We start from the raw sequence: 56,672 nt of genomic DNA on the forward strand, positions 1-56,672 counted from the left end.
TAAAAAGGCTTAAGTTTATGAAGGGCGGAATTTCTCATTAATTTCCTTCCCACATTCTCTATTTCCATCGAGGTGAGTCACTATGTTTTCAGTTTCATAATGAGTCATGTTTTTCCAGTGTCACAAGAATCCTGTTTCTTTCTACAGACTTTGGTACCTTAGGGTGTGGGTTTAAATAGGGGTTTCAGAGTTTGAAACAGCAGCGTTTTTGTGCATTAAAAATACATATTAAAGTGTAGAAAAAACATTTCCCCTATTTGCAAGTTCTCCAAGTTGACCCCCCAACTTTCTTCTGAGCTAGAGAAATTACTATCATCAATCCAGGCCAGCATCTAAAGTCAATGGCAAACAGGTTGCTTTGTCAACCATACACAAGTGTAGACAGACAATGCCCCCTAGTGGATTAATGGAACATTGCCAATAGTCTAGTGAACTTAGCAATAATACTTCAGCTATTTACATTTTAATTATAGGTAAAACATCTTGATTAGAGCCCCTAAAATCATATTTATCTATTTTATTTGAAAAAAATACATCAAAATATTTCTGCCTATGTACAATTGCATATTATATATATTATCCTTGAACCTTGGCTCCTCATATACATAACTCATCATAAAATATCATGGCATAAAAATAAGACAGAAAACACACACAATCCCTTGAATAGAAGTAGAACAAGACAAAATATACAACCCACTTAACCCCAATTATTATGACCAGCATTCAAATATGTACAACCGTATACAGTTGTTCTAATGCAGCCCTAGTTTCTGTGTCCGCAGCAGGAGGGAGGGGTCACTGTCTGCCCCCCTCCCCCAGTTGCACTCATGTCAGGAAAATGTTCTTCATAGACTCAAGAGTTGTAGATAAGCCTTCATTGCTGTTCCGAGGAGACCCAGCACCATCTCAGACAAGCAGCCACGGTGTCAGAAGGGATTAGTGTTTCGTCCTCAGACTCTCCACCTCCTCCTATGCAGGAAGGAACATTTTTATTGATAGTTAAACTACAAGACCAAACCCACAGCTTCTTGCATGCTTTGTTGTGGCAGATGAGGCAGGGCCCCAAAGCAGAAGTTGGAAAACACAAACAAAATGCCAAACACGCTTCACTGACCCTTAATGTCATCCGTTTGCTTCTCTCCTCTCTCAGTTCTTCTTTCATTTCCTGCATGTCTCGCCTGATTGGAAAGAACGAAAACAACAACAACATAAACAGTCAGCTTATAGTTATATGAGGCAGTTTTAGTCCAAATTTGTGAAAAAAAAGTGTATTTCACAATAAAATATCATTTCACGAAATAGGAAGTCATTGTGGAATGCTTCTGAAGTAGCTAATTATCTTAACTTTCATTTAAACAACCGCAGATTTATGGTGCATACTGTAGTGATAATGGTCATGAATGAAGTTATGTGGTGATGTTTATACGGAGAATAAAGCAGTGTTTCTCAACCCTTTTTGGGCCAGTGCCCCCTATCCAATATCCAGGCCCCTCAGGCCCTTTCACAGCCCTGTGAGATAATACTGACCATAATATAATACTGACTATGATACTGACCATGATACGAACATGATACTGACATGATACTGACCATGATACTGACCATGATACTGACCATGATACTACTGACATGATACTGACATGATACTGACACGATACTGACCATGATACTGATGTGATACTGGCATGATACTGGCATGATACTGACCATGACATGACACTGGCATGATACTACCATGATACTGACATGATACTGACCATGATACTGACATGATACTGACATGATACTGGCATGATACTACTGACCATGACACTGACACGATACTGACATACCTACATGATATTGACCATGATACTGAAATGATACTGACATGATACTGACATGATACTGACCATGATACTACTAACCATGATGCTGACACAATACTGACATGATACTGACATGATACTGACCATGATACTGACATGCAACACCATAGTACAACGGAGTATAAATTAGGCTTTAGTAGCCTTTCCAGCCCTGCTTCCACCTGTACCAACCCCATTCTAGCCAATCTTATGTCATCCTCCCAATAAAAAACATGCAACTACACACAATTCAGAAACCATGCATCAAGTCTAGGATGAAATTAAGAAAATGTGTACTTGAATATATTAAACTGCTGCCCCCTCCCCACGAGCACCTCAGTGCCCCCCTTTAAAAAATATTACTTCCAGGGCCCCCAAACTTCTCTGTACAGTGTACACGTCCTGGGGGGCTGTACAACCGTTGAGAAACACTAGCCTAAAGGTAAATTGAGGAGGAAAAAAAAAATGGGGAGAAAAAAAAAAATGACATGAAATGGTATTTGGAGAGTATTTAATTTCCATATGGTGACGTATTTCCTAGTTAAACAGGGTCTGGGCACGTCTCAGCCAATCACAGCAGTGGGGGCAGGTTTAAACCCCATCAGAGCTTCTCCTGTTTCTTTATATTGTGCCTTGACGATAAATAAGATAATTAATAATACATTTTAAACTCATCTGGCTCAAGATTCCAGTGGCCTCTCTTTGGAGAACAATGCTACTCACTCGTGTCGTGTCTGAAGGAGCTCCAGAGCCATTCTCAGCTCCCTGATCTCAGCCTGCAGGCTATCCAAGGAAGCCTCTTCTTTCTGGGTGGTAGCTCTTCCGTGTAGCGCTGGTCTCGTAGGCGGAGAGGTCTTGGATGGATGCTCAGGTTTAGTGAGTGAAGGCGTAACATTTTCTGCAACCTAAAATGTAAATTTAAAGGGTAAAGAATGGTAATCATTTCTCAGGCATAAAAAAATTAAACTAAACTTTTGCAATAACCTAGTTCAGAAGCACAAAATATAAACACATTAAATATATTGAACACTTATTTAATTAATATGGTGATTATTATAATGGGCTATTCTGTTGACTTAAACATTATGGGCATAATAATGTAAAATAAATATTATAAAACCATGTTAAAAGGTTTAGCTATTAAAATAAATCCAACTTGCATTTCAGCTTGCTGATTGGATATTAAAACTTTATTGGCCATTAATTGATCCATTTGAACTTCAAAGGGATTGGGAGCTGCGTTGATTGATTGTGCCATTAAGGTGTTAAACTCGTTCTAAAATAAAATAACGTAAATAAAATACAAAAAACTGCATTAGTGGACTTGTCGACTCTTTGGAGCCTTGACCATCCGGCTAACCTTCACAGAAAAGTACTATAGACATTCCCCATTTATCATTTTACTAAGTTGTGGTGTTGTTCTACTAACCTACAAACAAACATGTAACATGTAAAGCAGATTTCAGAGTTTTTTTTATTTATTCTCACAAACACTACATGTTACATTCTCCAAAACTGCATTGAAACCTCATAATTCTACACTTGTGATTAAATATCATATACTGAACAATATAATTGTTCATATTTCCAATTTAGGCTCACTGATTTCTTGAAGTTGGTTTATGCAAGACTTTTTTGACAGCATAGTTCATACAAATATGACAAATACAAATGTCCTACACCCAAGGGATGCAATTTGAATGAGATATTACAATTGCCAGTAGGATTTTTTTCCTAATAAATTGACGCAACAAAACAATGACACAAACCTTTGCCAAGACAGAAGGTTTGTCTTCCTCTGACTTTTTTGGTGATGAATCTGGCTCAGTCTGCTCGGTGCCACTTGGACTCTGTGGACAAAAAAACACCAGCCGTGAACTTAATGATGATCCCTGATACTTAAAGGATGACTTCACACAGTTTAACTCACATTCCAGGAAAATCCTGGGGCATGTAATCTAAGAAGGACCATGATGAGGACCCTGATGACACTGTGTGCTGCCACAATATCAATCGGCACCATGGACAGGATCCGCGGCTGCGGTTATTCCCCTAGTTTCCCAAAGCACTGCAGGTTTGCCTGTCACTCCCAAAGTAAAGGCTTTTCAGCACCTCATTCGTGTCCAACTCATCAATCAACTGCTTGTGGATGTGCAGGAAAAGCAGGTGGCTGAGTTGTTAAACCATTATGATAATGGTTGTTTATGACTGGATGAAAAGATTAGTCCCAAACAATAGTCATAGGCTTTACTGTAGATGTTATCGCCAACATTCTATAACTGTAATACTTGGCATAGACATTTTCCATAATTGTGATCCCCCTTTTCCAGCACTCATGGATAGGAGACAAACATAGCATTTTCATTGCTCAGACAGTCACTGCTAGATTCATCTCACCAGATAAACACGTTTGTGATGGTTATCAATACTTTTACGTTTGGATCAAATGCTGACTTGCTCTGCCTGTGAGGCTTAACTGGTTGATTGACTTGGGCCTCAAGATCACAAACAATATTGCATAAATATGACATTGCAGGAATGGACAGACCTAGATATCTGTTTGGGTAGGGTTTGCACCCCTAGGTGCATTGTTTTTAATATTCTTGATGTGAGTTCTTCATGGCTGGCGTGGGTTCACACACAGAGAACAATCTGTACTCTCGGAGTCACTGCACAAAAAGAGGCATGTTCTAGTGCTGGTGCTGTAACTCATTGGTTCCCAAACCTTTTAGCTCGAGCTCCCAAAAGAGAAATTTGATGTCTCCCCGGGTCCTAAACTAGTGAAAATAGCCGATACAAGCTTACATCGCGACGCGTTGTAAGCTTGTAGATCTGCTATTTTAAAAGTTTTTCCCCCTAAGCTAAGGATTGTATTTTATATTTTTTTCATGAAATTCTTTTGAAAAATGCTTGAAATTGGTTTAAATTCATGACAAATTGTGTTTTTGTTTGCGGCCATTTTTGAAAAAAAGAATTAAAATCAAAAAGTAGGAAATTAAAATAAAGGGATATTATACTATACTTACTGCTGGTGTAACCAGGCCAGACGGTGGTCTCCTCTGTGGAGGCTTGGCTCTGTTTGCTGTGGGATGGTTCAGCTTCTCCGTGTTCACATCCACTCCATCAAACTGGCCAGATTCATTCTCCTTTTTTGGCGAGACAGGCGCAGCATCACCATTGGTTCTGAACAAAAATACAGTCTCAGTACAGTGACAAGTCACACAGTGCAGAAAACTTGCGCTACACTGGCCTCTACAGGTAGACAACATAAACTTTTTGTGGAGCTTCCAACCTCTAGACACCGGCTGGATACACGTTTCTACCTGGCTGGTAACACTTGCTATGTATCCCATGTCTATAATGCATTACACACATACTTATAATGCATCATAATCTGCTTATAACACTGTATAATTAGTTATAAGCACTTATAAATACTCATAATTGCAGGGCACTAGCAGACTATTTGGTAACCCTGCCTATACATACCATGTTAATTCTCATAGTTGTTATAATGCACTATAAATATAATTACTGTTAAAATGCATTACACTGTGATTTATGAGTCACTTTAAGTCACTATACTATAAGTGGTCATTTGTTGCTTTAAGAAAAGTATCAAATCTATGCAAGAAGAAAACACATTACATTATTTCATTGTTCAATGGGTCATAAAAACAGACTTAACGGACTTAGTAGTGGCAAGGTTCAGAACAGTGACATTTACAGCCAAACTAACAGGAATCAGAGTCTGAACCTTGACCCCATAAATGTTGCTAAAGTAAAACACTTTGACAACTCAAACTTAAATGTAATTTGGGGAATAATATGCCTTTATATAGACAGTACAGTGGAGAGAAACAGGGGAGAGAGTCGGGGAGTGACACGCAGCAATTCCACCGCCTATAGCTCGGGAATCAAACCTGGGACACACTCTCAGGCATCAAAGCCTCGTGCAGACGTGCACGCTTTAAACACTTGGCCATCGGCGGCGCCCCACTCTCAGTATGTTTATTTAATCTTTCACAAATAATCACCCCTGAGGCGAACGCCTTGAAGTCAGCAGCCTTAGTAAATACTGCCAATGACTCCTTAAGAAGTTGGAAAATTAGCCCCTCTAAGCATTTGGAAAGAACTGTTAGAAAAGCATTTTCTCCATGAGTAGTCCTTTAAAGACGGGGCGTTTTTTTGTTTTCTCATTTGTGTGTGTGTGTGTGTGTGTGTGTGTGTGTGTGTGTGTGTGTGTGTGTGTGTGTGTGTGTGTGTGTGTGTGTGTGTGTGTGTGTGTTTGTTCAGGAAACAGGAAATGGGCTGCTCTCGTCTGTTTCAGCCTGATCTGACTCATCCTGGAGTTTCCACTGCTTCACTAAAGGTTGCCCATCCTGGCATTCACATTTAAGAGTGCCATGGAAACCTAGTGCACTGGGCCTCCCTCCCAGTGCCAGCAGACACACAAGAGGAAAGTGCTCTTGACATTTTCTACAGAGCTTCTGCCTTTATCATTCGAGGGGTTAAATGAGTAACTAGTAAAGTTTTACTTTGAGTGCCCTATTTGTCGGTCTTGATTATGGAGACTTACGCAAATATCCCAACAACAACAATCAAATAAAAGGGAATAAATTATTATTATTATTAGAAGTTTACAAATACAAAAATATGCCTTAGATTATGGCAGATTTGTAGTGCTGATGCATGGTGACTAATAACAATGACAGAGAAAATCTCAGTGATTACGGTGTCACTCACTTAGGCAGAACCTTATTTGGTTTGTCCTTTATTGGTGGAGGTGGGCCGGGCTTGTTGAGGGACGGTAGTTTGACCTTGGTTGGAGGATTGCTTCGCAGGTCCTTTCCCTCTGGTTTTTCGTCTGAAAAGCATTATTGACTATTACTATATGAGGGATATAGAGTAATAATGTCATAAATCAAATGAAAAACTCTATTATAATACCTTTTGCCTTTGGTGGGCCACCCTTTTCCATTGCAGATGCGTCTGGCTTGACTGAAAAAGAGTAGACTGTATGAGAAACTATCATAATATTGACTTTTGTTTGGGCAAATTGGGCAGGCTCTGTGAATGAGCATCACTCCTCCCTCAGTAAATCCGTTGCCATTGAGCAAGGCACTTCACTCTCAATTACTACCCTGCAGCTTCTTAGTGACAAACAGCAAAACATTTCACTAGTTTTTTTGAGTCATTTGTGTGACTGCATGATTGTACGCTGCTAAAAGAGAGCATGGGGCGTCCCCCAGGGGTCTATGCCCCATCCTTTTTTCCAAATAGCTCCAGAAACAGCCGATCTCGTGAGCTTGTAGATTGCCTATTTTTGTTGAATGTTTGCCCCAGAATAGGGACACTGGGGTTCAAATGGTTAATAAATAAAATAGAGCCCAAACAAATAGTGCATTACTCAGACTTAATTGGCTTAATTGTTTATGAATGTTGATACACTTTATCCCATTGACACCTAATAACAAATTTTTATCAAGAATGCCATGAAGTTGATATTGAAGTTGATACTTGCACATGAATCATGTACTGTATATTGTTAACTTCGATCTGACTTGTGCAAACAAAGCATGTTGTGTGCAGGAACAATACAGTTCCTTAAAGCCACATACCAAAACATCCTATTTTACAATTAGAAGAATTGTACATTTCCCCTTGTTTCACCCTTGTAAGCATTACGGTTTAATGTGGTTCACTGAGAAGTGCTTACAATCCTTGAACTGAATGCTTGAACTGCGGCATGGGAATTGGGAAGGCAATGATCTGCTCTTCAGTGGAGCAGACCAGGTCACAGCTGTATCCAATAGAACTGCAGCTAGCATTCCCATGGGTCCCAGCAAGCTTGTCTAGGACTAGGTCCCTGGCTAAAATGATAGGCTATACATTGAGAGACACCGCCCGTCAGAGGGCCTTTGACTTTAGAACACGGGAATAGATACTTGAATTATGAAGCTTCACTGAACTGAGGTAATGGAGGGAGCGATGTGCCATTATAACCTTACTCAAGTCAAGTGCTTATTTCAAATGGGCAAATCAGCTGGAGGACATTTGAGCAACCTGCCCACAAGCCTACTAGTTCAATACAAACACCAGTCTCAATACTGAAACAATATAACACAAGGTTTAGAGCAGTAAAACCTCACCATGTTCTGGTGTAATCAACAAATGAAAAGCAAAATGAGAAGCAGCCTACCTTCTCTAATCAGAGCATTATGCAATAATCCTTTTCAAGGAAAACAATCCACACTGAGCGCACTGTAGTAATTACAGTGCTGCTTCTTGGGTTGGCTGGGAAAATCTCTGTGACAGAACTCGCCTCAGTCGGCTCCCCCCCCCCGCCCCCTCTGCCCCTGGCTTCCTCCAAGACGTCTGAACGATGTCACGTGACCAACTCCACCACCATCCCCCCATTCCACCATAGTCTGAGACTTCCTGTAACATTTTGTAACTCCTACGAGTCCTGAGTGATACGGTGCGAAAAATCACTACTGGAGGAGTGGCACAGCAGAGATTTCCTTCAGTCAGCCAATGAAAAGCATGCTTTTGCACTATGCTATTTGCCACTGTATATACTGTATATATGTTGGATCGAATGTAAATATGTCTGAACTATAGCTATTTGAGTGAAAATGTCTCCTAAAGTTGTGTTTAAGTCAACACATCCGATGACCTCAATTTTGGTGGAAACACTGATGTTGACACCTCATCGAGAGGAAGATATCTAAGAAGTGAGAAAGAATGACGAACTGAAAGAAAACAGCCTGAGACAGCAGATGGGGATGAGCTGATAATGTTGAACCACATCCTGTTGTGCTCTGTTCTGCGGCTCTGACAGAGTGAAGCTCAAACCTTCACATCCTTTCCGTCTAATAGATAAGTGGTTCTCAAACTTGTTAATTCCAAGGACCCCCAGTTCGGTATGCATTACGCCACAAACCCCCATAACTCAATGAAACCCCCTCAAGAACATTTGGTTCCATCTGTGCACTCACAGACCTGTAAGGGCCCATTTGGTTCCCAACTATCAACAATTTAGCTGGGGACCCCATAGAACCCTCACAAGAACCCCTGGGGGTCCCCCAGCCCCACTTTGAGAACCTTTGGTCTAAGACAGTCGAAAAGATTCCATGTGCCTTCCAATCCATGTCGGTATTTTTCAAAGTCATCAAATCTAAGAATGCAAATGCCTTGAGCGTGTATATCACATTTGCATAAAGTACAACACATTAAAATTAAAATATGTTGTAGACTTGCAAAGCATCTGCACTTTTACCACCTAACTCAAAACAAAGTACTGTAGACGTAACAGAGACTGATGTTCAGTCAGTGTAGTGTTCAAATGACAGTTTATGAGGGAAGGAAATGACCTAATAACATCTTGTAACCAATACTGTGATTCAATCTTCTCATACTGTGATTTAAAGGGCAAGACCACTTTGGTAGAGGTTTGGGTTGTGCAGTTACCTTGCCATGATGTAACTCCAAAGGTGGACAAGAAATCTAAAATAATTGCTCCAGTGATTAGGAATTGATAATTCAAAATATCCTCCTCGTTGACTTACGTTGTACGCTGAAACAGCCCTCAAAGCTGTCTTTTAGCACGTAAACGAACGCAAACAAAGTTGATTAAGACAATATAGAACATCACCAAACCCAGTACTGTTTGTTTCTTTCATGAAAATGTTAACTTCCTGTTGATTTTGCCATTTTTATTAGGAAGAAAACCCGGACTGGATCCGTGGATCCGGATCCAGATCTTCAAATAGTAAAATCAACAGGAAGTTTAATTTTTTATAAAAACAACAAACAGTACTGGGTTTGGTGATGCTCTATATTGTCTGAATCAACTTTGTTTGTGTTCGTTTACGTGCTAACAGAGTGACTTTGAGAGCTGTTTCAGCATACAATGTAAGTCAATGAGGAGCATATTTTGATTTATCAATATCTAGGGCATTCACAGAATAGTCGAATATTCGAATATTCGAATATCAAACCGACTATTCGACTATCAAACCACTATTCGGGAAAAAAAAAAGCATTTTTTTTTTTTTTTTTTAAGATTTTTTTTTTTAGTGGCTTTTCTAGAGCAGACATGCAGCTGTGAGCTCTGGTGTGACGTCAACTCGCATTCCTTGAGTCGAGTCATCAATGCAATTGAAAAAATAAAAAATAAATTTTTATTTTTTTTAAATGTTTAATTTTTTATTTTTTTATAATCAAATCGAATAATCGAATATTCGAATACTTTTGGGTCGAATAATTCGAATACCATAAATCACTATTCGTTAATGCCCTTGACAATGGAGCAAATATTTTTGATTTCTTGTCCACCTTTGGAGTTACATCATGGCAAGGTAACTACACAACCCAAACCTCTGCCAAAGTGGTCTTTCCCTTTAACCACATTAACACTTGTGTCTATTTTGGACACATTTTCGAAAATTGATTTAGTCAAAAACTTATGCGAATCGGTACACATTATGTATGGAATCATGTGATCAAAATGTATCGGGCAAATGTTTTCCATTCTGATCCCATTCTGATTGTATTTGCTATGATTGGCTTCCACATTTTTAGAGTTTTGCAAACAATGCCACAAATCATCTTCCCCCAAATTTGAATCACATGCCCGACATTCAGGGTCACTAAACAAACAAAATATCACGGTTTGTTGCTGAAATGTGACAACCCCCCCCACCACCACCGCAACCACCAATTTAGGCATACATGGTATTGTGAGTCATTGTTTTTAAATCTTTCAAAAATAGTGAAAATAATTGTTGTACGCCAAAATATAACTATATAACTGTAGGACTTAATCAAGGGGTGTTGGCATATACATCTTAGTCAGAAACCAATAATTTAGGCTTATTCTACTGTTGCATCCTGAGGTAGCCTACTTTGGATAACAGCATGAGATAAACGTCTGAAATGTGATGCAAATTTGCACCAGCAAGGCTAATGAAAACTTTTGTCATAGCAGAGACCACAACCATACTTTCACAAATGCTATAATTCACAATTTGCCGTGATGAAAAAGTCCACATTGTGTGTTTTTCTTTAAATTAGGGCTTTGGTGAGAAATCAAGTGTTCAAGTCATTCTTTAAATCTTTTCCAAGACCACAGTACAATGTTAATGTTTCATGAACACAAAAGACTGGACTTTCCCATTCAATAAATCTTGCAACGGCGACCCACACAGATTCGTGCCATATTACAAATACACAATATTTGACACTGATCAGGATTGCCACCTCCCCTAAACCACACATGCCGCGTGGAACAGTAACACCACTAAAACACGATACTACTAATTATCAGTCTATGACAGTCCAAAATCATCCACACTGTGCCACTACAGTATTAAGTTATCTTCCCATAGAGCCATATCCAACTCAGTTAAGCACATGAAACCTAACATCCCAATCCTGGGCATGTCATGACTGATAGGCGAAAATAGGCAAACATTCGACGAAAATAGCAGATCGGCTGTTTTTGCTATTTGACGTACATCGTTTACAGGGTTAAAACCTTTAAATCAGGTACCAATCCACTATCAAACAGCACCACAGATCTTGGTGCACTGTTCTGTTCTGCTGAAGATACTGTTCTCTTACCTGAGCGTCTCTCTGAGCCCCGGCGAGCAGGCGGTTGGCTCGTCGTCCCAGACTGCAGGAGGACAAGGAGCAACAGTCAGTTAGAGCACATGTTGGCAAATATGTGTCCCTGGCTGGTACTCCAGACATTGCTATGCTATACACCCTTTCCACTCAGGAAGTTTTCAGTGAGTAACTCCAAAACAGAGGACATTGAAGACAACCCTGAGTCATGGCCCGTTATAGAAGCAATAACATTACATTTGAGGAACTGAAAAAAATGGGGAAAAAGCTAAACTTGCCAAAGGAGACAGGGAAGTCTTATGTCAGCCAACTACAGATAAAGGGGCTTTGTGTTTTGACCTATTAAGTAAAAAAAAGTATAGCCAATATCAATTACTTTAAGACGTGTCCACAGTCTCATGGCAGCTCAGTGCATTTACCAAACCCCAGTGGAATGTGGGGAAGTTCCAGCTTACAGGGATACGGCCAGGCTGTTCTTGAGAACGTCAACTCACTTGCAGATCCGTTGGTGGGATCACCATGACGAAGTTGTCGGGGAAGAAACCACGTCGCCCGTTGACCTCTCCCTCCCACCAGCCTTCATCTTCTGTTTCCTTCAGAAGAAGATTAAAACTAAATTAGAACCTCAAAGACTGCACTGCAATGTCCATTGGGAACTTAAATGGCTGTATACAGTAAGGGGTTATGAAAGGGTCAGACAAAGCATTGCTGCCTGGCCCAGAGGGATGAATATCATTTAATCTTAAAAAGGGAAAGTATTTGTTTTCCCATGGTGCCATACTATAATCATATCATGCAAAAAAAGGATGAGATCAAGGCACTCTTGTGGAAAAGTTAAAAAGCCTAATGCATAACAAGAATAAAAAATACACCTACGCGTTGCAGCAACAATGCCTTCATCAGGGTGACACCAGTCACCCTGATGAAGGCATTGATGAAGGCATTGTTGCCGCTTCAGTTTGTCAGCCAGTTGTACCAAAGAGCACCTTGTTGGGGATTTTTACTCCAGCCAAACAGATGCGCTCCTTTCTCTCTTTTTTCTATAATCATATGAACTGGAAAGGGAATATGTCTATATATCTGTAAGGCCGTGGCAAATCATGTTGTGGATTGTGGCACATATTTTTCAAAGGTTACTCACAAAGTGACTCAACAAGTTTAGTTGGTTGAAATATATACTCTATTTTCAGGACAGACTTGTCATTAGTACTTTGAGAAAGGTAACCTGTGGGTTTGTTTGGCCTTAGGGTGGTGAAGATGAGATGGACTTCTCAAGCATTCAACAGCATGACATCATAGTAGCTAATAACAGGAAACATGGGACAGGAAACATATACGGCACAATAAATGAACATGATCAAGACCCAAACCTGGCTGATTATTGAAACAATGTCTCCTTTCCTCAGATTCAGCTCATCTTCTGTGCAGGCTGTGTAGTCAAACATGGCTTGGCAACATTCTGACACTACAGTGGGAGGAAATTAACGGGAAGAAAGACACATTTAGTAATTACACAATCGTCCCTGGAATAAACAGTTTAAGCAATAATGGTATGAATAATGGTATGACTAACTAATTATCATTATCATCATAACATTACAATGGAAGTATGACCTACATGCAACCGTTGTGCACTGATATGGAAGCCAGGAAGTATTCACAGCAGTGACTGAAAGCCCTTATCACAAAAAGGGTGTGCTGAGAAAGATTGTAAAAAGAAATATTCTGCTCCACTATGTTGTCAATCTTACCTAACTTGACTATTTGGCTGGACCGCACCCACTGAGTTTTTTAGGTTAGGGGACAGGAATATCTACTTGTCTCTTGCCAATAATGAGTCTATTGTGTACTGTAAACTAATTGCTAGTGCTGTCCTAAAAATAGACTCCGGCTCCTATTAAAACAGCACATAGAGTTCATGAAAAAGGGATTTAATGGCAGTACTGAATTTGCTTCCTCGATTGCTTCTTTGATTCAAGGATACTGGTACAAGGAAGTCTTTGTGGTATGTGTATAACTAGAAAGGTGGGCTCAGTAGAGCGCAAATGGCAGAGGCCAGGAGGCATGCCATAATAATAGCCTAACCTACATCATTTGATTGCCAGTTGCACATAATCTCTACCATCCTTCTCCCTCTCTCTCATACACATTAATTGTCTACCTCGCTCCATTGTTCTCTTTGATTTGACGATCGTGAGTTAAAACAGCTTGGACTGAGTTTGATCATGTGTGCAGACATTTTAAGATTAGCTACGGACAGACAGATAGACAGACGGACAGACAAACGCGCGTTTGCACGTACGTACGCACGCGCACACACACACACAGGCCAAAGCACAATGTCCTGGCACAGATAATCAGAATGCAGGAACAGAATATTTTGAGCATACCATTGCACTTGTCTTTGTTCCTCACAATGGTTCCTTGCGGTTGCTTTGTCTGGACGAAAACAAAATATAATCGCAGAAATATTCAATCAAATGACCGCAGACTATTTTTCCAGACAAACTACAACATTTGTCTGAATGCCTTACCTCCTTTCTGAATACTGCATCTGCCAGTTTGGGTCTTGTCTTACCACTCTTACCCTCGTTGGTTTCTGTTAAATATAACAAACAGTTAAATAGTTGAGTGCTGTTCTATCAATGTATGTCCAGGTTCTTTACAACCAAGGAAAATGGTTAACTCTGTGTCTCAGTATTTACTCACCTTTGGGAATGACAAATATTTCTTTGACGAAATTTGAAGGAAATGCTCCCACTTTGCCCCCTTTTATCCCCATCCACCATCCATCTTCAATCTATCCAAAAGAAGAAAATAAATAGTGATGTTGGGATTACATGAGATGGAAAAGGGTGCAATGGTGTTGAGCCTAATTTATATTTTGTCATACAACTGTGTCACTCGCTAAAAAGAAAAGATTTTCAACTGAATAGTCACGTTTTTCAGCTGAGTTAGCCCTTAAGTGTGGTACTTCAGCTCATCAGTGTTTACCATTTAAACCCTAAAGACTCTGCAAATACATCTTTGCACAACTGTACTAAATGCCAGTACGATAAGAATAACATTCACAAAGTAGTGACCCCATGGTATAAAAGGAGTAGTTCACCCCCAAAAAAAAGAAAAAATCTATCAATTACACACCACATGAAGCATTGAATTAATGGATTGTTTCCGGTAGGAGACACAAACAGTTTACTTTGTGTCTCCTACCGGATACATTATTAGCATCTTTCCGCCGGTAATCTAATTTTTTTCCCCCATGAATTCAAGGCGTCATGTGGTGTGCTTCATGTGGTGTGCAATTGATAGAAAATAAGTCACTTTTTGGGTGAACTACTCCTATAAAACCCATTTTGGGGCGGGAACCCCTATTTGTAACTATACCTTTCAGGACGGGAACCCCTTTTGGGGTTCTTGAAGCTATGTACAGTATATAGCAACATACATTTGTTGTAATTTTTTGAATAAATATCTGAAGTTTTTGAGAAAACTTAGGTCAGGATTTAGAAGCCATTTTTAGAATCGGCCTCAGGTCTAAATGGGTTAAGGTTATTTCGGTTGCTTGATGTCACAGACATTCAGGGAAATCTTATGAACAAGTTGGACCACTTCTCGTGAATCACAGTGTAGCCGGAATGTGTGTGAGGAACACGCTTTGTCAGCCTGGCAGGCACATAAAAGAAATGTCAAGCACCCTAACCAAACAACACGATGGTGTACATTATGGAGCTCATGGAACTCCTTTGCTGTCTGGCTGTTTGACTATAAGAACTGGTAGAAAGCATTGACCTGGATATTGTAAATACTAATATTGAGGTTAACAGTGTCAACGACGTGAGCAGCACTCTACCTCTCTCAGGATCTCAACGGTCTCTCCGGCAATCAGCTCCAGTTCGTCGGGACTCAAGGGGGTGTAGGCAAACGCAACCTCACATTTCCTCTTCAGCTTCATCATCTTCGCTGTACAGACAAAGCATCACCAGTCACATACATTCACAGATCGCTATTCAAAGCCAAAAACATTTCAAATCTTAACGTGGAAGAAAGATAACATTAATGCAATGCATTTAACCAGCTGGAAGGCAGCAGTAAGCTATAGTCTCAACAGGAAAGCTCTCTAAGACGGCAAAGCGCTGGAAGTTCCTTTATGTTTGAAGCACATCTAATCCCTCAAAGGGACCAGCTAGGGTTGTTTTTATCTGGTCCATTTTCATACGTTGTAATTAAGCTTAGTGCGGAAAGGATGTGGTCAAGATATATATTTACATTGAGCCTGTGATTGCTTGTTACACTGTCTGGCTGACAAAATGTATCATGATGATGACCACAATCTTAGATATTTCTCCTTTTTGTGTGCCATAAACAAGATTCATATTTGACAGACATCAGCAGAAAATTTGCAGACATGGGCAAGTAGCATTTGTGAAATACTTGTTTCAGTTTACTTGGGAGCTACTAGATGGTGGGTTGCAACATACAGTACAGTAAGAATGACAATGAGAAATTTAGTAAGAGATCTTTCTCTGTAAGGCACATTTGACACTTTGACACTTAAATCAGAACTACACAGCAAAATCCTGTGTTTAACTCTGAATTGAACTGGTATAAATGTAGTACCATGCACGTTCAAACAGATGTTAAGAAGTATTTGCAAATATGGCTTGTATGGCTATTTGGCTTCTGCTTTGCAACTGAAGGATTTTTTTCTCCCAGTTCAAAATACATCATTGTGATGAACTATAAATTAGTCTTAAGAAGGTTGTGGAACACCATAAACATTGCTGAGGTCAGAAAACAACATACATTTTCTTATGCTTCTTGGTTCCGGTTTGTTGTCCCTTATCAAGTACACTGGTATTTCCTGTGAAGAAAGCCAGGGCAAAGCATTTTAGAGGCACAAACACACAGTAAGAAAAGTCAACAATGAGAACATGTACAATCACCTCCTTTGATAAAAGCCAAAGCAAACCATTTTACTACTAAACACACATGATGTGCATGGTTGTTGTACGAATAGACACATGCACACCAAGCTGTGATACTGGCAAGTGGAACAATGGGACCAACAGACCTTGACAAAGTTGACAGGGAAGATGCCTCTCTTGCCCCTCAGCTCGCCCTCCAGCCATCCTTCCTCGCTAGCCGAGGTAACATTTGTCACAATGTCTCCTGTCCTCACTGTCATCTCGTCTCTCATGGTGCCATCAAAGTCAATCAGCACCAGCACCTCTGAGGGATTCATTGATACATGCAGGCATTACCATATCATTTAAGTGTATTTGCTTTTAAGTGCTGTTATCTCGATTAATTAAAGTGATTATAGCCTTGATAAGTTCAACAGGTTGTGTGATGGTGTTGCCAGTGGAGAGATTTAAGTAGTTTAGAGCAGTAAGGGAGTTGAGAGTCAAAGCCGGTGTTGCCGGTGAAGGACAGTGCTTTGACTCCCTGCTTGTCTGAACATACTCTTTTACACTCAAGACTCAACTTGATAGACTTAATGACACTGAGGTAACAATACCACCACAGTTAAGGTGAAATAAATTGTGAGTATGTACTACTACTCATTAATACATTAAGAAAATAATAAGCACTCAGAAAAAATATTGACTGGTACACTGGGTAGTTACAGTGGGTATGTGGGGACAAACAACTGTTAAACTTATAGCACAAATAAAATTAAAATAAACAGTCTTTGCAAAGGCAAGGTCTATCTACAGTATAACCTATATGCCTTGAACCTGGAAATTAGCATTAAAAGCTGCAGCTCCTTGCATAAATTTGACACGAAAAAAAGAAACATTCCTTAAGAAGTCAGTTTCTGAAAGAATCACTGACTTACCCATGGCTCCTTGTAATCCTTGTAAAACTATTCTCTGCAGATATGTGTAATCCTCTTCTTCACAGTGCAGACAAAGAGCTCTTAATTAAGGAGAACTGAAAGTAAAGTAGCGTTGTCTAAGACTTTACAGATATGGCAGCCAAGGCCCTTCTTCCTACTTGTCAAACATTAACATTGAGCAACTTTTCCTGCAGCGAGTCATGGCAAGTCACAAGCACGGAGTAGGATGGGTTAATGAGAAGTAGGCAGACACATTGAGTAAGACGAGACGTGAGAGAAAACAGGTGAGACAGGTTTCTAATGGAAGGAGAGAGAGAGCTCATGATATGGTTGAAGTGAACCAAAACATGTGTGTGTGTGTGTGTGTGTGTGTGTGTGTGTGTGTGTGTGTGTGTGTGTGTGTGTGTGTGTGTGTGTGTGTGTGTGTGTGTGTGTGTGTGTGTGTGTGTGTGTGCGCGTGCGTGCGTGCGTGCGTGTGCGTGTGGGGGTGTGTGAATGGAGGGCCAGCGCTCCACAAAGGGTTAATCCTGACCTGCTACGCAAATAATTTTACTGATAAAAGGGTTTAAAAGTGTTTTGATTGTCAGCTAAATGGGTTGTCGGCATATACAGTAAGTGATATTACACTTGTATATCTGTTCTTGAGATAATTGTTTATTCCCCCAAATCCCGAAGGCTAATTTGACCTTTGGGATACACAAGTAAGTCAGTGTGTCCAAAAACATAGTTACTGCACTTTGGCTTTGTAGGGCAGCGTTCTCTCTTGGTGCACACGCACACACCCACTTGTGAAGAATATGGTGAAAGAAGACTCAACTCACCATATTACTTTTTCCACATCTCGGTCTACATCTACTGACCAGGATACTGACGAGGACATCACCAGTATCAAGTTATTATCATGTTAGTGTAGTATCATGTCTGTCAATTAAATTAAATTAATCTTTTACTTATCCTCTTCGTTCCGGTTGGGGCATAAGGCCGCAATCATACACTGCCACTGAACCCTGTCTCGTGCTTTGGCCTGTGCTTCGTCCCAGGAAAGACTCATCTCCTTCAGCTCCATCATCACTGTCCTTCGCCAGGTGTTCTTTGGTCTGCCTCTCTTTCTTTTCCCAATCGGTGTCATCCTCAACACATGACCGAGCCATCTTAACGTATCTTGCATATCTTAATCTCAAGGGACATATGCAAGCTGCCTGTCTTCTTATAAAGTTCCTCATTTGAGAGCTTATTTGGACAAAAGATGTTGCAGATTTTACGTGAGCACTAAGCAGCTATTGTGGAAGATGCCAACATTTCTCATATCCTGTTTTGTTACTCTCCAGCACTCAGAGCCATACAGCAGGACAGCCTTAACATTGCTGTTGTAAAGCCTGATCTGGGTTTTGAGGCTATATTGTTTGGACCTCCAGATGTTTTGAAGTTGGCTGAAAGCACCCCTTGCTTTGTTGAGATGCGTCTTGATGTCTTTTTGCGTCCCACTTTCACTGCTTATAAGGCTTCCGAGGTATGTAAAGTCTTCAACACATTCCAACGCCTCTCCATCTATGGTGATTGTAGGTGCTGTTGGGCCATTGATGCACTGATCACCTGGGTCTTTTTCTGGTTGATGTACAGACCAGTTCGCTTTGTATAATTGCTTGGCCAGTCAAACTTTTCCTGGAGGTGGCTAATATGAGAGTTATGACACTAACGTTGACTCCCATTGTAAGAATGGAATGCGGAAATGATCTCAATGAGGAAGTTCCATTGTTTGGAACTATAGCCCAAAGCGTCCCGCTTTGCGGTGAGATCAAAGCGTGTCGTAACTCTCTCTCTCTCTACGGGTTTGACGAGTGGATGACATGACTGCCAGGTCGTCTGCAGAGTCAATTCAAAGGAGCTTTATTGGCATGAGTAAACATATGTTATAATTGCCAAAGGAAAAGTGGAACAAAACAATCAAAACAATGTATGTACAAATAAATATTTAATATAAATAGGAATAAAATAAAAGTGTAAACAGAGCTGTGTTACAACTTTGAGCGAAGACTATCTTAAACTATAAAAATTGTGAATTTTCTGTCAGATATAGTTATACATTCATACATCTCTCTCTTTCTCTCTCTCTCTTCCTCATCCATAATAACACTTATATTAAATAAACAAATCAGCCAGGCGATTTTACTCATATGGATATGAAGCATCAACCGACGGTAAAAAAGTAGGCTACTAATTTAGCCAAAGGGTAAGATTATTTTATTTTCTCCAAACACAGACGTTATCAAATGTAACTCAATATCATAAACGACACAGAATCACATACCTGACAAAATCTACTCTATAAAGGTCTCGTTAACTAGGTGTTCTTCCTGTGCTGAAGCCTGACAAAAGGGGAACAGGTTCCCCTGAGAGCTTTAAGCTGTGATGGAGAGATGAGTGTAAGAGATTTCCCAAAGCAGTTAAATCATGCAGATACAGATAACGACAACCACGTGATCACACACACATTCTGTTATCCCCAATTGATATAATCTTATTCTCAATTGATATTATCCATCAATGCCTAATAAATATAGTGAAACAAGCACAGTTCAACACCTTGTCACAAAATTGTCTAGCCCTTGCATTGTGTTAGAAAACTGCATCCACTTGTGGTGTTAGCGGGTCAAATTTGACCCGTGATTTAAATCAGCCCAAAAGACTAAAAAAATAAGTATTTTCATTCTTTTTTTCCTCCCACCTCATAGCTGACTTGTAATGCATTCATATCCATGTAAACACTATTTAAAATATTATGTTGGGTTAGGGCTAGGGTTTCATCTTTCAATATATCTCGTTTTCTATTATAAAAATGTTAAAATTCACTCATTAAATTTCCTATAATGAAGGCAATGGATAATGATGTTATCTAGCTATAATAGAATAATTAAGAATAATAATTAGAACACACTTGCATTTTATTTTATTTTTTAATACTTGTTTTCGTTTTGTAACTTTAAAAAATGTTATAACTATTAAAAATAGTGACACAAGTGGTGTTAGGGTCCGAAATGACCCGTATACCATAGAAGGTAAAAAGTCATTTATTTTTCATAAACTCAAACTTTATTTTACTCCTGATAGCAAATGCTAATTGAGGACAAGTCTCTCTCACTCTCAAACATGTAAACATTGAATATTGACAATTTGGGGGGGAATTGAGCCACACTTCTTTGCCGGGTCATTTCGGACCCTAACACCACAAGTGTCACTTATTTTTTTGAGACCATCAGAATTAATTAAAATGATGATAAATAATTTTGTTGCGTTAAAATGGCTATTTCTGAGGATATCATGAAGCCTCATTCCAATAAAGAAATGTAAAGGGTACTTTTTACCTATTCAAACTTGAAAACGGGTCAAAAAAGACCCTAACACAATAGAGACACACAGCCGGAAGCGGAAGGCCTACAAATCCACGCCCACTTTTGACACTCGGGGTCCGTTTGAACGATGAACTGCAGCTCTCAATTCAATCTCTATGAGAGGCATTGTAAAATACCGTCATTTCACTGGTTAACTACTGAGGCTGTAGCGATTTTTTGTGTGTTCTAAAATACTGTCCCATTTGTTTAATTTGTCCTTTTTAATGTCCCATATCTGTCATCTCGATATACTACCCACAATATACTATAATATACTCCATCAGTGTGTCAAAACCGCTAGCATCGGAGATCTTGATTTTTTTCTGTCGCAATATATATACGTCACGCATTCATCCCAATATTCCAAAAGATGCGACATTCGCAGCGACGGCTTGAGCGACCACGCCTAGCGCCCAGCATCCTTTGTAATAACAGTGTCTCTTGGAGTGAACTGAGTAACAGACTGGCATTATGCCTAAATCGTGCTGTGTGCCACTATGTGCGAACAACAAGGAAAAAAACCCAGATTTGATGTTTTATCAGTTTCCGGCCAATAATGACAGGCGATTGAAATGGCTGCAGGCAATCCGCAGGGAGGATGAGAAAGGGGGACCGTGGTGTCCGAGCTCACAATACTTTTACGTCTGTCAGAAGCACTTCATCACTGGTAAGAACGTTAGGCTATCTAAATAAGTAAATACAATTTACTGCAATAAATCTGATAATCATGTTCCTTAGTAGCCTTAGATCAAGACTATCGTATGTATTTATCGATGTTGACATTTTTATATCTACGAGAGTCTTAGTGCCCCCCCCCCCCCCCCAGATTACCCTGGACTTTCACCAGTAAAGCCCTTACTTCTCCGTACATGTACAATATAAATATATATGGTGCTGACCCGGCTGCCCCAAATATTAGCTAGCGGTCCGGAGTCTTTGTGCAATATATTAAACCATATGTTTCAATAAAGAAGTGTTTTAATCCCGTCTTTGGCCGATTCTGTCCGAAGTTCCCAATGGGCGGTGGTAACGGGGCGCATCCGGTGAAAGCCGTAATTACACAATTATACATCTATAATTGATGTAGTCTTGATCTAAGGCTAGTTCATTGGCAGCATTGCAGAGGTGCTTAACCAGTTTGTTACTCAGCTGAATTAACTTGGGTAACTTTTTGAATACATTATCTACTTTTTACTTTTACTCAAGTATATTTCTGAAGACAAAAACATGTTTATTCCTTCACACTGGGGCCAAATGTAAAGGGGTAATATTTTTCAAATGATTAGCCTACATCCCGTTTTTTTGTTTTGTTTTTACCTTTCTCCTCTTTTTTACCCATTGTTATTAAATGCAAGTTAGATCTGTTTCCATTTACTTTTGTAGAACAGATCAATCTAAACCCTGCCCACCCCGACTATATTCCCTCCATATTCCCTTCCCGTCCTCCTACAACCTCACGAGCTATTAAGATGGGGCGTTTCAGCAATTCACTGAAAAGACAGCACACCACCACCACCACCACCACCAAGGAGACAAGAGGAAGAGGGGGGACAGGAGGAGGAGATGAGATGAGATGAGAAGAGGAGAGGACACAGGACAAGGACAGGAGAGCAAAGGGAGTTGCAGGCCAGTGAGGAGGAGGGTCTACTGTCTGGAGCGGAAAGTGGCAGTGGTAGTGAAGAAGATGAGGCCTGGTCAGTGTGACCAGGCCTGTGGTATAACTGATGAGGGCCTACATTCTGGAGAGGAAATCATGGACCAGGCCAGTGAGATTGAGGCATTGAGGAGGCAGGTCAATGCACTGAAACTAGAGAGAAAGGCAGGGTGGCTAAGTAATTTAAAGGCAAAGAGTGTGGAGGGAGACGATGTACGCTGCAGAGAACTAACAGGACTGAGCTGGAGCGGTTTTCAGTCACACTGAGTTCCTTTCTGATGCCATTTGTTGAGGCCAGCAAGTCTAAACTTCCCCAAGAGGACCAGCTCTTCATTGTCCTTCTTAAACTGAGACAAAATCCTTCCACATCGCTGCTCAGCCATGTACTGAACATGGGGAGGACAACCATTCGGGACATGTTTTCTAGATGGATCAACCTGCTGTATTGCAAAATCAGGTTTCTAATACACTGGCCAGACAGGGAGTGTATTCACACCACAACACCCCCAGCTATGAAAGCTCTGTTTCCAAAGCTCACCTGTATTGTGGACTGCTTTGAAATCCGCATTGAATCATCCAAAAATCTTAAAGCTAGGTAGGTAGTTGTCAGTGTTGCCAGATTGGGCGGTTTTCCGCCCAATTGGGCTATTTTAAAACTCATTGGGCTGGGATAAATAGCCTTGGGCGGGCACATCAAATTTGGGCTTGTTTTAAAGTTAAAAACAAGCCCAAATTTAAAATTTAATAAAAATAAAAAATAAAATTGGCGGGTTATTATTAGCCTCACGTCACCAGACTTTTCGCGCAGTAAATCAAATTATACAAGGATCTCCAGACCGCATAAAGCTTAGTTTCTATCTGCTGAACCCCGGTCCCCGCCTACTGTCAGTACTGTATCCGGCCAGTTAAACACACATACATGGATGCACTGTTTCTGTATCCGCTCAGTCAAGACCGGGCATTTATTTTATCCAATAACAGCTCTGGCATGGGGGGGGGGTGGAGTAGCGGTGGGCGGCTGCGGGCCTGCGGCCCCCCGTCCAATTACGGGCACTGTTGTTATGGGAGGGAGTGCCACCTCCCACTGTTTATCGCGCGGGAGGAAGACGTCAGCAGCTGTTGTGTTTACTTATTGTTTCAAGGTATTGTGTAAGGAGATTGTACATAAAAGTTGTGATGCCGAAGTGGGGAAAGTATAAAAAGTCGTACAGGAAGGAATGGGAGTCAGATCCAGTGCTAAAGGCGTGGATCGCCCCTGTCCCCGATGATGATGCCAAAGCTCGGTGTAAATATTGCAATACTCTTATAAGAGCACAGTATAATGACTTGAAAGAGCATGGCCAGACAAAGAAGCACCAGTCCCGTTGTGTGCCCAGTGTCAAATCCTTCACTGTACCAGTCAACGCTGGTCCATCAGGCACCATTAAAGATGACCAGAAACGCCGAGAGCTAAGGATCGCAACCTATGTTGCATGTCACACATCTATTAATGCCGTGGATGAGCTGTCAGATATCTGGCAGGATGAAACGGGAGCATTCAAAATGCACAGGACGAAATGTACAGCAGTAATAAAGTCTGTCCTGGCACCACACTTCAGAGAAGAGTTAAGGGAGGACATCGGTGAGTCGCCATACTCTCTCTATCTGGATGAAACCACAGACGTATCCGTGACTAAACTCCTGTGTATATGTGTCAAGTACCGATCGCTGAAACACGGCAAGTTTATCAGCACATACCTGGGGCTTGTTGAGATTGTAGACGCTAATGCTATTGGCATATCAGATGCAATTTTTAAGTTTCTGATAGAGTGTGGCCTGGACATCCGAAACATGGTGGGGATTGCTACTGACGGAGCAAGTGTCATGGTAGGAAAAAATCACTCCGTGTTCACTTTACTTAAACAAAAGCAGCCCAATCTACAGCTTATTCGTTGTGTATGCCACTCATTGGATATTGTTGCCAACAAAGCTATGCAACAACTGCCAAGCAACCTTGAATATATGATAAGAGAAACATATAACTGGTTTGCTCATTCAGCAAAGCGCCAGAGTGACTACAAGAATGTATATCAGACTCTAAATGATGGAGATGGTCCACTGAAACTGATTTCACCCAGCTCGACACGCTGGTTAGTGATTTCAGACTGTATTGACCGCATTGTAGATCAAGAAGACGCACTGAAGCTGCACTTCAGTTTGGTATCCAACGCAGAACACTGCTATGCAGCCAGGCTACTAAATGAAATGTACAATGACAAGACTAATATTCTTTACATGCACTTTCTCCGGCCTGTGTTGATAGAAATAAAAAACGTGAACAAATACTTCCAGTTGGAAACGGGAGACTCACCCAGTGAGTCTCCCGTGTTTCGGGATCTTGAGAGACTGTACATGTCTACGTTGAGGAGAGTAATAAAGCCCAGTGTGTTGCGCATGAACAATCACAAGCGTCTCCTGGAACTGGATCTGAAATCGTCCAGCGTCTACCTCTCACCCGGGGATGCAGACCTGGGTACAACATTCCAACAGATGATGGAAAAAAGCAAACTGGCCCCTGATATGAAGGACAGAATCTTATCGCGCTGTTTTGATTTCCAAAAGAGACACTGGTGCAGTATCAAATGCACCTACCTGCATCAATGGAAATGCTGCGAAAACTTGAGTTGTTTTGCCCCAAAACTGTGATGTCCACCATAGACAGGCCAAAAGTTAATGACTTGCCCACAGAGTTCTTTTCATGTCCTATCGACACATTAGAGTGCCAGTGGAGAAACGTGGCATCAGCAGGCTTCTCAAGTGATCAAGCAGTTGACACGTTTTGGCTGGAAATTGAAGCATTCAAAGACGCAGGAGAAAACCAGTGTTTCAAAGACTTAGCACTGGGTGTCATCAAATTGCTGACTCTGCCCATATCTAATGCTCATGTTGAGAGAGCATTTTCCCAGGTGGCACTGCTAAAGGATGACACAAGAAATCGCATGGGACTACAGCTCCTAACCAGCCTCATGCATGTACGCTCTGGCCTGAGTAGGAATGGACTGACGTCCGCTACTTTCAAACCTCCCCGGCGGCTGTTGGGGAGATTTGATTCATCCATGTATTAGCCAGCTGACCTGGCTTGCAGTGACTGTATATAGTTCTAAGTTAGTTTAAAAAAACTACAAAAAAACAAAACAAAAAAACAACAAAAAAACAACAAAGAGCGCAACAGTGAAGTATTTCATTGCGTGCAGTCCAGCTGGGAACATCACCTTCCTGAGCATAGGATGGGGAGGGAGAGCTTCAGATGTGAACATTGTGAGAGAGTGTGGCTTTCTTTCCCCCAACTACCATCACCATGGGGATCAGGTAGAGTCATGTCATCTGTGATCTGTATGCTATATTGTCTCTGTGCATAACTGTAATATATGTGTCAATATATATTACTGTAATCCCGGCAATTTGAACTGGAAACACATGAAGGTTCCATATGTGTTTCAAGTTCAAATCTGCTATTGAGCCAATCGAATAGCTATGTGGAAAATGACCCAGAACAGAAAACTGGTATGCCACCTTCAAGAGCCGTGGGGCTACAGTTATGCACAAAGCCTATGAACCATTGCTTGTCTCCCCCCCAGATCTTGGCTGACAGAGGCTTCCTGCTACTTGATGACTTCGCTGTGCTGGGAGCACATCTGCTAACCCCTTCCTTCACCCAGGGCCGAAAGCAACTACCTAGTGGCAAAGAAGTGGAAGAGTCAAGTCAAATGTCAGGATCCACATTGGTAGGTAAAAGGCAATCATTTATTGCCTATATGCTCCAAATGTTATTCAAAGGAAAATGTGTTTGTCGGCAGAACTTTTAAAGAAAATTTACAACTGAAAAAGTCTTACCTATCCACTTCGTGCCGTGACTTTGCTCTGCTTCTGGTTTCTGTAATAATGTGTTTTTTCCGGGAGCGGGTTATCAGCCCACAGCCCAACCCCCAACCTGGAGGGCCAGTGGGATCACTCTTTGTCTGGTCTCTACCCTTCGACCTGTTCGGCGTGGGTGACCCTGCCAGGAGTACAATACTCCTGCCGACATAGCTCGAGGGGTCATGGAGACGCGCAAACCACCCCACCACAATAAGGTGGTGATCCTGTCGGGGGGAAAAAACAGTCTTTTGCTGTACTTAAATCATAAGTCATGTGGGCATCTCCTCCGATCCCGTCGGGGGGGAAAAACAGTCTTTTGCTGTACTTAAATCATAAGTCATGTGGGCATCTCCTCCGATCCCGTCGGGGGGGAAAAACAGTCTTTTGCTGTACTTAAATCATAATCATGTGGGCATCTTCTCTCTCATCTCAACAGAGCGGGTGATTGGTGTCCTGAAAGGCCGGTTCAGGATCCTTGATGGCCCCCTTTCACTTCGCCTTGTGAAGACCCTGAAAGAGGAGAAGGAGGGACAAGTCACCATGCTCGACAAAATTGTCCATGTCTGTGCGGCTCTAGTGAACATGAGTGAGAGTGTGGTGTATACTGTACATATTAAGGAAAGACATCTAAATACCTGTGTCAGCTTCACTGCCTGAGTGCTTTCTCCTATGAAGAAAATATGTGGTAGATTATTTATTTATTATCTCACACACACACACACACACACACACACACACACACACACACACACACCCCCCCCCCCCACACACCCCCCCCCAACTGAAATTAAGGAAACATTCTGTTAAATAATAAAGGTTTCCTTTGAAGTACATGCGTATTAGTTTTTACATTTATCACTTTGGTGGAAAAGTCATATTTAGCAGTGTTTTTCAAAATTAGATTATATGTTAAATGAATTCTAGTTGGTGATACCTTTTCCCTTCACTTGTGTCTCCCGGGATCTTGTCCTAAGTTCAGGGTAGATGTGTGTTTCCCAAAATGATTGCAATCTGCTCAACTCCGTTGTGAGGAACACATCATCTTTCTTAACACGGAATATCACAGCCATATATGGAGTCCAGGTGACGAAATCACAATATTGTGTCTGACACACAAACATCTGCATCTGGGTCTTTGTGTGAAAATAAAATAATTCAAATGCATTATTAGTTGTCCTTCTGATGACAGTGCTTACATAAACACATACTGTAGGCTACATTTACTATTTGTATGATTCATTTGTAAAACCAATAAATCACCACTGACCATGGACACTAAGCAGCTTTTACCTGTGTATAAAAGGAATGCTTGGCCTTCAATGACAATGGACTTAACAGATGTCCCTTTGGATCTTGTACCCAGTCATTTATTGTCAGCTGTACGGGCATTTCACCTCCAGCAAACCTTTCCCGCAGCACTCACAGTGGACATAGGCATCACAGGACACACCTAGGTAGGGTTGTTATTGACAAATGTGAAAACCTGCTTTCTCCACTCTGAGATTGGAATGACCTTTAACATCCTCAGAAACATACACACCTAGGTAGGGTTGTTTTTGACATATGTGAAAGCCTGCTTTCTCCACTCTCAGATTGGAATGGCCTTGGCATTCGTGAGAAACATAAACCTTTCCTGAGGTTTTCTCTGTGTGGCTACAAAGTCCTTGGGCATGGGTGTAAGTCTGGATGGCATGCTGCTCATTATTTCTTCCCCATTGAAGATATATATTGAAAAAACGAATGTGCAGTTGAGCCAGTGATGCGGCCTGCCCTCTGCATATGCCAGGTATCGGTAGAAGCCTGCTCCAGAGTTTCTTCCTCCACTAAAGCGATCTGTTCTTCGGTGATTGCTGGAACATGTGGTACAGGATTTTCAGAGCCAAAGAGCGAGCGGAGTGTAGGCGGGAGAATGATTGGGGGGGAGTTCACAGGGGGCACATCAGGCTGAGTAAAAGCATGGGAGTATTTGGCAAAACTGCTCAAACCTACTGGTTTTTCACCACTTGATGCGAGTAGTCCCAGGAGCACATTTTGTTCTGCCAGGGTGGATTCTGGGGCCATGATTTTGTTTTTTGATTTCAGTTTGTTTTTTGCCTCACTGCTGTATATCATAATGTCCTTAATTTGGGCAGCCTCAACTTTTTTTACAGACACATTGTTCCATTCGCATGCAATGCTTGTGGATGCAACAGCATTCATTCCCAGACGCACTGATGCCTCAATCTTAAACAGCACTGCACCAACATGTGAGCAGCTCTCACCAAGACTGAAAATCAAAGAAAATTTGCTTTAACAACCAACCACAGTTGCTACCCTACTATTATGTTAAGAATTTAGGTACATCAGTGAAACTTAAATGCATGACTAACTCTGAAACATAACAGGAGAGCTATGTATATAGCCTATGTAAGGTGTAGCCTATCAAAAAAAGCTATATATATTCTCTCAATGACAACCTAGTCCAATTCAATGAAAAATAAAATGTTACCTTTGTTTAATGAACACCTACCCTGCCGTGCAGTCGCAATGAGCAACAATTATGCTCCCATCCATGCTGACAGCAACCCAGGCATTATGATATGCCTCGGTTACCTTCCAGGAAGGCTTAACCTTGGCCTTAAGAATTATGTGATTCAATCCCTCTGGTTCCAAATGAAGTATTGGCTGCACCCATCCACTTGTGAAGAAGATATGAGCATCCAGGGATCGGTGGTTCTTCATTGTGTGGGTCGTATAGACCCCTGAAACCATTCAGAAGAGGTTTGTGAACTCCACAAGTGGAAAAAGTATTCAAATGTTAAAGGAAACACTACAACTGGATTTATGGCAGTTTAGATTTACAATATCAAGAAGTCAGACACAATCACCTCACTGCAATCAGTCATTTATTAGATTATTCCTATTGATGCAGCTCCCCAAATTGTAATAAATACATTGTATTAAAACTGCAATAAAATAGATTAATTCTAGGCATGATATGTGAATATACACGCACAGTGCCTTGCCTAGTATGTATCTTTTTTCTAAAATACATTCATCACATGACAGTCTTGGTCTCAATCTCGTTATAGTCACTGAAAATCAGCCTCTAAAGCCTGTACTTCTCCGCACACGGACCAAATGCAAAATATAAAGTTCCAACCTTGTAGCCACGGATGTTCACTCACCATTCGGAACCTGTGTGCACTGCATTAATCCGTATTTCTCAATAAATATGTGTTTTAATCCCGTCTGTGTCGGAAGTTCCCTGTATTCCGTAATGAGTGTACTGGCAAAGCTCATCAGGTGAAAGCTGGTATTACACTCAATGCATACGAGGAAATTCAACGGGGTTCAGGCACAGACTGGATTAAAACACTTATTCATTGAGAAATACGGACCAATACAGTGCACACATGTTCCGAATGGTGAGTGAACATCCGTGGCAAGGTCAGCACTTTATATTTTATCTATGGCAGTCTTCCAATAGGCTATTACTACAAACCTGGAGAATCCACTAGATAATTGACGATGTCGGGATATGTCACGTCTGGCCATTTAGTTGGGTCATTTCCCCAGCTACTTTTAGGCAAGTCGTAAGGACAACACGCTAAACCTACTAATTTTAATTTCTCTTTGTACCGTCGGAGCTCCGCGACAGGTAGAGAATTCATATAAGCCATGTTCACACCATTCACCACATACACGGAGAATCGTCTATTCAAAACCGCCGCCGCTTGTAATGAGTAACGACAGTCACGTCACGGAAGAGCGACAGATTGTCTCTCTGTCAGCTCCTCTCCACTCTGTTAACATTATGGGTAACCCATCCGACTGGCAAATTAAATGTGAAACACACCATCTATTGAGAAAACAAGAACATATGTTGACAAAGACACTCCATACATTTGGAAACATATTTTTATTTAAATCAATATCGTCTCCAGTTAATGTAGGATAATTTAAAAAGTAGGCTAATTCTCATATTCTCTCATAGGGAATGCATTGACAGCTGCAGTTCATCGTTCTAACGGACCCCGAGTAGCGGCGCTGTCTCAAAAGTGGGCGTGAAATTTGTAGTCCCTGTGTGTCTCTATGGAAGGGCTAGAGGACTATGGTGCAGGGAGGCCTGGTTAGCTTATTGTATAGCTATACTGTATTGTGAGCTTAAACCCCCCAAGGCATCCGATTTAAACAACTATAACCATCACGCACGTGCACACATTAACCATGGTCGGCACCATAGTCAGTACCACAGTCAGCACCATAGTCAGCATCATAGTCAGCACCATAGTCAGCAGCACCATAGTCACCATAATCACTAACCATATATCAGAACCACAGTCATTAACCATAGTCAGTACCATAGTCAGCACCATAGTCAGCACCATAGTCAGCAATCAGCATCATAGTAAATAACCATAGTCAGCACCATAGTCAGCACCATTGTCAGTAGCATAGTCATTAACCATAGTCAGTACCATAATCACTAACCATATCAGAACCATAGTCATTAACCATAGTCAGTATCCTAGTTATTAACTACAGTCAGCACCATAGTAAACAGTAAACACCATAGTCAGCACCATAGTCATTAAACGTAGTCAGCAGCATAGTCAGCACCATAGTCAGTCAGCACCATAGTCATTAACCATAGTCAGTACCATAATCATTAACCATAGTCAGCCCCATAGTCAGCACCATAGTCAGTACCTGTCATTAACCATAGTCAGCACCATAGTTAACACAGTCAGCACCAGTCATTAAAGGGGTATTTCACTTCAAAAAAACTTTTGGTAATTTTATCGTCTACTCAGGCTTTTTTGAGCCCCCCAGACCGTTTTTAAGTTGCTTGATTTAGTATTTAAATATTTGATATTCATTTTATCAGACACGCCCCCTTCCTATACAAACCCATTATAACACCCGTCCTTGGTTCTAGTGACTCACCCTGCCCTCCTAATACGCGAGGGGGCCGTGTTTTTTCGATAACTTTTTTCATTTATTTTAAATATTTTTTTGGGAAAATGAAAAAAATTAGGGAGAGTCAGCAGAACCAAGGACGGGTGTTTTTGATGAATCTAACATGTTAAAAATGGAGTTTGAAGTTATAATGGGTTTGTATAGGAAGGGGGCGTGTCTGATAAAATGATGATCAAATATCTAAATACTAAATCAAGCAACTTAAAAACGGTCTGGGGGGCTCACAAAAGCCTGAGTAGACGATAAAATGACAGAAGTTTTTTTGAAAGTGAAATATCCCTTTAAAGTGAAAAAAAAATAAATTCCCCACACTTGTAGAGCATAACCGTGGTCATAATGACGACATATCTATCATTAGATGCCAAAAATAAGTTTTAAAAAAATCTATTTGTGTGTATTTTCTATTTTTATATATATTTATAATTACTTCCTATAAACGAAAACGTACTGCGTGATGAGATACTGTAGATAGACCTTTATGAATATAAATGAATCTTGATTTCATTCACCTGTTTGATTCCCATGGCTGCACGTTCCTCCACTTGCACCTGAATTTATTAGGGAGACACTGTTGTTGGGCTGCTACGTTCTTTATCTAACTCAAGATGACGGCCAGACGGTGTATTACTCGTTTTAAACTTAAGCAGTACACTAAAATATGCATCTGAAAACATTTTAGTTTAGAAATAAGCAACGTAGTAACGTATACATGCTTCACACTATCCCTAGTCTCTTTCTCCCTCGGGCTGCATGAGATGCAGGCTACAAACATAACTTTCTGTGGCTAATGTCTTCCCACAGCCCAAAGGGCTGGGACCGTCTGATTGGTTCAGAAATAAAGGCTACCGTTTCTGATTGAAACTTCTAAATAAAATCACCAGGACTTTAACCAGGCATAGTCAGCACCATACTCATTAACCATGTTAACCATAGTCAGCACCATAGTCATAGTTTGACTCATATTGATATGAAGCATCAACTTACGGTTTTCGCCAGAAACAGACTGTATCAAACATGAGTGACTGCATGCATGCATGCTTGTTTGTCTGTCTGTCTGTCTGTGTGTGCGCGTGTGCGTGCATGCATGCGCGCGCGCGAGAGAGAGAGAGAGAGACCCAATTGCATAATTCTTTTTTATAGGACCAAACAAATGCCATACTTTAGTCTCCCACCCTCTGTTGTCCAGGTTACTGTGCTGGTCATCACATCTGGAAAATGGATCAAATCAAAGACTTAATCCTTCCTGTAAATCAATAATGATTACTGGGCTTGGATTATGTATGCTGTAGTCTGTAGATGATATGAAGATATGTTTTATCCATTTTATTTAACTGGGCAAATTCACAAAGAACTTTTTTTTTTACAGCCAGCGAACCTGAAAGAGCAGTTTCACAGGACAATTAAATGTATATATGCAAACACACCCTGTACTCTCTTTCACATTCACACACTCACATTCTGACAACTAAGAGCCCAACTGATGCCAGATTTTTGGGTCTGATCCCGGTTGTGGAGAGTCCTAGACCACAGAATTATGTTTTGACCGATATTTTGTCAAAAAGTGCTTAACATTCTTAGTCAATTTGATTAAAGTTTTTATTTGAGAATATTAAAAAAAATTGCTGATATGCAAGATCACAATACATCGCATTGCGATGCCCTCTGAGCTTGTAGACCAGCAATTTTTGAAAAAATAAAAGATACAAATTCCTAGTAATGACACGCCCAAAATAGGATCTAAGCTATTATTTGACGATATCAGCAATTATGCAGCTGTCTAGCTCTATACTAAGAACTGCTGAGAACTAGTGTGGGCTACTGAAAGCAGAGAGAGAGGGAGAGAGAGAGAGAGAGAGAGAGAGAGAGAGAGAGAGAGGCTCTTAATATTTTCCTTCCTGACTCAGATTTTCCCAAGAATTCCACAGATTTGAACCAGCAACCACCTCAACAGCTTCTCTGTCTTTCATGTCACCAACAGCCGATTATGCAAAGACAAATTCATATAAAAAGTAAATCACCCAAAAATCCCAGTAACCATAGTTTCTTTAATTTACAATCTCTAAGAAAAAACAGTGATGAGAACCATTTAAAAAAGCAATTATCCTCTGCCAAGTGTATTTTAAGCACAATAGTCACGACCTATTAGCCTATACTGTACAATAAACAGCAGTGCACCCACAGCAAGGTCTACAAATCACATAGTGCAACATAATAGCATTATTTTTTAAACAGCTACACAACCTCTAACCACCTCCAAGAACTCAAGACATTTTAACCCTCTCTTCCAATAATGTTGTCACAATTGCATCCCATTCCCATGTCCTTAATTCATTAAAAAAAGAGAAATAATTACATACAGTAAAGTTCCCAAAGAGCAAGTAAAATATTACATCTAAAATTGCTTGCATATAGATCAAGATCAACCTCCCTTTACATATATAGTCAAAATCATGAATATGCGGTAACATTGAATTTCATCGCTGTCGGCAGAAACCTTGTATCTCCATAGTTTTCTTCCCATAAATTAATGCCCTATCAGTATCTCATTCTTTGTCTTATGACAGTGTTGTTCAAAAGTAGCAAACGATCTTTGCAAACGAAAAGATCTACAAGCTCACAATGTGTCGCATCACGACGTGTTGTGAGCTTGCAGATCTTCTATTTCTGCTATGTTTGAAAGATTTGAAAAGATTTCTTTTAAATTTATTAGAATAATAATGACGAAAATGGGGACGCCAGGTTGAAAGTCTGTTTGTGGGTGGGTTTTATATATATTAACCAATGAAAAGTAATTGAAGGTAGGGTAAGTGATATTTTGTTGTTAAAATAAGTGTAAATGTCTCTATATTCTGATAGCACTCATTGCTATATAGTTTGTTCAGTAACAGGGGTCTTCATGTCTCTCCAGCTCTTTATTAAATAGAAAATGCATTTTCAGGTCCGGATACCAATTTAATCCTATCAGGAGCGAGAACTCTTACAGGATACTGTAGTGTACAAACAGGTGAAATTGGAAGTGATGACACAAAGAAATTAGCCGATTTGGGGGGGAAGTGGAACACCATAAAATTTAAGCTGATAAATCGGTACTCTCTCCTGATTGGCCGGAAATTGGCCACCCACCTGAAAATGTATTTTCTGTTTATTAAAGAGCAGGAGAGATGGGGAGACTCCTGTTACTAAACATAGTATAGTACTATATCAGAATATAGTGACCGTAAAAAAAAAAAAACGCTTTGTTTTAAAAAGAAATATCACTTACCTTACTTTTAATAAGAGCTTGTAACTAAATAATAACTACATTGAATCCATAGGAACACAGGTTCTTTTCTTCCATTTCCTGAAATGTAACGGTTTTGGACATACAAGGTTTCCACCCGACAGTGATGATAATCTGGCCAAATGTAACAATAATGATCTAATCTAAAAACCAAAAAAATAAAAGAAATAAAAAAACTTCCAAATTGCACCCTTATTTTCACACATAGGTAGTACTGTATGTAAGATCCAGCTAAGAGCTCTAATTAAGTGAAATGCATGAAGATCTGAAAACCAACAGGCTGAAGATCACAATGAAAGTCCATGTACATCATGTAGATGATACTGTAAAAAGCACATGGTAAAAAGCACTTTGGTTAACAGTCTATTAGCCAGACACTGTAACTGATCGGTCAAATGTTCCGCTATGCAAGACTGCATAAAATAATAACTAATGACCCTTTACAGTTTGGTCCCATTGTCAGATAGGCGTTGTCAAATGGCTTGGCTGAACTCAACTCAGTGTGTTCATTGTGAAAGATGCACTTCATGACAATTATTCCAACTATAATCCCTAATGCATGGCCCAATGCCTTCTTCAGTTCTGGATGTGTTGTGTGGTATTTAGGCTACCATTACATTAACTGTTTTAATTTGGTAGCCTGCTTATAATGATGCTCTCTAAGGCACAAACTCCGGAACCACGAACGCTGTGATTTTCCTTTTGCTATAGTTCAAACTACCCAAAAGTACAGAGGGCTTATTCACCAGCTCACTGAGGACAAAAACCGAGGGAAGCTACCACATACTGTTATCCCTGCACAGTGAAAATAGCCTACTGCTTATGTTGCATTTAGAATCCTTCAAAAAACGTTTACTGTTTAAAACAGTGTTTCTTCTACTACCTAAGATTTGTTGTCCTTTGACATAATATGAATCTGTTCTATATCTTGTCAGAGAGAGAGAGAGAGAGAGAGAGCATGCCATCGTGAAACCAACAGAGGAGCTTAGAGCTCCGTAAATGTCCATCTGTACTGTTTACAACCCAAACGGTGATTCCAGTGAAGAAAAGTCACCGTACCAATCCAAGAATTCTCAGCCGGTGCCTGTGATATTTGAGTGTTCTCAAGTGTTCTCAACGCCTGTCGTTGCCTCCTTGTTTGTGGTCTGGCTGTGTGTTGTCGTCCTCCTCCTGTCCGCCTTGCTCGCCGTTGAGCTGGAACTTATCATGGGCCCATTTGGGGCTGTTGTTGTGGCTGTTGCTGTTGTTGAGGCCGCCGGGGCCTTTCCGGATTATGAACCATGCTCTGCCACGCGTAAAGCCTCCCCGGCCTCGCCCTCGGCCGTCCGACACCTTGCCGTCTGCTGCCTCCCCATCTCTGTCATCATGCTATTAGAGGAAGAAAGACAAGGCCAAGATGGAGAAATGTTAGTTTGTCATGTATGTGAAGACATGATCAGAGAAAGAAGCACATTGTGGCTCTGAGTGGTGATTCAATTCACTACTATGATGTAGATTAGTGATCTTCAAAGGAGGTGTTCAGAGAACGTGAGTGCACTGCACAAGTGAGGTGCGGTTTATCAATCCATTGCTGTAGGTGTTTAGTTGAGTGTCTTTTGGTATAATTATGGTACACACCTAGCTGGGAGTCTGATACACTGGCCGGTTTCAGTCTCAATTAATTCCCAAATTTGGCCATTCATAAAAAGCCGATTTTCATAAAGACTTATTACTGGCCTATTTTAAGAAATTCCAAGTTAAAATCACTTGTTCATTATGCATATATACCAGCTATTCACTGAGGTGCGTTTCCCAGTAGCATCGTTGTCAAATTGTTGTTGCAAATTCCAAGTTGCTGACCCTAAAAACTGTAGTAGCCAATTATTTTTTACCCCTTTTTCTCCCCAATTTAGGTGTTATGCCAATTGATTCCTCCCCACACACATTTCTGTGTTGTCACTGCTGTCGTATCCTACTGACTGCCAGTGAGGAGCCCCCACCAGGAGGACGTAGAGCCTTCGTCCTCCTCCTGCCCAACACTCCCCGCTGACAGGTGCTGCCCCAACCCGTAGGAGTATGTGCAATGACCATTATCACCCTCCCCGCCTGGCTTCCCTCCACCGAACACGGGCAAATTGTGTTCGTGTAGACACTCGACAAAGCTGGATGCACCACGGTGGATTCGAACCCACAACCTCCGTGGTGACGGGCAGAGACTTTAACACCCGAGCGCCTTGGACGGGCATTCTCAAAATTCATCATTAGAAGCCTTGTTCCTTGACCCTAGTCACATAATATGGTAGGTCACCAATTTCACCTTAACAACAGCATATTCTATATATAAATATGTTGTTCCTTATTCCACAAGGTTTCTCATCCATAGTATCCATTATTCATATCAGTTTGACAATGTCCTAGCAACACCCCACTATTTTCCAGTTTGTTGATAAATGCAATGGATTCAGCAGGTCTGAATCCATTGTATTGCATTGCAATGGATTCACCACTATCAGTACAGTGCAGTACAGTACAATGGATTGGACTGTACTGCATATCAGAATTGCATAAAGGGTGATTATTTGAAATGTCTAAATAAATGTTACAGTAAAAAATATTTATATGAGAACAGTCTACGGTGCCCTGAAAAGGAATACATTGTGGCTGACCAGAAAAAAAGAACCTGTGTTCCAATGGATCCAATGTATTTAGTATTTAGTCACAAGCTCTTGTTAATACTTTTCATTGGTTAAATATTTATAAAACCCACAGACAGATTGAACCACTTTCACTTTAACTTTCAAATAATTTCAAAACTAGTAAAAATAGCAGATCTACAAGCTCACAACTTGTAGACCGGATATTTTTGCTACTTTTTTGTGACATTGTACTATGATGAAGGAGGCCATTAATTTAAGGGAAAACATAAAAAGTTGAAAAACTGAAATACAAGGTTTCTGCTCGACAGCGACAATATGCTCTTCTGTATTTTATGGTGGAACCATTAAAGGACGACTTCAGCCATTTTCAACCTATATTCATAAAATAGGTCCTCTCTAATGCTCATGATAATATGGCACAATTTTTGTCTACTCAGTCTGTGTCTCAGAGGAGGGCTGTGGACAGTTCAGAATCCCGCCTACCAGTGACATCATCGATGGGGAATCCAAGCTAATAGAAACTGCAGGCTTTCTATTCCTGGAAAGTTATCATGCTATAATAGAAGCCATTGTTGTCGCGTTAATAATAAAAAGTAATAGAAATAATAGAAATCGTGAAAAAAAGAAAAACAAAACACCTGCCTAACGATGATGTCACTGGTAGGCGGGTTTCTGAAGTGTCCACAGCCCTCCTATGAGACACAGACAGAGTAGAAAACAATTGTACCATTTTATCAGGAGCATTAGTGAGGACAAATTATATGAACATAGGTTGAAAATGGGTGAAGTCGTCCTATAATAAGATTGCTTCTTACAAAGTGCTGTGTGAAGTGCTTTGTAACGGTTTTAAAAAGTGCAATATAAATAAAGTTTATAATTATTATTGTTTGCATCACATTTAGTTTTTTCTTTTGATTGCCGTTTGTGATCAATAACGAGACCTAATTGGAGTTTGAATTACCAATTTATAATTGTAGGAGTTCTACATTTTAAGGCTATACAACAATACTTCTAATAGTTAATATGTTGTTTTTGTTTATTTCTTTCTTTTGACTCCCTAGGAAGTAGGCTAATAATAATCAAATAATAACAGTCCAGTTTAATATAAAATAAATCTATCATTTGGCATTGAATGAGATGTTTTCTAAATTATATAGACACCACAGAATAATAAATAAACATACATTTTCTGAGCCGAAATTTAGTCCCTGGGGGTTGGTTCTTTGAGGGGGTTCCAAAGGGACCCTTACAGGTCTGTAACTCTGAGAGTTATGGGTATCCATGAAATTCCATTGAAATACTGAGCCTAAAGAATGAGACAGTATAATCCTACCAAGTAGTATTTCTTGCTCTTGGGGGTGAATTCTGGGTCCCAGTCTTCATTCTTAGGCTGAATTTGCACGTTCAAAGGGTTACTGTTTCCCTGCATTGCATTGTTTCCCTGGTAATTTCCTCTGTTCCAGCCCCTTCCTCGAATCCTGAATTGCTGTAATTTATTGGAGTCAAAAAGACATGGGGGTCTTTAAAATGGAGCAGAGCGAACATTCAGTCAGTCATACAAGTTAAATACACATACTGTGTTCAAGAAAAGAAAAAAAACTCTTGACTTACAAATCCTCCACGAGACCTTCCTCTGTCAACATGGCCACCACGGTCTTGTGGTCCCAGTTGAGCCTTGCTAAAACCATCCTCTGTGGGCTCTGGCTCATCGTGGGGGACGTTGTCTCCCCTGTGCGAGGATGAAGAGGAAGAGGAAGAGCTGGAGCGAGAACGCTTCTTCTTACTTTTTCTAAAAGGAGGGTTAGGGTAGGGTTAGAAGGTTTAAAGTGCAGTAAAAAAAAAGAAGCGTAGCGTAGCGTTATCTTCAAAGTGTCTGTGGATGATTGGAAAAAGTATTGAACAGTTGCACATACTTTGATTTCTTGTGGTGCTTGGAGGACTTCTCCGTAGACCTCTCTCTATTAGAATCTGGGGTTTCTCTTATATTATCTCTTGCCCCATCCTGATTCAAATCTCCCTCGTGCGGCAAGTACTTTTTGCGGCGTTCAATATCCAAGCGAAGGTCCATTGATTCACCCTTCGTTTTTTCGGTGCCGTCCTGAGCAATTCAAAAACAGAACACAAGGTCGTGGACAGACTTGGGATTAGCATAGGGATGTTGACACGTGTCTGCCACGGTCGTTTGCATAAACATTAGAAGAGGAACTAAACAAAACTTCAAAAACAAAACAAAGTGAGGGATAAGCATGAATACTGGATATGGTGATGATTTGGTTCCATTAAGAAAAAATATATTCTAGAAAAAGATTTCCAGGTGTGCACCAACACACATTTTTATAGTTCTGTGAAGTACAGTAGTAGTTGCCCTTTCTGTGGAGAAACATTTGTATATCTGATTCCATGCGCAACCATGACTGAAATACTGTGAGATTCACTCCAAACAAAATAGAGGTTTTAAGCATATGAACATGAGCTCAACTAGTACATGTGTTGCTTGCTGTTGATTATTTCCGTTCCTTATTTTTCAAAGAAAAATACTTACTATGACAGTCCTTTGTACAGCTTGGACACAGGAGCAATTGGCCACTTCCATTTCATACCCCTCACTCATTATTAGACTCAATGGCCTGGGGCAGGCTCATACCCACAGTTTAATCAATGCACCATACGTGGAGGGGGGTATTTAACAAACAACAAATTCAATGTGCCACATTCTGCATTTGCTTTCTTAGACTTTATGCAGCTCCCTTCAAAGGAAGCCACCGGCTCACAATGAGAGTGCAGTCTAAAGGCGGCTGGCTTCATGTGCTTGCTGTTGTTTGTCTCTGTCCCAATACACTTCATATTGCAAAATGTTCGGTCACCTTGTAACTGGCATCCTCAGAGCCTTTCATCGCCTCAAAAAGGTGAGCGTGTTTCTTAAAAGCACTTGGAGAAACATCAATTCTCCTATAAGAGAGAAACACATTCAAGACAAAATGTTTAAAATGTACACATTGGATCATAAAGCAGGTGCCAGACAGGATTGGAGATAAAATGAAAAACAAAACAAAATGAATACAAACAAACAAAAGAAGTAACAATTAAAGCTACAATCCATAACTTTTACATCGTACACAGGATTTGAAGCCAGGTCTCCTGAATGAGAGAACAAATTTCTACTGTTCAGCCAATAGGCAATATAGTATCCCCTTTGACCAGGGGATACTACAGTATTTGTCAACCAGAAGGTGTCGAACCCAACAACAGGGTCAAAATTATTCAATGGAAGAGTAGGGAGACCACTTCCAACAACTGCAGATGTACTAGTTGTATTGCATTAACATACAGTACTACTCTACCATACAGTCAGATTGGTTAAAATAACCTTCTATACATGAAAATAAATTCTGGATTGCAGCTTAAACAAACAAACAAGAAAGAAGAATGCTTATGAACATCGAGCATTGAACATTTCAGACATTATTTATTCCACCACCACTGGAGCACATTGTAGTATGACCAACAAACAGCCTGCTGATTTTCAGGTGGGACAGGTGAGAGAAATACCTGAAAGCCGTTCTAAGAGGCTGAAGCCACAGCACACTGAGTGGGGGAGAGGGTCACTCAATAGGCGACTCTACCTGTGTATCTCTGGGCTTTTTCGTGGCTTCATCATTTCCTTTTCGGCTGCTCTTCTTTGGTACATGGCGAAACGCTCATTAAAAGTCATCCCAGAAGGCGGAAAGTGCTGAGCTGTAGAGACAGACAATAAGAATGCCATTGATTGATAAACTGGTGTTCACTGTGTGTTCACTGTGTGTGTGTGTGTGTGTGTGTGTGTGTGTGTGTGTGTGTGTGTGTGTGTGTGTGTGTGTGTGTGCGTGTGCGTGTGCGTGTGCGTGTGCGTGTGTGTGTGCGTGTGTGTGTGTGTGTGTGTGTGTGTGTGTGTGTGTGTGTGCGCATGCGCGTGCGTGCTCATGCGTGCGTATATGTCTAACTCAAACATCTGATCCAACACGAATGCTACTTCATTGCATATCAAGTTTTTTATATTTGGGTAGCAATTCACTTGAAGTGTTACATATTAGACATTGAATAATAGCATAATAGGACTTACATTATAATAAAGAGAGAAAAAATAGCACATGCTGCACTTGATATTCAATGCAATGAAATGCAACTGTACATTTAATACTGAAACAATGTCATAATTGCTATATCAGTCAATTGAAGCTAATAGATTCAATTGCCTATACTTAGAATGTTCTCATGCCACTTCACAGTAATTCAAACGTTATCAGAGTTTGTAGAAGCGGGTTGAGCTCGTTGCTGTATGACCTCTTAAAAAAAAAAGAAAACATACCGCAGCTGTCGGAGACAAACCGCTGAACTTGCAATTATGGTGTTTTTCTTGCTTCAACTGAAAACTTAGGCACTCACTCCCTCACATGAAGTATGCATTTGCAGTTTGTTTCTTGCCACTCACTCTTGAAACCAGTAAGAAATGCATACTCTATAATGTCATTTCAAAGCTTGACAGGCATGAGATAAGGGGCATTCTGTCCTTATTCCTGAAATATGCACTTTTCTGCCAATCCATTGGCTTATGTGCAACACAACAAAGGCAGATATTGGTCACTGGAGCTTCTCATTCCTTGCATGACATGGATACAAATCCTGATTCCCAATGGAAAAAATAAATAAATCGGAAGAAAGAGAGAGGTAAAAGTCACCTTTCGAGTGATGGACGATGGCCACAATATGTTGAGCAAAAAGCTCAGAGGGGCTCCTCTGTGACTGAGTGGCCTTAACATGCTGAAAGATAGAGCGAAACTCCTGCTCCTTTTTTGAGGCTTGCACAAGATCCTGAGACAATTGGCGCTCCTCTGCCAAAATATCAGATGAGCTGTAAGTAAGATAAAGGTAACAATTATGGTATTGTTGAACTCTTGACGTTTTGTTTTGGCTGTAAAGCAACAAAGGAGCTAACAAGAAAGAAAGAAAAAAGACAGTTTTGGTTACATTGTCATCATTCTCACCAAACGTTACATACAGTATGGCTGCTTGCTGTTTGAACAATGAAGACTATGGCTAGAAAAAGGAATGCGTTATCATTTCTGTCCAATTAAGGAGAAACAATAAGTTATATACAGAGATTAAAGACTTTTACCAGTGTGACCACTGCATAGTGCTTACCTCAAGAGGCCATCACCTAGGAAATCCATTCTGATATTGCATTTTGCCTCTCTTTTCCTCGAGGCCCTGGGGGGTGAGGCATCTCCCCTCACCATGAACATCTCCCTCTCAGAGTTTCTCCTTGAGGATGGAGGTGAGGGAGTCAGGCTGGAGATGGATTTCTCCATCCTCCTGCCTTTGAAGCAGCCTCTCTCTGGGGATAGCTCTCTAAGCATGTTCACTATCTCCCTCTTGGTGAGGGCTGCTGCAATGGCGGCCGCTTTGTCCTGCTTTCGACTGCGGTATATCTCCTCCGCCACAGCATCAAGGTCAAGGTCGTCATCTTTGGCTACCTGCACATAGGCCAGGTTCTGACACTTGCCAAAGCGCTCTTCAAACAGCCCACGGGTGGAGCGGGTGATCGTGATCTTGGGTTTAGAATACTCATCGCCATTGTCCCACTCTTTACGAAGCGTCCTTGAGTAAGGCTTGGCTGTCACCTCGCCTTCCTCTTCCTCAAAAGGAGGGGCTTTCAAGAAGCTGGTCAAAGACACATCAATGTCCTCCTTGTGCTTTTTTGACACTGAGTCAAAGATGCCTCCATTTGTTTTCTCTTCCTCCATATCCATATGATTTGCCATATCATTTTCCCTGGAAGATTTGGATTTCTTATTGTTTTGCTCCTCCAAGAACCTGAACAGTAGGAAAGAAATGAATAAAAGTTCCATCTAACTGAGCATACTATTGAACACATACACAGAGTTGAATTCGCAAAGCTTAATGAGTACAACTTTATGTTAAGTAATATTTTTTTTGCCATATCTGTTAAAAATTATGTGTACAGGGCTACGTAATTCAAAATACTTAATTGCCACTTATTTTGCCAAAGCAAGGTACAGAGAATATACTGTCTGTTTTTATGCATATTATGCCATAAGATCTGCGATTGCAAAGCATTGCAGATGGACAAAAATACATCTGAATGTAAAAATTTCCACACAAAAAATATAAGAGCTCTATAAGCCCTTTCATCTTATTTTGGTTTGTTATGACTACCACTATTTCCTGAGGGGGCGTAAAGTCAAGGAAAAATACCACAGGCAATTATTGTGTGGTAAGTTAAAAAAAAAGAAAATAAGGAAAACTGACTTCTGAAAGAATAACAGACCCACTGACTACTGCATTAGAAACCAAATGAATGTTAATTAATTAAAAACTTCATCAAAGCAAAAGAACAACATAAACAACATCATTCAGACGTTGGAGAAATATTGGCCTTACCTTTTGAAGGCAGAGGAGATTGCTGATGTATCTCCATCTAGGTTGTCCTCTTTGGAGAAGGGCTGAAACATGGATGTGGGGCTTTTCTTTGAGGGGCTTTTACCAACCACCTGCCAAGAGGAAGCAGCACCATTGCTGGTGACATTTGTGCTTTGAGGTGACAGACCAGACTGGTTAGGAGTCGGGGTGACCTGGCCAGCAAAGTCAGCTGAGCCAGTCAGAAGGCCGGCCCTTTTGGGGCTGCTGTTGCAATCTATCACGCTCTGCCAGGCACCTCCAGGTTTTACAACACCAGCTGAGCCATCATCCCCTCCTGCCAGGACCCCTGCAGGTTCTACTGGCTCCTCATCTCCGCCTCCTCGCTCTCCCCCCCCTCCTTCTCCCTGGACCTCCTTGGAGGTTAAATGCTCCTGGTTCACATCCTTGGAATTCTGCCTGGCCAACCCTACGGCTGACCTGCATTTGGGAGAGGAGGAGTGAGAGGAAGAGGAAGATCGGTGAGAGTGTCTGGATCGCGGCGAGGAGGATCGGTCAGACTGGTGTGAGTGACTGGTGTGAGGGCTTCCAGAGCGCTTCTTGGGGGAGTGCGAGCGGCCCCGAGTATGGTTCGGCTGCTGCTGCTGCTTCTGCTTCTGCTGCTGCTGCTGCTGCTGCTGCTGATATTGTTGTTGTTGTTGTTGTTGCTGTTGGGGGTACTGTCGGTAGTTCTTCCAGTTGTGGCGGAAGAAGTTATTGTTATTGTTGTATCCGCCGCGCTGGTATCGGCCCCGTTGGAACTGGAAGTAGCCACGCCCCCGGCCCCTGAAGTGGTAGGGCCTCCGGAAGCCGCGGTGGTAGCCCCGGAACTCACGGTTGTTCTGATTGTTCTGATAGCTCCGTGGATATTTCTTCTCCCGGCTGTGAGATGGAGAATGGGACCTGGATCGTGACCTTGAGCGAGACCTAGAGCTGTGAGGGCAGAGAGGAAGGCCATGTCTAATTACTTTAAATAAAAGTATGTCACGTATGTATGAATGCAATATCATCATTATTATTATTATTATTATGTAATAGTAATATTAATTGTTGTAGTAATATATTGCACTTGATGCAATCATAACAGTATGTATGCATTTGTATTGTTATATGTGACATTAATTAATAGTAATAGGTCATTGGCCTATATAGGCCTATCTAGTAATAGGTGAGATTTGTGCAGTGTATGGGAAGATGTAATATTATTACCTATTTCCATTCATTGCTTAAAGACTCAGATTTCAATATAAAACAAGGAAGAAGCAACGTGGGTTAACAGCTGGCAGAGAAATATCATAATAGCCTAAAACTGCACGTAGATGCAGCTGGTTCTGACAAATACATCATGGGAATTATGAAAACACATGTTAATATTTAACTGCTGCAGTGAGAGGTGTCCACAAAGGAGCAATGCTGGAAAACAGACATTTCACAATGTCTGTTGGCTCTGAACGAAGCTGTGAGACCCAAAGTGACCACATGGTGGCTGTAGTGCACCACTGACACAACGCCACAGACAGTAGACAGAGGTGCTGTGCAAGTCTCTAAACACAATATATTGCCAAATGATGTTTTATATTCAGCACTTTTTGCAGCATTCAATAATTAACTCATCACATTCCATTGCATTTGTAAGTATCAACTAATAACTTAGGGGCTTTACAACAAACTAGCATGCCATGCACGTTTTTCTTTTCTTTTCTTTTGCCTAATAATAAGACATAAATGTTCAGTAACAGTTCAGTTGTTTCACATTAAAATGTTTCACGTTCACATTGTAGATAAAGTCTAATACTAGACTGAAAAAGTCTAATTAAGTTATACCATTCAGAGAAACACACAAAATCCATATATTAAAAAAGCATACCAAAAAATACCATTTAACAGAACTATCCAGCAGCACCATGCAAGGAAAAACGATCATGGAAAAACCTTTTAAAATACACAGAGAACATAATGCAGACAGGACTCACCTAGTGCGCTTTTTCATTGGAATACAGAGTTAGTTAAAGAAGGCAGTGCATCGAGCAGCCTCGCACAATCACTGTGTGAGCTACAGACTCCGCATCTCTTATGCCCAGCCCTTGTGGAGAGAGGGAAGTCACATGGCCATATGGGAAAAAATTCTGTTCTAATCCTTCAAAGCTACGCTTGCCAATTACGCTGGCTGGCCAGCCAGCAAAGAGACCGTGGTTAAAAATGGCATTTCAGACAGACAACTGCTACTACTTATTTCATATTAAGCACTACTTGATCAACATTCTAAACTATCCAACTTGATGGCTTATGTACTACAGTACATGTACAAAAAAACACAATGTGACATTGCTGAACACCCAATTTTACACAAATGTCAACAATCTAAACAGTGGTTTGTGGATGTTGGTGTCTTATTGTGTTTGAACATTTTAACCACAAAGATGTTGTGGACAACGTTTTTCTTCGTTTTCTTTTATTGTTTTTTTTACCTATAATGACATGCCCAAATTTGGGATGCCAGGGTTGAAAGTGGTTAAGCTTTCAAGTAGGGTACACTGAAACTTCTACCCCTGTGTTATATCACTTGATACTGCGAGAGAGAGAGAGAGAGAGAGAGAGAGAGAGAGAGAGAGAGAGAGAGAGAGAGAGAGAGAGAGAGAGAGAGTGTTAATGTTTTGCTCATTTCTGACTAAGTTGGACTCCTTGGGGAGAGAGTGGTTAAGGCTGGAGCTAGACGAGGACAGGAAGCCTGGCCATATCTCCTTCTCATAGGTCCCTTGTGTCCTCTCACTTTTCCACCATTGGATCTGCCCAAATGTGGCAAAGAAAGCTGCTACTATTAGTCAGCTCAAGCCGGGATATCTCAACAGTAGATACAAATAAACTGTGAGAGTGTGAAATAGTGTGCACGTGTTCACGCATGCCGTGTACATGCATGCAAAGTGAGTTCTAGAGGCACGGGCATACATTTCTTGTTGCCTGTCTTTTTTTGCTTTCAAATACTAGCCCTACAGACTGTGTATCTGCCAGGAAACGAGTTGCCATGCCTCTTGACTGCTGTGCCGCAGTCATTTTTGCCAGTTGTGGGAGTGGCGTCACATTTAAACCACACTCTGTCTCCCTCACAAGTGCACACTATCACAGCCAGCACATGACCCCACAACCAAGGAATTTCCCTTTGGCCTTCCAAACAATACAACAAATGCATTGACAGAAGAATATTTCCATGAAGCCACTGTGGTTTGCTAATATGGGATAAACAATTTGCAAAAAGTACATAAACAATCCTGTGCAAAATGACTTGTGTCAGACATCCTAGAGTAGGCTAGAGCTGGCAGTAGCCAATAGCAAGTTTTTCATACACATTAATTTCCTTTGGATAAAGGGCTGCAGTCCCAAAGCCATTAGCATGCTACTACAGCCATGTCGGTTTATATGAGCATCAACTTCATGAAGCACAGGAAATAAATGATTTTGGAGTAAGAAATCAAAGAATGCTTGTGCCTCGGAATGACAATAGGAACTCTCTCTAGTCCCTGTCATGCAATTCAACTCTGAACTGAAAACTGAACAGCAGCACTGACTAAAGCACCAAAGTCTTGGTATTTGAATATACCATAGCACAACATTAAAGCACAAATCAAATAATGTGAATAGAGTTTCTATTCTGTGAGACAACTTTTAGTGTTATCAGACAATTAAATTGGAGCGAACATTGCTCATGACATGGTCTTAATTTATATGGGCTGCTCATTCAATACATTTGACAGTTTCCTTTTTCCACATGGCAACAACCTTTGCTGGGTCTTTTATACTTTGGACCTTTGTTGTGCCAGAGGTATATCTACTTGTGGCATACCTGTCAGGACTCTGTTAGCGACCCTTATCTTGTTTCAATTTGTGAGGTCTGGCAGAGCAATGTGCCGAGCGTTTATTGCTTTCCATACACACCAGCACAGCTTCAGGACGGAAATAACAAAACTAAAATAGATGGTGGTGGTGCCTCTACCTTTCACAGGAAATACAGTTTGTCTAAAAGTCTAGGTTTACTTTTTTTGTGGAAACACAGTACACAATTAAGCAGCTAATAAACTTCAGCTTGTCATTTCTATATTAAACTATAACACTGTCTTTTTTCATGCCTGAACACTGCGCCACGTAGTACTTCATTGCGTGAAATTTACCTGTAGCGATGCTTCCTCGACCGGGATCTGGAACGACTTCTGGAATGAGAGCTTGAGCTGGATCTATACCTGGATCTTGAACGGGTCCGGGATCGGGAGGCGGATTTGGGCATCACAGTAGATAATTACTGTGAACACTGTGAGACAAAGAGTTGAATGTCAGGGTTAGGGTTTTAGGTGAGGCTTTTGGAGAGACAGCAGTGGAGAACTACAATGAATTGCTGAATAAATCACCGTTATCAAGCAATGGCAGGAAACCAGAAGCAAAAACCCACATTGATCATTTACTCAGTCAAATCTAATCTACAGTGGCAGTGGCCAAAAGGGAACAGGGCAATTTGTCACTCTAACACAGGTGCATCCTAACACACTCTTTCATTCGCTTAAATGGTTTGCATAGAAAGCCGTCCCATTCCAATCGACACACTTAAGGTTTGACCCGACTACTGTGTGTTAAAACCACGTGAAATAGATCAGGGGTCTTCAATGTTTTTCCAGCCAAAGACCCCAAGGCTTGGGGTCCTTGGCTTGGGGTCCTCTCTTTCTCTCGTAGCTTGGGGCCCAAGCTACGAGAGAAAGAGAGAGAGAGAAAGAGCTGAAGAATGGATCCCCACTATATATGTATGTACTGTATATTACTGTATAAAATAGTGTTGCATTTGAAAAAAAAAAAATCTTTTTAGAAAACCTTCCATGTAACTTTATAAGAAGCTCACTATAGCTCACTATATTCAGCTGATTGTCTCATCAATGTCTGTTGACTGTTGAGATTTGAGACCAGCTTGGAAGTATTCCACAGGTTTTTCTTTTAAGTGACCATTATGGGTTGAGAGATTTCAGTCTAGCTTATGGTTAGACTATGGGTTGCCTCCAATTGATGCTGCAGCTTTGATAGCTTCATAGATTTGTTGGACAGCACTATCATTAGTGTTGTGTAAATTATGTTGTTTTCTTTTATTTGTTTGTACATTTACACACTTTGCAAATTTCAAATGGAATATTCTTACATTTGCTTTGCCACTAGTCACTGTGTGAGACAATAAATGGATGAAGAAAATGATCTATACTCCCAATGACAAGCTCTATTATGACTGGCTTAAAAATACAAAGAAAGACAAATGACAGTTTTGGCCAACAGACAAAAATACATTGGGTTGTTTTAGTACACTTTCTTTAGTCTACAGTTCATAATTGTATTTCTGCAAATTGATGCAATGTTTTTCAAAATAGTAAATAATTGCAAAATAGCTTAGGGATAAGGGGTAAGGCGGTGTGCAAGATAGGGCCCAAGGGCTTATTACCACCATAGTAAACACATTCACTATACTTTACTGGAGCTTTAAGACTCAGTAAACAACTGGTGCTGCTTTTAAACTAAATGTTTATGGCCCTCCTTAAAGGCAATGCCAAACGCCATGCCAATAATGTTTAGTGTAGTTTTGAACTTTTAACTGTATTTTTTTGACAATGGGGGGGCGCGGGGGAATCACTGATACTTTTACATTTGAAGAGCCTCTATAAATGTTTCATGCAATCTTGTAATTGCTATCAAACGCACAACATAGCAATGCACGCAGTGTCACAGTGTCAGCATTAACAGTGTCACAGTGTCAGCATTAACAGTGTCACAGTGTCAACATTAACAGTGTCACAGTGGCACTGAAAACATCTACATCCTACTTATATTATTTTATCAAAGCTACTTTATGCTTAACCACGTGTACCCTATCACCTCTATTCTGGGAATGTCATAGTAGGTGAACACTCGGCGAAAACAGCCGATCTACAATCTCACAACGAGTTGTGACGTGTTGTGAGCTTGTAAGTCGGCTATTTTCTGCAAAGAGATTTGTTGTACAGTAGATGGGGAAAAAAATAGGGCCATGTACTTTAGGCTATTAGACCCCTAGGGGACCCCAGTTAATGAAGTAAACGTATACTGTAGGGTTAACTGGTTAATGCAACACCATGCGCCCATCAGATAGACCTAATCAGTGCCAAGCATCTCAGTATATTTCTTACGTCAGAGGAGGCGAGAGCTTCTTCCTCAAGGGCTTCACTAGTCGACTTAAAACATTTTAATATGATACTGCAGAAGCATCCAGCCCATTCCAGTGTCCTAGACACTCTATGTGACATATGACCCTTGGCCTAAAGTAAATGCCAGGGATCAAATAATTGATTTTTCATTTCAGGAGGCATCTGCAGGGGGACTTTATAAAAAGGAAATTGCTGACTAAACATCATAGGGATTTGGGAAAACAGCGTACGCTAGCACACTGGTGGTCCCAGTCTGTATCCTTGCTACTATTTTGGAGAGTAGTGAAATGGATCTGTGTTCTCCGCCTCCACCTCTGTCTGCTCTATGAAGTTCCCGCTCTGCTCATTCCAAGTGGCTTGTTGTTTTTGGCTTTCAGAGTACAATTTCCTGAGGCTACTGCCTGAAGAGACAGATGGATTATGCTTACAGAGCGCATTTCAAGAATGGTACTCAAACATGCCCCTTTTTGCCACATGTGGCGAAAATCCCCAAAGTAAATAAATGCCAATGTTATGACAACTCTTTCAGCTTTATGCTACATGCAACAACGGACCTGGTATTAAAAAAACAATAGTGATAAAGAGAGGCTCAACCTCTTTTTTTTTGTTTTTGAAAAAGCTGTAAATGCACACATCTGCTCTGTTTTTTTTTTGTTTTTTTTACCAATCTGAAAATACTGTCCTCGGAACTCTTAAATGGTTAGCAGTTGATGCTTTAAACAGTAAGTGTTCAAAACAAAATCATACACAACCAGAGGGAAAAGGGCAAGGGTAGCTATTACTAAGATTACTACTGTATGCTGATTGCTTTACTAACTGCCTTGGTATTATTTAGCAAGACCGCCCTCCACCTGAGAGAGAGTCTGGTTTATTTTACTAAGGAAGAGGAAAGCATAAGCATAGCACAGGCCCTGTGTAGCATAACATAATAACATATCATTCAAGAATGTTCTTTTGACTCTGAGAGATTACTACACAGTAAAATCCTCAATGTTAATTTACAGGTTCATTTGGTTACATTTGTACTAGGTAACATTCATTTAAGTAGTCCTTCTGGCGATTCCCCTGGTATTAACAGGGGAATTTGCAATAGTGCTGTATGGTCAAATCCGCCCCCAGCCGTCACCCGTTTGACGGCATGGGTGTGAGAATGCGTTGGATTACTACAGCGTAATATACAGGGGAAAAGGTTTTGCTGTGCCTGCGTGCCAGGCTGCCAGCTGTCAGTTTCAGTGACTTGGGAGAGCGGCACAGAGCGCATCAAACTATACTTCCATGGAATCAATCATGGATTCCAAATGTCAGGTGAAAACCTGACATTTTATATAATTGTCTCTTATTGCTACATAGCTGCTAGATTCCATTGTGGAATAGCCATAACTGGCATGTACTTAGGTAGAACAGCATTGTTGCCAGCACATTTATTAGATTTGTCAGTTCCATAAAATACCCAACAGTCGGGTCTGGTTCTGTAATATCTCGGAACAGATTGGATCTCCGAACGAATCTCACGGGTCCATCCAGGTTTGGGTGCTTTCAGAACCAATCGGGTCTCGGGAAAAAAAGAATCGGGTCTCTTAGGGTTCGAGTCCGTCATTTTGGACCCATAAAGAGCTCTAGATCAGACCCAAAAATTATCCCTTATGAATTTTGGGCCCTTCCTGCAACATTTGGAAGCCAATCTTAATTAGAAGAAATCGGAATATGACACATCTGACTGATGCTGATACTAGCCAGAAGTCTGTTTTGACAACAAACAAAAAAATACGGAAAATATAGTTAGGTGGAAATGGACTGAATTGTGAAGTGGCCTATTATAGCACCACCAATGAGGCCAACTTGGAAACCATTTGGGGTGGAGGACTGGAGGTTCTTGCCTGGCCTACTGGGAGTGTGCACACAAAGTATTATGCTGATCGGTCCAGCAGTGTCCAAATTTAGCTGTACACAGACACACAACAGAGAGGGGCAAAAACATAATCTCTGCCTTTCAGCCTGGCGAAGATAATGAACACTCTGTGTGTGGCTGTGTGTGGGATCCATTTCAACACTCTCTCTGACTCCCAAGACTCTCAATTGATAACCAGCTGCAGCTGTCAGAGAGTGTTCCTCAACCTAATCACTGGGATTTTAGATTCTAAAAAAGACTGTGACAAGCTTGTTCTTTAATCATTCACCCCTCAAGTAGCACACACGAAGGCAGTCAATTACTCGGTCACAGACGAAGACACACACACACATGTACACACAGGATTGAGTCCCCATGGAACAGAGAGCAACAGTTGCCCAATCCTCATCACCTGTTTATTTCATGTAACCTAATGGCAAAAGCGTCTACGATCAACAATGGCGCCCAGCAACCTGATACGTCCCAAAGAAGAACAGAGAACAGACACATTCCACTCCATCAACTTCACCATCATTAGGACTGTGGGATGCCATTGTGGCAACTGGAATGAAAATCACCAATGCATACAGAACATTGAGACAACCCCCTCATCTCCATTTGCCATAGAAAAGCCACAGCAACTACTGTATGACAGTTGCTGTGGCTTGCATGGGTTCTGATCACTGAAACAGGGAACAAATGTGGACATCATTGTCAGAGAGTTCCCTCAAGATGTTCCGCATACTGTACAGCCGACTGTACAGCCGGCTGTTCACACGTGGCTAAGCCTCTGACAATGCTGTAGACAGAGGGCAAGATAAACTCAATGGCTGCCTCCCTCAGTGGCTCATCAAATGAAAGACAACTGGTTATAGCATTTCCTGCTTCACTGTCAATTAAATCAGAATGTTCCTCCTTCTAATAGTTTATCTGGGTGAGGATCCAACCCCAGTTCTTGAGTCAAAGTATACTCCTAGTCAAATAATACTGAACTACATTACAAGTAAAAGTCAGAAGTTTAATTGAGTACTAGTATTCAAAATAACATGCTATTAAAAACACTTGAGTATGCAAAGGTACAAGTACATTTTATTTGTAAAGCATTCAATGCATTGCTGTGTTGTTTTCACAATGCATTTACATAACCTTGTAACTGACCATGATACTGACCTGTTACTGACCATGACACTGACCATGATACTGCATTATACTGACATGATACTGACATGATACTGACGTGATACTGACACGAAACTGACCATGACACTGACATGACACTGACAATGATACTGACCTGACACTGACGTGATACTGACATGATACTGACATGATACTGACATGATACTGACCGTGATACTTATATGATACTTACATGATACTGACCACGATACTGACATGATACTGACTATGATACTGACATGATACTGACTATGATACTGACATGATACTGACCATAATACTGACCATTATAGCGACATGATACTGACCATGATACTGACCATGACCACCTGCATGATACTGAAACCGATTATTACAATGTAACAACAATATGAGCCGTATATATATGTGTATATATATATATATATATATATATATATATATATATATATATATATATATATATATATATATATATATATATTTAATTTAAACTGTAACATTAATTGTAACTGTGGGCATTAAGCTATATTCTTTTATTTAGGTGATGGGTCCGAAGCCCATGCCAACCTTTTTTTATTCTTCCCTTTTTGTGGCATCCCAATGTATGTACAGGTCCTGGGTTAACAAGGAAATTCACAAAATAAATTTGTTTGCGGACACGTGCGATGTTAACACAAATTTGGTTACCCATCAAATTCGGAGAATGTACTGGAGCACAATATTTGTCTTTGAAATATAGTGGAGTGAAAGTAATAAGTTTAAATACTCAATTAAATTAAATACTCAATTAAAGTAACAGCACTCAAGTAAATGTAGCCTACTTTGTTACTGTCCACCACTGGGTGTGTCTCAGAACTATTGCTTCATATTTGTACCAGATAAACCAGTTAGGGTTATTTCCTCATAAAGGGCCTGTGGTAAGGAAATCATCATACAGCGACAGATGAGCATACAAACCAATTCAATATTTACGTTGGCCACTGGCTGAACGATTAAAATGAGTCCAGCAGAAACTAACTCTCTGTTCAATCTGAGAAAATACTGTGAAAAAACTCCCGTTGAGATCTGTAATGAATAGATACCTGTGCAGGTAAATGTTTAATATTTCAGCTCCATCACAAGAGCCCCTATAGCACTTCACTGCATTTCTTGTTAAAGCATTAAACCTTGCTCAGAAAGGTGTTGTATAAATAAAGAATATTATTATTTATTACTTGTCATCAGTGAAAATATGCTTTATTTCACATTATATAACAGTGAAATAATGTATTGAATATGGGATTTAATTTCCACTCTTCCAAATTCCTTCCCATTAACCCCCCAACCCTCCCCATAGACACCCCATTGATAGTGTACAAAGAAATATGCATTGAATAACAAAATGTATAAAGTAAAATAAGTAGAATAAAAAAAAATATATATATATATATATAGCTTAAAACATAAAGAAAATATACTTTGTTTTATCCTTTCAGTCAGTCCCCTTTGCCTTTCTTCATTAAGGTAGGCAGTAGGAAAGGGAAGTGAATGGCGAGATTGATTCAATCCTAGGCCATCAGCGAACATGTGGCTTTAGAATGTATCGCTTTAAGAACCATTGCCAGGCATGACTTTAGTCTTACCTATCTTGTTTATGAGGCTACATTCTGCTGGAAATGGACCGTAAAGTGTTGCTGAAGAACCCTCACACTGACATGCCTCTCAACTTTCTGTCAACACTGCGTTCATGGAGCTCTCCAGCTATCAAGAGGGAACTCATCAGCTAAAGTTCCTCTCTATTTTGGTCTTGGTTTAGCCTGGCAAATGGCAAGCTATATTACGTAGGGTCTGTATACTTCCACACTGTCTACAATGGACATAGAGTACATGTTGGTATCAAGCCAATAATCCCTGAGAATAAAATTGAGGGTACAGCTTTAATCATTTATTCGTTTTATTTGTTTGCGTAATACTCTTGACCGGTGATACACTTTACAGTGGCCCCTTTCCAACACATTAGAATAAATATTAACTCGTTAACAAACAATTGCACAATAATTCTGTGGAAGCACTCAATCAAATAAGCACTCAATCAAATGTAATATGATAATGTCATATTACACTTGAATACATCCATTGTAAAGTCAACTCAACTGTTACTTGGTCTCTGGAGACACCAGAGTTAAATTTGGCAAGAGTCCCCACTAAGCTGAGCATGACACATATTGCAATGTCTAAGGTTGGAACAATGTAAAATATTGAAATGTAATGTTGCCCTTTTTAATCATAACTTATAAATTTGGTACAAAATGCCCCCCAACACTTACATGATGATGAATCATATATGTAGACATTAAAAAAACAATATTTTCTCATTTATTTTGTATTACTAATAATGTATTGATATTAGTAATGAATCATGCATAATGAACAGACACAAGTGACAGATCCAAATGTATGATATGATACTGTGCCAATATTCTCCCTGTAGTAAGGTCACACCTATCACTGTGTACTTTTGGGAAACAGGTGTTTGTTAAAGGTGAGGATAGACCATGAAAACCAGATCCTGCCTTCAGGACAAAGCCTGCTGATAAGATTCATTCTCTCCAGACCAGGATACAACAAGTGATATAGTATAGATATGTGTCATCAATTATGTTGTTGAAGTACTTAAATATCTTTAAGTATATGTCATTGTCATTCAGCATTGACAATTGAACAGATATTTTCATTAGATAGGCTGCATTAAGACATTTACAATGACACGCACAAAGCATTCAATGCAAGCTGCTAAACTGCAAAAAAATATACTGTAGACCAGTGGTGAAAATATATAAAATGTATAAATATCTTTTGAAAATAGTAGATCTAGGATCGGCTATTTTCAAATGGCCGAAATGTAAATAGGGCATTAGTGGTTAATGTATGTTTTGTAATAATAATTAAAAAAAAAAAAAGTAACTTAAGTTTTCAAATAATTGTAGTGGAGTAAAAGTACAATATTTGCCTCTGAGATGTAGTGGAGTATAAGTAAAAGTACTGCAAATTGGAAATACTCAGTAAAGTAAAGATGCCTCAACATTTTACTTCAGTACAGTACTTGAGTAAATGTACTTAATTACTTTCCACCACTGTTTACAATGAGACGCACCATTAAAGCATTGATATATGCAAGCTGCTAAACTGCAAATAAATGATGCTGTAGACGGGGATAGGTGTTTACCTTAGAGTGAAGTGTCGTTCCACTAACGGCTTTGAACCACCCGGCTTAATTCTTCCTTGAGTGACAGTCAATCGGCAAGAATCCTTTGTTGCTGAATATGGTATTTCGTTCTTTTTTTCGCATCCAAAAATCCAAGTTTGAACTATAATTATCGCTTCAGCAATTCTGTCGATGTTTCTGTTTCTGTCAGAACTATTTCGCGATGCACTGATCTTGTTGCAATGTGTTACGAAAGACTTCGTAAGTGATCCAAGGTATAAAAGAATGAAACGTGGAGTCCGCTTGCTGCCGTTCTACTCCTCTGTGACACAGTGACACAGGGGTGTGTGTGTGTGTGTGTGAGCAGTGTGCCCACTGTATGGAGAGACGACAATTATCTGCCTTCTTTGCCGCTGTCAAAACAACCAGGACGGGAGATGCGCGTTTGTTATTATAAACCCTAGCTATTCCCCAAACAGTAGGCTATTTCAGTTATAGAACAACAGATGCCAAACAAATTACATCATTTTTGTTAGATCATTTTCAACTCATTAACTCTCAACACTGAAATCAAGGTGTGTTTATTCTACACTGCCTTGGATCAAGACTATCATACTGTATGTATTTAATCGAGTCTGACTTT

The 56,672-nt window shown here is 40.5% G+C and overlaps 2 protein-coding genes across 5 annotated transcripts; both read right to left on the reverse strand.

The window, feature by feature from the left end:
• Window positions 1-447: 447 nt before the first annotated feature.
• Window positions 448-17,522, reverse strand: sh3d21 (SH3 domain containing 21). Its single transcript, XM_080427068.1, has 17 exons — window positions 17,323-17,522; window positions 16,555-16,712; window positions 16,287-16,344; window positions 15,334-15,443; window positions 14,190-14,280; window positions 14,015-14,079; window positions 13,871-13,919; window positions 12,851-12,945; window positions 11,975-12,073; window positions 11,478-11,529; window positions 6,801-6,851; window positions 6,597-6,717; window positions 4,877-5,033; window positions 3,620-3,700; window positions 2,574-2,755; window positions 1,118-1,181; window positions 448-972 (listed from the first exon to the last, which is right to left on the reverse strand). The coding sequence occupies exons 1-17, from the start codon at window positions 17,324-17,326 to the stop codon at window positions 940-942; spliced, it is 1,470 nt and encodes a 489-aa protein (XP_080283194.1). The 5' UTR covers window positions 17,327-17,522; the 3' UTR covers window positions 448-939.
• A 15,733-nt stretch (window positions 17,523-33,255) lies between these two features.
• thrap3a (thyroid hormone receptor associated protein 3a) lies at window positions 33,256-56,369 on the reverse strand. Of its 4 annotated transcripts, none has more exons than XM_080427292.1 (12): window positions 56,051-56,369; window positions 47,757-47,893; window positions 43,579-44,526; window positions 42,319-42,990; window positions 41,856-42,028; window positions 40,764-40,875; window positions 40,005-40,089; window positions 39,054-39,238; window positions 38,752-38,929; window positions 38,474-38,626; window positions 37,779-37,832; window positions 33,256-35,872 (listed from the first exon to the last, which is right to left on the reverse strand). In XM_080427292.1, exons 2-12 carry the CDS (start codon window positions 47,867-47,869, stop codon window positions 35,618-35,620), a joined length of 2,928 nt encoding a protein of 975 aa, XP_080283418.1. In that variant the 5' UTR covers window positions 47,870-47,893; window positions 56,051-56,369; the 3' UTR covers window positions 33,256-35,617. The 4 variants fall into 4 exon arrangements, with proteins under 4 accessions (XP_080283418.1, XP_080283419.1, XP_080283420.1 ...); XM_080427295.1 differs by having other exon boundaries at window positions 35,637-35,872; window positions 37,783-37,832; XM_080427293.1 differs by lacking the exon at window positions 37,779-37,832 and having other exon boundaries at window positions 56,051-56,368.
• Window positions 56,370-56,672: the final 303 nt, after the last annotated feature.

Source organism: Gymnoscopelus braueri, assembly GCF_963280865.1.
Source record: "Gymnoscopelus braueri genome assembly, chromosome: 4".
Taxonomy (NCBI): domain Eukaryota; kingdom Metazoa; phylum Chordata; class Actinopteri; order Myctophiformes; family Myctophidae; genus Gymnoscopelus; species Gymnoscopelus braueri.

What these genes read in the sequence shown, in the direction of transcription:
- sh3d21 (XM_080427068.1), bottom strand. An exon ending in TCCCTGTCAACTTTGTCAAG is followed by an intron (nt 16,345 to 16,554) that starts GTCTGTTGGTCC and finishes CTTTCTTCACAG; the next exon opens with GAAATACCAGTGTACTTGAT. An exon ending in TGGCCCACCAAAGGCAAAAG is followed by an intron (nt 6,718 to 6,800) that starts GTATTATAATAG and finishes AATGCTTTTCAG; the next exon opens with ACGAAAAACCAGAGGGAAAG.
- thrap3a (XM_080427292.1), bottom strand. Translation starts at nt 47,869, where the DNA reads ATGCCCAAATCCGCCTCCCGATCCCGGACCCGTTCAAGATCCAGGTAT. An exon ending in CATCGTCCATCACTCGAAAG is followed by an intron (nt 40,876 to 41,855) that starts GTGACTTTTACC and finishes CTGTCTCTACAG; the next exon opens with CTCAGCACTTTCCGCCTTCT. An exon ending in GTGACATCATCGTTAGGCAG is followed by an intron (nt 35,873 to 37,778) that starts GTGTTTTGTTTT and finishes TTCCTCTAATAG; the next exon opens with CATGATGACAGAGATGGGGA.